The sequence below is a fragment of the Anolis carolinensis genome, chromosome 5 (assembly GCF_035594765.1).
Source record: "Anolis carolinensis isolate JA03-04 chromosome 5, rAnoCar3.1.pri, whole genome shotgun sequence".
Lineage (NCBI taxonomy): Eukaryota > Metazoa > Chordata > Lepidosauria > Squamata > Dactyloidae > Anolis > Anolis carolinensis.
In genome coordinates, this window is record NC_085845.1 from 61,146,234 (window position 1) to 61,218,322 (window position 72,089).

A 72,089-nucleotide genomic window follows, 5' to 3' on the forward strand; every position below is an offset into this window, starting at 1 on the left:
TAAAATCTCTGTTGCATTCTTGATTTGTTGTCCAGCAGAGGTCAGCAGTCCTCTTTCCTTGTAGATGGCACCGTGGGCATGCAAAGTGGTGAAGGCATATTTCGAGTCAGTATAAATATTGACTCTTTTTCCTTTAGCCAATTGGAGGGCCCTGGTCAGAGCAATCAACTCGGCCCGCTGTGCGGAAGTCCCCGGAGGCAACCCCTTTGCCTCTAGGGTCTCCCCATTGCTATTCACCACTGCATACCCCGCCTTCCTTTCGGAACCAACCACACGACTTGACCCATCTGTGAAAAGCACCCATTCTGGAACCTGAAGAGGCAAGTCTTTGAGATCTGGCCTACTTGAATACACTTCATCCATCACTTCTAAACAATCATGCTGCATCAATTCTCCTTCTTCCACTGGCAACAAGGTAGCTGGGTTTAAAGTGGCACATACTGACAATTTAACCTGTGGATTGTCCACCAACATGCTTTCATACTTGAGCATTTGGCTATTGGTGAGCCAATGGTGTCCCCTGTGTTCCATTAAAGTCACTACTGCATGGGGACACTTTAAACTCACAGGCTGCCCTAAGGTCAGCTTGTTTGCCTCTTCCACTAGAACTGCAGCAGCCGCTACAGCTCTCAAGCATGGGGGCCATCCACAGGCCACATTGTCCAGTTGTTTAGACAGATAAGCCACTGGCCGGGGCCAATCGCCTACCAACTGAGTCAATACTCCCACAGCCACTCCTTTCCGTTCTCCTACATACAGGTAGAAAGTTTTGTCCAAATCAGGCAACCCCAAAGCTGGGGCAGACATCAAGGCTTTCTTCAATTGCTCAAATGCATCCTGCTGTTCTGTTCCCCACACCAAGGGGTCTCCTGACTTCCCTTTCGTGGCCTCATGGAGGGGTTTGGCATATAGTCCGAAATTCGGAATCCATATACGACAAAACCCTGCTGCTCCCAGGAATTCTCTGACCTGTTTCCGAGTTCGGGGGGTAGGGATGGAGCAGATGGCTTCCTTGCGCTCCACCTCTAGCCTCCGAACACCTTTGGCCAGACGAAAACCCAAATACTTCACTTCCTGCTGAACCAGCTGAGCCTTTTTCTTTGAGACTTTGTAACCTTTCTCTGCCAAGAACTGCAACAAGGTCTGAGTTCCCTCTAAACATTCCTCTCTACTATCTGCACAGAGAAGAATGTCGTCTACATATTGGAGAATGGTCCATCCTTTATCATTCTTGACCATTGGCAGCAAGTCCTGTGCCAGGGCTTGTCCGAAAATGGTCGGGGAATTACAAAACCCTTGCGGCAATCTTGACCAAACGAGTTGACCTTTGGCCCCTGTCCCAGGATCCTCCTTTTGAAAGGCAAAAATCTTCTGGCTTTCTTCAGCCAGTCTGATGCAAAAGAATGCATCTTTAAGGTCCAGGACAGTAAACCATTGGTGATGGGGTGGAATAAGGCTAAGCAGTGTGTATGGGTTTGGAACTACCGGGTGAAGAGGGACTACTAATTTATTTACAGCCCTCAAATCTTGGACAGGGCGATAAGACCCATCCGGCTTCCTGATTGGCAACAAGGGTGTGTTCCATGGAGACTGGCAAGGAACCAGTATTCCGTATCTCTCCAACCTCTCCAAATAGGCGGCGATTCCAACAATCGCCTCCCGAGGGAGCCGATACTGTCGGATTGCCACCGGATTGGCGAAGGGCTTTAATTCAATTATGACTGGTGGAACATCCTTTGCCAACCCCGGAGGGTTATCTTCTGCCCATACCTCTGGGACATTGAATGCTTCCCAGTCGGTTCTTTCTTCCAATACAGAATACAATCTCCACTCTTCCTCCATAGGTAGTTCCAAAGCCATTTTCAACTGCTGTTCTACCAGTTGCCTATCCGGACCTGTCCTGAAGCCTGCCAACATTGAACCATCTTCTTCAAAAAGCAGAGCAGCTCGCATTTTGCACAAAAGGTCTCTTCCCATTAGAGGCACTGGACACTCAGGCATATAAATGAACCTATGCCTGACCAGATGCCTCCCTAGCAAACATTCTCTTTCAGCCAACAAGGGACAAGCTTTTCGTTTTCCTGTTGCTGCTACAATATTTACATCTTCTCCAGTTGGGTGAGACACAGCCGTGTTCACCACAGACTTAGAAGCCCCGGAATCAAGCATAAACTCAACGGATTGATTTCCAACTTTCATATCGACCATTGGCTCCCCTGGTTCAATCCTAACCACTCCATGGCTACCCGGGGATCCGGGAGCCGGTCTGTCCTATTGCTCATACTCATCTTCCTCCCTCACGGAGGCCAATCCATGCACATCTAACGCGGGGTCTACCAATCCAGCTGCAACCGGAGCCCATCTGGGCTGGCCGGCAGCTCCACGGTTCTGCCTTTTTCCTTTCCAATTTCCATTCTGCACTTTTCTATTCTGTCCTTTCTCAAGATCCACTTTGCAATCAGCTGCCCAATGCCCATGCTTGTGGCACCTTGCACATTCATTCTTTCCCAGTGGCTTGCCCCCTGGTCCTTTCTTTCCTTGATCTTTCCCTTTCCAGCCTGATCCTCTGGGTCTTTGCGGCTGTCCCCCTTGGAACACAGCAGCTATGACCTTGGCCCTGCGAGCCACCGCTGTTTCATCTTTCTTTGCCTGTACAACCTCACGAGACAAGTAAACCTGATTTGCAATCTCCAAAATCCTTTCCAAAGTCAAATGAGCCAAACCAGCATCCTTCTGTAACTTTCTCCGTATGTCTGGGCTACACTGGCTTGAGAAAACACTTTTCAACACTATCTTCCCTGCAGCCTGATCCCTCTGATCATCCATGTCATAGGGAGAAAACTTCTCAAACGCTTCCCTGAGCCTTTCCAGAAATGCGACCGGGCTTTCATTCTTCTCCTGCTCCATCTGGTAAATCTTTTTCAAATTTGGGACCCTTGGAACTCCTCTCCTCAAAGCACGCACAACTAAATTCTGATACAACCTCAGAGCATCCTTACCAAGGCCACGTGGTTCATTCAAATCCCAATGTGGGTCTTCCCTCACTGGGAATACCCTTTCCTGGTACACATCCACCGCATCTATACTATGAGAGGTTGCATGTTCCTTTGCAGCCTCCTGTCTACCCACTTGCGTCAACAACACTCGTTCTTCTGCCGTCAACAAAGCCTCTAACAACTGTTTCAAATCTACCCAGCTTGGATTGTGTGTCTGAATGATACCTTCAACCAGGTTCGCCATGCCTCTCGGATCTTCTGACCAGGCGGGACGGTTCGTTCGCCAGTTGAGAATGTCCGAAGAAGTAAAAGGAACGTGTTGAAACAACGTCCTAGTCTCAAATCTAGGGCGTCCCTGATCATCTAGGGACAATGGCACAAGTTGCGGCACCTCCCTTATGGGGCACAATGTTGCCTCATCATCACTTGATTCACTATAACAATGGGCTTGCTTCAATTCTACCAGCTTCTGGCGGGCATCTATTTTTGCCTGCCTCTCCGTTCGCTTTATCTCTTCTGAGGGGTAGAGCGGCTGGGGGCCAGAACTCACAGCAGGCTGCTCCTGCTTGGGGGCGCTTGCCGCTGCCGTGAGGTCAAGTCCCCCCACCGCACCTCCCCTTACGTGTGATGTCAGTGGAGTATAGAGGGTAGGTATATACGGGGGAGCCGGCATGGGTTCGTCAGCCGGATTTCCTGAATCTTGATAGGGGGGAGGTTTAGCAATTTGCCTTCCCCCTCTCTTTCCCATTGGGGTGCCAATTCCCCTCTGGGAATTACCTGAGGCAAGTCCTCTATTCCCCCCAGACATCACCTCTTCAACCACCATGCATTTGCATTCTCTCAACCAATCAGGCGGTTTCCTTACAATATCATACCAAGCTGAGATGTATTTGGCCTGATCAGGGTGTACCTCACCAACAAATCTATAGACATTTGCAGTCAAAGCAAGATCGAGTGACCCTTCAGGAGGCCACTGGGGAGTGAGGGGGAATGAGGGCCATTCCACCTCACACAGCGAGCGCAACTTATTTGGCTTCATTCCTTTCTCATATGTGTATTTGGAAAATTTATCAAAATTTTCTAACATGCATTGGAGAGGGGTCACTGACCCCTCTGCTCCTTTGGATTTCTTTGATTCTTTCCCACCCATTGGGATATGTGGAGTCGACCCTGGCCGGCACCCCCAGACGATCAATGGCCAGTAACCGGGAACGCAAGGTCTTCTCCGCCCTCCCACAAGATGCGAAAAGAAAGCACAGAAATAAATTTTCCCGTGGAGTATGTCCCTCGGACTGTGGTTGGATCTCCCGTGCACGTCCAGTTAATAGGGCTTGCCTCCTAGACCTGGTTGGATCTCCCTATCAGGTCTCTCCTAGAGCTCTTCCCTTTGGGTTTCTCACGTTTTCCCAAGGGCTTCTAACGGGACCCAGAACAATTTCTACAATTTAAAACTCTCCCTCCCCGCAATGCTAAACAACAGCGGTTTAAGAGATATACTTGCCTATCTGGCGTTCTGTCCCGCGGCGGCCGCCTTCCCACGAGCGATGGTTGTCTCCCAACAAGTTGGTTTTGGAGGAGAGCTCACCTTTCCTTGCCTCGGGTGTCACGTAGGGAACCGCTGGTCTTTACCTCGAGAGGCCGTGCACGTCTCAGCGCGGACCGTACGCGGCACCCCGGAAGGGGGAAGTGGCCACGCCTTGCTCCCAAGAGCAGCTCTTGAGTGGTCTACAACGGAACCTTGGCGAAGTACTAGAAATCCCAAAATTTCAAAAATCCCGGACGAGCCCCCAGAAATGAAAGGGGTGATTTGGGAACTACCCCAATCACTGATAATTACCCGAGTTCGCCAAGCCGCTATGAGACCATTAAAGAGCCCAAAATTCGTTGAGGACAAAACACCTTTATTGGTAGCTACCGGCAGACAGAGTCACACAGCAGTGTGTGGCTGGCAAATGCTGTCGGCCAAGAGTGTTCCCATCTCGGCCAATTTATAGGGCAGTTGTTTATCACATTTTAGTTCCTCTTTCTGGACTGGAATTTACTGGAAATCCCCCAGATCAGTTTGTGGTGAGCTAGAGTTTCCTGCGTTGTCAACAAGTCCAGGATGTTCTAACCGCAAGGTTTCAGCAGGTGCAAGCATAACATATGTAACGTATATATGTTGCATACAATTCTCGGAATTACCCTAACCGCAAGTACAACCGAAACTGATTATTGCTAAACTTAGACACATGCTGCAAAAACAGCAAGTTGCAATTCTTTATAATTTAGAGGGGAGACTGATCCTCCATTTCAAAGCAGACAGGCAATTCTAAAATGGAGTCACTTTGGGCTATGTGACCCCTTCACAAGAACAACTGGTCTCGCAAAACCCTCCTATTGTACCGAGGCAACTGAAATGTCAGGAAGGGAGAGGCTGACTACCCACGAAAGATTACTATTACCACATTAGCTCTAGATTATTAAATATGGTTTTCTGTGGGCGAGCAGATGGCGACTACTGGATGGCATATGTTCTGTATCAGAAACTAGAGCTGATGTGGTCTATCCAGAGCCGATCCAACAATGAGGCGAATTAAGCGGTCGCTTCGGGCGCCAAACATAAGGGGGCGCAGTCGAGACTGCTTTTTCTGTTGATTTGTTGTAAAACATGATGTTTTGGTGCTTAATTTGTAAAATCTTAATGTAATTTGATGTTTAATAGGCTTTTCCTTAATCCCTCCTTATTATCCAACATTTTCGCTTATCCAACGCTTTTATTTTTCAGTGATTGTTTTTTTGGGGGGCCAAAATTCTGTTTGCCTACACTTGAAAAATACCTAAGGCCGGCTCTGGGTCTATCCAATGCAATTTTCTGAATCAGCACCCTAAATAACCAAACTGAATCTAAAGTTGGCAAAAAAACTGATTCGTAACACTTTTGGTACTAATGTTGGAGAGTGGTCCCTGGTCAAAGTGGTCCCAGTTCAAGTTGTCCCTGGTTTTAAAAATGGTTGAGAACCACTGTATTATATCATGCATTAGTAAGGTCGCATCTGGAGTCTGTGTTCAGTTCTGAGCAGTTCATCTTAGAAAGTATATGTAGAGAAGTTGGAGCAGATTTAGAGAATCTCGACAACAAGGATGATACGTTTTATAAAGAATAAAACATATGAGGAAATTTGAGGAAGCGTGGAGTAGCAAAGGACACATCCATTCCATGTCTTGTACATGCTATACAGCTATAGCGTCTCTCCTTTAGTTTGGTGGGCTAAAGGCCTTGTAACTTCCAGGATTCTACAGCATTGAGCCATGACAGTTAAATTGGTGTTAAACTGCATTAATTTTACAGTGTAGATGTATCGTAAGTTATGCATTATTAATACAAATGTCATAGGTTATACAAAAACAATAATGTCAAAAAATTAGACATTAGATTTCATTTTTTAAAAAGTATCAGTTAGATTGTTTTTCTTCAACAAAATTTGCAGCCCATCTCTCAGGCTATGAGGAAACTGATTTTGGCTATCCCTTCCAAGCATAGTAAATGATGAGGGATTATATAAATTACAATTTAGCCATATCAGGCCAAGAAGCATGTTTGCCTGTTCCTTGATTTACCTTGTTGCATCATATTTATTCATCAAAATATTTATTTCACACACTTTACCTAAGGGTTCCAGGACAGCATACAATCTGATTAGTTTAGAGCCATTTAAAACAACAAGACAAAAAATATACTTAAGACAATTTAAAACTAGTTAGAACAACCTAATGTAAACAACAATATAGGCAGTCCCCAAGTTACTAATAAGCTTTCTTTTTAAGTTAAATTTGTAAGTTGAAATAGGTACATTTTTAAGTGTAACTCTAGCCTTATGGCTGGAATTACATTTAAAGTGTGTGTATGGCTGGAGTTACACTTAAAATGTGTAACATATCCTGTTTCCCCAAAAATAAAACAGTGTCTTATATTAATTTTTGCTCCCAATGATGTGCTAGGTCTTATTTTTAGGGAATGTCTTATTTTTCTATAAAGAAGAATTCACATTTATTGTTGAACCAAAAAAAAAAGAACATTTATTATATACTGTACAGTAGTTGTCATCACAAACCAGCATGACCAGACAAACTGAATCCCATCAAGAATTTCTTGTTACTACCACTATTTCCATGTATTGGATTTTGAAAAAAAAAACTGACTTGTAGAAACAAATATTGATGACAAAGCTTCAGTTGAGATAACATTTCCCCATGACAATAACTCTTCCAGGAGTGAATTTCCCTTCCTAAGGCTGGAGTTCTCTCACTTCCTGTTGTCTCACCTCTGTTCTTAACTGTGAGTTATTTGTAAATCAGATGTATGTAACTCGGGGACTACCTGTACATGGAAAACTAGATAAAATCAGTTAGGTCTCCACAAAGAAAACCATATTTTGACTTGGCATCAGAATGACACCAGAAATTGTGCCAATTGGGCATCTAATGGGAGAATTATAAAATAAATAAAAATATGATGGTTTTAGCCCTGTCTCTCATACTAAAATAAAATGAAATCCGGCCATAAAATAAAATAAAATGAAAACAGCTCAACCATGTCCTATTCTAGGACGTAAAGTAAAGCAACTATAGTGAAATGGAACTAGTCAATGGAGGTTGTGTTTTCTAGCATTCTGATATCTGGAAACAAATAAACTGAAATGAAATGAATTGTGAACATTTATTGTTTTCTGATTATTGGTTATTAACAAAAACATTTTTTCATAAATGTGGTTTCAGTGCTGCCAAATTGTAATTCGATAATATGCCTTTTTTCTTCTTTTTCTTTTTCTCTAGTCAATAGAACAGTGATAGAAATGCAGTGATAGTGAAAAAATAGGAAAAAAACTGGACTAAAATATATCCTAATTATAAGGATATCATCACTATTTAAATACTAGTTACTGCAAGTACAAAAAGCTAGCAGGTAAAGGTGTGCAAGCATGTCAGAGGCGTACCTTTCAGTGCTGCTCTTGTGAAGGCATTTAATTAAACACCTAAGAATAGAACACTTAGACATTAGTCATGCTTCTTGCAAACTGCATGCCTGTACTTAAATACAACCCAGCAGGTATATAAATAGGTTCATATTCCATTAAGGGCCTGCCACTGAAAGATGAGTTCTGGAGTTAATTGAGGATGCTTATTTTTCAAATTCTAAATTATTAATGGAATCCTAATTTGTATTCTTTCTGCATTAATGCTAAGCTTGCGTGCCTCCAGCCTCAAGTTATAAATGCCTCTCAGAACAAATTGCAGCAAATCTCCCAGCGATTTCAGTGACCCAACATCACACCTGCAGTTGTCCAATTATAAGAACTATTTGGTTCCAGCCCATTTATTGTAATGGATAGCATATCTCATTTAGAGCAAGTAATTCTTGGGTTCATATTCACAGGGTAATCATGGGATGGTCCATACTTCACAGCAATAAAATGAGGATAGTTTCACCCATTGTTCACCAATGGTAAGCATGTATGAATGAAGTTTTTTTTTCAACTGAAAGAACAGTATAGCCAATGGAGACACTAAAGTTGGATGTAGAGTTAGCAACGGTCAGCCGCTAGTTCTGTATAACTGCTCCCACAGTCTGTCAGAATCCAGTCGCAAGGAGCTCATGATCAGGGAGAGTAAAAAGATCATTTTACATGGGAGTTTAGCTGAGGAGTTCAAATGACACTTCAGGTACATCAATACTGTAGAATTAATGCAGTTTGATACCACTAACTGCTATAGCTTAGTGTTATGGAATCCTGGATGGTGTAGTTTGTTAATGTGGGATTTGTGTATTAGTAGTGTTTAAATGAAATTTGTGTCTTGTCTGTATTGCATACTGATTGCATCATCCAGAGTGTAACATAGTCTGGAAAGAGTTAATTACTAAGAAGCTGTGATGACCTTGATGTATGGCTGGAACTGGGGAGTGTCCAGACACAAGTGTTTGTGCATTATTGATTGCATCAGTTCAGTTCTGAGTTGAGTCGAGTTCTGTTCTGCTGTCTGCTGAGAGTGAGAGTCCTGTGTCTATTGTCTGGAAGCTTGTTTGTCTTGATTATTACTGCTTACAGTAAAACTTTGTATATAGTTTTACTAACGTCTGCGTTCCACTGATTCTATCCAACTACTGCTGCGCTGCGAATTACTCTGACATAGTTTGGTGAGACAGCAGCACTCTTCGGTGGAGAAGGGTAAATACTTTGTTATACTACAAATGCAAGGATTCCATAATGTTCAACCATGGCAGTTAAAGTATTGTTAAACTGTATGAATTCTACAGTGCAGATGCAGCCAGTGAATGCTTTGTCAGTGCCTACATTGGATAAAGCAATATAAATGTTAATGTAGCTGCTGCAGTGTCTTGCTACAATTGTGGTTGTTTTCTTTGTTGAAAGTGTAGGAAGCCTTACTTGCAACAAGTGCAAAGTAATTGTCCTACTTGATGTTTATAAATCCATACTTCAACTCATCAGGTGAAATGAAAAGGTTTTGGTAGTGTAACATAGACTCTTCTGGAAGATTCAAAGAAGGTGTGTTCTTCAGAGAGGAAGAAGATAAGCAGATGAAGGAGGCAAACACTCAGAAGAATGTGACACACAAGATTAATGGGAACTTTGTCATGTCTTTGGAATTACATGATCAATTCTAGGCCTTCCCTGAGAACACAGGGATGGTAATCAATAGCTCCCAGAAAGTATGGCCATGACTGGAGGATTCAGTTGATGGTGGTGTTCATGTTGCTTTCATATGAATAAGTGTGGTAGTGAACAGAGGCAGTAGTGTGCAGACATGAAAGGATGTGTTGTGATATGTGTTGTCAAGCTTGTGTGATGATCTACTCTTCATAACCCTTTCCTTCCGATCTTCATGGTGACAAATAATACTGCCATGACACAGATTAACATATTGTGAGTAACGAGCAGACTCTGAGATGGATGATGTAGAATATCTTGGCATGGGTGGCTGTCACATACTCCTATTGATTGCCATGAACATTAGAAATAAGAATACAGAAAGTGAATTGATCAGGTGGTGCCTTCGGGAAAGATTTGCCTTTTTTGGAGCATGGTCTACATTTTTATTAAAACAGACTTTTCAGAAGTAGTCTTGCAAACTTGATCACAATCTCTTTAAGTCAAATCTCATTGGGGGGGGGGGAGATATTATATTAGAGAACAGGAGGCACTAAGCTCTAGTCATAATAATATTAATAATGTATGGCAAACTGGAGCAATGGTTTAGTAACCCACCCATGGGCAGAGAGAAATACCAATAAGGAAGGAGCTAGAGGAAGTAACATGGTTTCAGATGTCTCTATTGACCTTGTCACACTGCTGTCAAGAATGTTGTGTGCTCGGCTCCAGTTGAGAGCAATCCCGTGGGGAGAAACATGGAGCAACGGCTTCCCCCCATTGATTTTATGGCAAGCATCCCATGTTACTGCAGTGGTGGCATGCACTGTCTGTGCCCTATTTCACCCATAGAGCCCTGCCAGCATCTTTGGATAGGAGCTGGTGGGCTCTGTGGGTGAAGTAGGGTGAAGCTGGCACATACTACTGAAAAGTGCCTTTTGTGATGAGGTTATATAGCAGGGGTTCTCAAAGTGTGCTCTGTGGAGGCCTTCAAGCCACTGATGCCTCTGAGACCTGCATGCTGCTGCCCCTACCTCTGCCTCTGGAGGGGCATGCATGCTGCTGCCCTCTCCCTCAGTGCCTGTGTGCTGCCATTGCCCCCAGGGCCTACATGCCACCTCTACCAGGCCCCGGGTGTCCAAAGGTTAATTGGGCCTCCACAATAAACTTTTCCTCCAAAAAGGGCTGCATGGCTTTAAAAGTTTGAGAACCCCTGCTCTATAGCAATGCACAAAGTATGAGAAACAAGATGGATTTGGACTGTTAACAGAAGAAGGTGAATGGAGTTTAATAAGCATCACTAAAACCTAGCAAAATCAGATTCAATACAGGTAAGTTGTAATGGACGGAAATAGAATATTAAAAAGAACAGAGTAAAGAAGGGAATGAGATTATGTGCAAAGGACATAATGGACAAAGGATTCTTTACTCATTTGCTATCAGATTGCTGTTGCTGTCTACTCTCTTAGGGCCGTTCCAGGCAGACCCTATATCCCAGGATCTGATCCCAGGTTTTCTGTTTATCCCAGATTATCTGGCAGTGCAGACTCATATAATCCAGTTTAAAGCAGAAAACCAGGATCAGATCCTGAAATATAGGGCCTGTCTGAAAGGGCCCTAGAGAGAAGATCCAAAAACAGAAGTTGGGTAGGGAGAGACTTTATCTGATTCCATACCTCACAACCTCTGAGGATGCCTGCCATAGATGTGGGCAAAACGTCAGGAGAGAATACTTCTGGAACATGGCCACACAGCCCGAAAGACATACAACAACCCAGCCTTTAAAATGTTATTAACATGACATCTCTTCATTGAAAGCCAGCAAATGCACCTTCCCCTGAGTGCTGAAAGGGAGGATCCAAATAATCTTATGGAAATACAGTAGAGTCTCACTTATCCAACATAAACAGGCCGGCAGAATGTTGGATAAGTGAATATGTTGGATAATAAGGAGGCATTAAGGAAAAGCCTATTAAAAATCAAATTAGGTTATGATTTTACAAATTAAGCACCAAAACATCATGGTATACAACAAATTTGATAGAAAAAGTAGTTCAATATGCAGTAATGCTATGTAGTAATTACTGAATTTACGAATTTAGCACCAAAATATCACGATGTATTGGAAACATTGACTACTAAAATGCTTTGGATAATCCAGAAAGTTGGATAAGCGAATGTTGGATAATTGAGACTCTACTGTATGTATGCAATTAACTGTGAAATTCTTGAATTTATAACTAATATTTTTATAAACATAAATAGGCTATTAACATGAATTGCACTTTATGCAAAACATAGGGAGGAACTAATAAAAAATCTTGAGGATAACCTACTGTGCCCTGCCTCATAGTTCTCTCAAATTGATGTTGTCAGTACTCACCAAGATGGATTCTGTATTTTTCATTCAGCTTTGAGTTAGACTCAAGTGCTATTTTAGTGTATGTTATCTTTTACTTAATTTCAGTGTAGATACTCATTTGTCATTCTCCTGGCCTGAACAAGGCTGCTCTAGTATATAAAACCCCTGGTAGGTTCATTAGCAAGTCATCAGGATAAATCACTCAATAACCCATCTCTGAATAGATTCCTTGTTTTCTCTGGTATTGTTCTTGCTTTCAGTTGGACCATTAGTCTTAGCTATTCAAGCAGAAGCAAAATGAACTGTAGGGAAAGAAGGAATGATTAACTGGGGCTTGTATTATCCTATAATAAGACTATGCAGTGCAATCTGGGTCATCAGGCCCAATATTCTGCTCTGTGACAAGACTCAGTACAATTAAATGGTTCTTGACAGTCATTTATCTAGTCTTCCTGTAGAATCCTCTGGAAATACTGTGTGTGCTTGTGTGTGTGATTATATTTCTGCAGGCTACTGCTTCCATATGACAAGATCTAGATTGCATCATGGCTGTTTCACTGCTCAAGGCAGGTGCCCTGGCCTTAGTTCACCAGATTCTTCCTTGCCAAGGGCACAGCTGCTAAGCTGGCAAGCTGAGCTTCTCTACAGGAAGAAATACCTAGATTATCCACTGGAAAGCCCATTAATTCTTCATTGACCAGGAAAGGACAGAGAAGCCTCAGGAATGGCTGAATTAAAAGTAAATACCCCAATATTCATGTCTGAACCATTTCTAATGGCATGTATACTAGTCAGAGTTGGAAATACTTTCAATTAACCCTGTTGCTTGATTTAAATCTTTTGATTCACTGCTATAGGAGCCCGTGGTGGCACAATGGGTTAAACTCTTGTGATGGCAGGACTGCTGATCGAATAATAATAATAACTTTATTTTTATACCCCACCCCATCTCCCCAATGGGGACTCGGAGCGGCTTACATGGGGACCAAGCCCGAAAATATACAACAATAAAATGATAAAACAATTATACCAACAATAAAACATCAATATCAATAAAACCATCATAGTAATCAACATATAGCATAAAATATTAAAAGCAGAAGAGTAAAACAAGGATTTGGGCCAAAGTGCAAAGTATATTAAATGGGAGAGGTAGTTTCTCAACAAAGTGATCGAAAGGTTGGTGGTTCGAATCCAGGGAGTGGGGTGAGCTCCCATCTGTCAGCACCAGCCACCCATGTAGGGACATGTGAGAAACCTCTCACAGACTGGTAAAACATCTGGGCATCCCCTGGGCAACATCCTTGGAGACAGCCAATTCTCTCGCACCAAAAGTTTCTCAATTTGCTCCTGACACAAAAAAAACTGCAATAGGGATGGGAAAAATTGAAATATTTAGAAATTGTCAAATATTTCTTTAATGTTAAGACATTCTGATGAAAATAATCTGTATGGTTGTTTTGCACAGAAATACTTTTGCAAAATAACCATATGCACATTTTACATAGAATAACATAGAATTTTACTTCCTGTAGAGAACACTGAATGTTTTGTACAGAGGGCAACATAACTCTGCACATGTAGCAGTATTTTCCAGTATCTATCTATATATAATTTTTTGCACAGAAAATGCTGTTCTCTGTGCAGAGAACAGCATAGTAGGGGGCTTATTTTATGCAAAATATATGTTTGTGGCGAAAACCAAATTTCTATGCAGGAAATTCCGAACTGTGGCTTCTAGTTTTCAAAATTACAGTAGCTGAACTGCAATGAATTCATATTGATTTTGTGTGTGTGTGTGTGTGTGTGCATGTGCTTTCAAGTCTCCTGTCAACTCATGAGCTTAAATTTGTGTAAACAAGTTGCCCCTTTTTTCTGCTGTGGCCTCTAACACTATAGAACAGACAAGGGCAAACTTCAGGCCTTCAGGTGTTTTGGATTTCAATTCCCACAATTCCTAACAACCAGTAAGTTGGATGGGATTTCTGAGAGGGCTGAAGTTTGCCTGTGCCTGCTATAGAAGCTTACTCAAGTCTATGTCCCATTGAGGCAACTAGGTGTACTGACAATTAAAATGGATAATGTAATTAAACTGGTATTGGATTTAGCCCAAAATATGTACTGCTGGCCATTCATACCCATGGCCAGCAATACTACCATCCACAGTCTGATTTTTAAAAAAAATCCAAAAAAAAAAAAAACAACAAACCCCGATTTTGCCATTTTATAAAAGATAGATCTTTTATTACTCCATTGAGCATCCATGGATTTTGGTATCCATATGGGTTCCTGGAACCAAATCCCAGTGGATACTAAAGGCCTGATGAATCTTCTTTGCATGTTTTAGCATCCTAAATTTTCATTTAAAACCACACTCATTTACTCTGCTTGAAATATATCTGTAAAACAACCTAGTGCCAAAGATCACAATACTTTTTATTCTTCTGTTTTGCTTTTGTCTTGTGTTCTGTTTTGCATCCACATTTTCTTTCTTTGTCCTTTTTTTGCAATGCTATACAGTTCTTTCAGTGTTTCTGCTTTGGAGTTTGTTTGTTTTTCTTGAAAGAAATCATTCACCATGTTAGAGAAGATAACATTGGTTTCTGATGCTACTGCTAAGCAATTTGCTTCTGCCCCATTTGGACTAATTTGATTGAATCACTAGATCTGAGAGTCCCAAATTATGATTTTATCAATTGCTGAAATTATTGTCTCAGTCGGGGTGTGCTGATTGTTTTGCAAACCTTTTACAACATAAAGAATATTTATTTAAGTGCTCCTTACTCTATGAATCACCCTTCTTAACTATGTTGTATCAGAAACAGTACTGTCTGAAATCACCTATTAATCTTTAGGAACAATCCCAATGCAGTTAAACCTCTTTTTTTTTATTCCTTTGGGGGAAGCAGGAATAGTAGCTTTAGATCCATAAGCTATTGTTTTGCTTTTTAAAAAATATCAGGTTGTATAAGAGGATGATACTATTTCACAATCATGTTACAGGAATAATGAGGAAAAAGGACCATAAGAATTTTTCCATAGATACTCATTCTCTTCTGGTATAGCCCATTTTTTTTTATCCTTTCACATTCTGTACTTATCTCCTACTTCTATCTGTCTCCCTTTCCCTCCTCCCTCTCACCCTCTCCCTCCAAGAACAGTTACATTTATTTTATTTTTTATTTGTTTGATCATGAAGATGTTCTGATTCAGTTCCTTGTATTTTCCTTTTCCTTTTACTCTGGCTATCATATCTTTCCATTTTGAATCTCAGTTCCCCAATGGATATCTGTTTGTATATTTATATTTCCTTTTAATAATATAATCTTGAAGCATACTATCTGTATATGATAGATAATCGTACCATTTTTAATTTCTCATTTTTTGTGCTCTTTCCATCCTAGGGTAACTGTTGTTTGTGCCACTCCTATCATATATTTTACAATATCTACCCATTCTTTATTCCCACCTTTACCTGAGTAAAAAACTATTCTTATTCAGCTCTAAAGGATATTTCCTTTACTTCACACTTCATTTTTCTATACAAATTGTAACTTATCACAGTCCCACCACATATACAAAAAGGTTCCTGTTACACCACATTTATGCCAATATAGTTTTGATGTGTTTTTTGTAAGATGAGCTAATTGATGTAGAGTTCAGTACCATTTCGTCAATATTTTCTGTTGTGTTTCCTTAATCCTTATATGCTTATTTTTTAAATTGAATTTATCCAGCGTTCAATGTATTTTTATTACTGTTTAATTCCTCTTTCCATACCTCAATCAGTATCAATTTCAAAGTGTATTGTTTTTCTACTATTTTCTATATGTAAATCCCACCATTCCTTTCTAATTTTCTATTTTCTATTTTAAAAGTTGATTTAGATCTGTTTCTGGGCATTCCTTTCTTATCCAATTTGTAATCATCTGATTCATTCCATGCCATGATATAGTTACTTTGCCCACATTTGTCTTTTTAACTCCTTCCAATCTTTTATTGTTTTATTGTAGGAATTTACACCTGTCTTTATTATTCCACTTTGTTTAATATTTTTATCACTTTTCCATATATCTGTATTTTTTGTTATCTAATATTCCTATTGGAGCATTTCTATTTTGTTTATTGGGAATTTACTTTGCCATTTTTTTCAACATTCCAGTGTTGAAATCAGTGCCCCCTTTATTCTCTGTATTACTTTATTGTCCACTCTCTCCTTTAAACACATGCAATGTTCCCACCCATTTATTGTTTTCTTCACTCTTTCTTATGTGCCACTACATATGCCCTATTCTAGAATTCATTGACATTATTGTCAAGTGTTCTTCCAAGTTCTTTAGCAAGGTCTCTTGGAAGAAGATGAATAATATGAAGTACTTAAGAAGATGTGACACTTGAATCATAAAGCAGTTTTGGCATCAAGTAGGACTGTTCCTCTCCTTTGTATTAATCTTTAACTTTTTCTTGTCTAACTGAAAGCCTGCTTTGAATGCAAAGTTTGCAAGTTATTTTCACAGTGGATTTTTAGAATATAAATACAAAGGAAGAAGGTGAAAAATAGATAAGAAAGAAGAAAAGGGGCTGGTAGTTGCAGTTTCACCTACCTAAATCTGAGAAAATTGGTTCTCTCAAAAAACACTCTAGGTCCCTCAGAAATCAGCCCAGAAAAACTAGAAAACATAGAAAATTGAAACTGAAAGTTATTCATTTCAATAAAGCCCACTATTATCCATGGTTTCAGGGGTCATACTGTATATAAGATATAAATATAGACTAGATATAGTAATATAACCCGAAAGGTCCCAGGTTCAATCCCCGGGAGCGGCAGGAGCGGCCACTGTTAGCTCCAGCTCCTGCCAACCTAGCAGTTCAAAAACATGCCGATGTGAGTAGATCAATAGGTACCACTCCAGCGGGAAGGTAACGGCACTCCATGCAGTCATGCCAGCAACATGACCTTGGAGGTGTCTACGGACAATGCCAACTCTTCAGCTTAGAAATGGAGATGAGCACCAACCCCCAGAGTCAGACATGACTGGACTTAACGTCAGGGGAAACCTTTACCTTTACCAATAATAATAATAATAATAATAATAATAATAATAATAATAATAATAATAATAATAATAATCTGTGTTCACTCACTAATGATCTGGTGTATATCAGTTGAGGGTATGTTCCAGGATTACCCCAATCACCATGGATACCTGAAACCCTATATTTTGCTTATGCCTGAGCCAAAATCATATCATAGAATAGCACTAGAGACCTGAAGAAGCCCACAAACCTTTAACTTTACCTATATTAATATAAGATGCCCATGGGTAGCATTCTGTTAATGGCATATGCATGCATTTATGCATACATATGTCCCCTTTAGGATGGGGCACAAGGAGCTATTCAGTAGTCATCTGTGACCTGTTCAAAATCCGCCCCTAGGAAGGCCTACTGATACTAGTACTTACTCTTGTGGGGGGAAAAACACATTCAGACTATAAAGTTTCAGCTTCTCTTTGCTCTCAAATTGCCATTTGTGGGTTCACCTTGCTTCTTTACTCTTCCAAGATTACTTACCTCTCCATAATCTGAATTGTCTCCTTCCCTTTACTGGTAAACAGCAGTAGCAGGAGAACTCTACTAGGGAGAAGGGAAAGACACAGAATTGTGTGGATGGAAAGTATAGTTCACCTACTTGATGTAGGATCTCACCTTATATGTTCAAAAACTCATTTTCTTGGTACTGACTTCTTTAAAATTCTCATTAATATTCAGCTAAATAGTCTAATCACTGATGGTAGAAAAGGAATGTTCATCTTTCCCATAATTGAGTGTTATGTCTTTGAACATCTAGGATCAAACCATGTAGGCCATCAATTAAATTCCAGGTTACATCTGCTTTCTTTATTTTTAAAAGTTTTAAAATATAAGATTTATATATTTTATTAAAGTTTTGTTGGTGTAAACCATAATAAAAACCAATGAAATAAAAGATAAATGACTGAAAGTACTGAGTTAGCAAACAACCTTTCAGTTGAGTGTTTAGTCTTAACAGCTTTCCAAGTTCATTTGACCTCCAAAATGCCAGGAAACTGCTGCTGTTAAGACCGTGCTGAGCAATGATCAGATTAGTAGGAGTCTGCCTTAAAACCTGTCAATTCAAAGCTCTGGTAGATGATCTTGAATTTGAACTCCTGCTGTTCTCATTCTCTGAAGTAGTGATATTTACTCTTGGCCTCAATTGTATTATAGTATAGCATTGTACTGAAAAAGACAATGATGCTCAGTAAAGTTGAAGGCAGTGTGAATGAGGAAGACTACATTACTGAGTTAAGAAAGGAATCAATGGTCCTTAGTATGTAGGATTTGAGCAGGGCTATTAATCACAAAGTGCCTTAGAAACCTCTCATTCTTAGGGTCACCATAAGGAAAGATGTCTCAACGGCACATAAAAACAAATGTAATGTAATATAATATAATATAATATAATATAATATAATATAATATAATATAATATAATATAATGCATCATATGTTCATATAGTACACAAGTTTGTAAATTAGCCCTCTTGGTGATGTCCAAAAGGAGCCTTTCATCTCTCAAATAGGTCGTAAGGTTAGAAAATTCATTCCTACCCTTGCACAATTGCCTATTCCATATTATGCTTAAGTCTTGGTAATAAATTGAACAGTTCATAAAGTTAGTACGTTATTGCCTTGCAACATTAGTGCATATCAAAACATATATTCAGAAATATTTAAAACAATCTGATAGCAGTTTGAAACAAAGGACTTTGCTGCCCTGATTGCTGATCATGGCTGGCTAGGATCCATTTGCTTGTTAGTTAAGAATGGCATCCTGAGCTATAGAAGATTGGTTTCTGGGTTTGTCATGAATGTTAATAAACTATCATTGCTCAGTTTGAAGTTTTGTGGCAGTTTTTTTGATCTGCTTCTCATGGGGTGTATGAAGGTAGATAATGGGTGCTAATGATTTTTACACCCTAGGTAAGGACAATGATCCATATTAGTAAAATAAAGAGTAGCAATGGGTGTTAGCCAGCCTGAATGAGTTCCCAGTAGGACAGATGTACGGTGTTGGGCAACTTCGGTGACCTTTTGTTTCACTCAATTAGGTGTGTAGAGGCATTGTTAGGGGATTATGCCTACTGCCAGAAGGAGGATGGGTTGTTCCTGTGTTCCCTCCTGCTGAGTGTATGAGTACTTGTGAAACATGTATGTCCAGACCTCAAGTCATCTGTGAGGTTAGCCCAAATTAGGTTTCTGGGTGAAAAGTCACTATGCATTTTGAGGTCTTCTTTGGGGTCCCGGAGTTTTGATAATAGCAAGGATGAAACCAACCTAGTTTTTCTAGGGAATAGGTCCCAAAATCTGAGAACAATCATCAAGAAGGCCCCTCCCCTGTTCCCATCAAAGGTGGTAGGAGAGAGAGGACCACTCCAGATATTCTTAGAGACCTAACTCCTGCCTTTCACAATGCCAAGACAGGTTCAACAGCAGTGTGATCAAGAAAGGGATGGAAGAGAACCATATATGCCACTTAGGTTATTGAATGAAAGTTGTGATTTAAAATGAAAAAATAATGAACAAATGAACAATTCAAGGTGCCATTAAAGGTAAAAGTTTCCCCTGATGTTAAGTCCAGTCAAGGTGCCACTAGTGATCTATAAATGCCTATATAGCTTAGGTTTGGCCTGAAATATAGTACCTTCCAGTATAGCCTGTCCAGGTCCTCATATCCCCAATAGAAGCCCTTCTCTCACTTCTTCCTCTTTTACGGCAACAGTTGTTGAGGATGGGAGGCAGCTTTTTCTCAGACTTTTTCTCAGACTCTGGAACTCCCTTCCCAATGAGGCCAAGGTGGCTCCTGTTTGCTGTCTTTCCATCAGCAGGAAACCATATACATTCTGACAGGCATTTAAGACTAAAAATATTTAAAGGAAGTGCTTTTTAATGGGCAGAGTATTGCTTTATTTGTAATGTTTTCAAATTTCCTTTTCATAATTGTTAAGTAAAAATAATTGTAAAAATTAAAATATTAAACTGTTATTATATTGTTAATAGTTCTAGTGTAATATACTGATTTTTTATATTTAGAGTTAGATTGTATTCATTATAACATAAGCTACCTTGACTTTCAGTTTTAGAGGAGGAAGAAAAAGAAGAGGAGGAGGGAAAGGAGGAATGATTAATACAGTAGTAATATGTAATATTGTTCATCTATGAATTGTGATATATATGTCACTGGGAAGAAGGAAAGAGAAATAAAGTATTACAACTTGGCCAGATTTTGTGCATCACACCCTCCCACTGCTTTATTTCCGTATTCAAAATGTTTTCTGCATCCAAAAATAAAAATAAAAAGTTAACTAAATTTGTTGTTGAAGGCTTTCATGGCTGGAATCACTGGATTGCTGTGAGTTTTCCGGACTGTATGGCTATGTTCCAGAAGCAGTCTCTCCTAAATTAACTAAATTTGTATTACCAAACCCTAGCAGCCTCAACTACATATATTATGTCTTTAGCCTTAAAAATTAATGCAATTTTAGCCAGTTGGATTTTTGTGTCATAAACTTTGTCCCCATGAAATGCAGAAATTGCTCATTTACAATGAAACTTTCCACTTTAGTGTTTTTCCTCATCAACCCTTCCATATTCGTGTTCACTTTCTGTGTTCTCTAGCCTGAAAAGTTATTCCAGAAGGTTAATGAAAAAGAAGGGAAAGGTGACACACTGGACATAATTTAAGTAGTTTTTTAGATCTTTGATAAGATTTCTGTAGGAAATGGTGAAAGCAAATAAATAACAGTGAAGTCAGCTAAGAAGCATATTTTATCGTATGTTTTAAAAAGTAGGAGGAAAGTGATAGAAGAGAGAAATTATAGAGTAGCCCCTGGAGTTAATATTATCTACAGCAGTCAACCTGGAGTCAGAGTTCAGAGATATTTCTCATTTGAATTTGTGATTAGTCTTTCACTTTGGTAAATCTTCTTACAACATATGTCCAAGACTTATTATATGATGAACATTAAATGCAGCTAGCTGTACAACAAAGCAGCTGGCGTTTGCAAAATCTTGCAGAAAAATGTGCCCCACATTTTGTGCTGACAGCCAAGATGGAGCAAACAGATTCTACTTTGCTACGTGGGCAGCTATATATTTTAAGTTCATTTGGCTTCATGTGTTCTGCAACCAACACATGTCATTTTGAGTTTACAAGCTGTGTAATTTTGGGGCAAAGAAAACACAAAAATGTTCTAATGTCAAATATATTTATTTATTTATTTATTTATTTACAGTATTTATATTCCGCCCTTCTCACCCCGAAGGGGACTCAGGGCGGATTACAATGAACACATATATGGCAAACATTCAATGCCAATAGACAAACAACATTCAGTTTTAGACAGACACAGAGGCATTTTTTTTAACATCTTTCCAGCTTCACGATTTCCGGCCACAGGGGGAGCTGTTGCTTCACCATCCATTGGTGGCTGTTCTTCCTCTTCTTTTCCTCGTGAGCAGTTTTATGGTGTTGTAGATTAGTTAAATTAGCCTCCCGCATAAATGCGTCCCTAAATTTTCCCTAATTGACAGATTCAACTGTCTTTCGGGGCTGCTAGGTCAACAGCAAGCCGGGGCTATTTTTTTTTTTTATGGTCGGAGGCTTAACCCGACCCGGGCTTTGAACTCATGACCTCTCGGTCAGTAGTGATTTATAGCAGCTGGTTACTAGCTAGCTGCGCCACAGCCCGGCCCCTGGCTGTGTTTTATATCAGTTTTATATCATAAAACTAAATTCAAAGCAATTGAAAAGTACATCTTTTAAACACAGCTGCCCATTAAAAGCCATTCTCTTATCAACTGCCAAAGTCCACTTGACTAAAAAGTCTTTAATTTCTGGTGAGAAGATAACAGAGAGGGCACCAGCCCACTCTTCATTGGCCCCATCTACCCTGCTATATAATATAGCTTGGAACTGGTTTATATGATCAGTGTGGACTCAAATAATGCCATTTAACTGCATTGAACAGCATTATTTGAGTGTACACCACATATGGGGCCTTTGTAAAGGAGTAATATAGCCTAGAAGCAACCATCAAGAAGTGTGTTACAAATTTAAGAGCCAAGGCAATAGATAAAATTTATTTGTTCTACTCATAAGGTATAAAAATATCTCTCAGCAGGTTTCTTCCATTACACATTCCACTGAAGCACACATTCATATTGAATGCAACTAGTACAGACACAATTAAAATTCAAAAAATTCCAATAAGGCTGAGCTAAGAAATACCTTGCCAGAGAAAGAAAGCAGTAAGCTATCAAAATGTACCAACTTGAACTCATTATTGAAAGCTTTGGCAGATGGCAATTACGAAAGCCAATGTATTTTGAAAAAAACAAAGCAAATCAATAAGCGCAGCTGTATAGCAAATGTAGCAGTCAACATTGAAATAAGTTAACGAATGTTGGTGGCAATTTTTATCCTGAAGAACAACAACAAAAATTACAATTTCAGAGCATTTTAAACTTCCTGGACACAAGCATTTCTTTAAAAAAATCAAATGAATGTTAGAAAGAGACATCACTGCATTCACAAAGCCTAGTCCATTATCACAGATATCATATATAATGGTTTCTTGGTACAATGGCATATAATATCATACAGGTTCTCATGACTTACATTTTATTTTTTTGAAAAAATATCTGCATTGATTTTTTTGCCTCTATGGAAACTTTCTCTGGGTAGCAGATTTATTGCTTTTGCGCCTCTCTACTACAGACCAGCTATTTGAATTACCTGCATCATCCTTCTCTTTGAAGCCAGAAAGACAATTTACATCTTTCTAGATCTTATTATGTTTTGATCCCACTTGCAGAACTCTGTAGCTGTACTTAAATACCTGGGCTATAAGAATGCAATTCCTCAGTGCATCTGAAGAATTGGATTAATATCCATGAATCCTGAATCTGGAATAAACCAATTACTCTCAAAGGTGCTCCAAGTTTCCTCCTTCTCACCACTGCTTTTGGGGTTTTTGCTCCTTCTTTCTGGCTGCTTCTCAGTAGAAAAGCAAAAGAAGAGACAGGATTTTTGAAAAGCCTCCCCTGTGGCAGACTTCACTGATGTCTTCATCAAAGGACATAGAACTAAAAGCTGCAGACCAGTCTCCACGCATCAAAGTAGCTCCAAGGCTGACGGGATTAGTCTCTAATGATAGCCAGTCTCCTTACTAGCTTTTACCTCGTGGTCCTAAAAGTCAGAAACCCCCCTCTGTGGGTATATTTATACTGTAGCATGAATACAGTTTGACATCACTTTAATCCTGGAATTTATAGTTTGCATAAGTTTAAATCCCAGGATTAAAGTGATGTCAAACTCTATTCATTCTACAGTATAGCTAATACCACAGAGGGGGATTTTCTGGGTGTTAGGTCCTTAGCCTGCTTTCCCAAAGAGTGCCAGTGCCTCATCAAGCTACAAATCCCAGGATTCCATTGCATTGAACCATAGCAGTTAATGGTATACCCTAATCATCTCGAGCTGTCACAATTCTACTGCAACAGCATTTGTAGCTATATGCCATCAAAACCTACATGTAGATGCTGTGACCAAAGCAATATTGTTTTTACTATCTTCCCTACATTGCTTTACTATCTATTTATTACCTGAAGAAGAAAAAAGGAAGATAGCTAGATGCATTTTGATCTTTTGATTGTTCCATAAAGGTATCACGAGAGGATATATTTTGCAGGTTTGTGCGTTGATTTTGTTTCTTCCGTTTCCTTCAATACCTTCGGTACTTTGGGAACTCGTAACAGTAAGGACCCTCCCAATATGAAAATCCACCTGACATGAAAGCAAGTGGGTCCCTGATCATGGCTTCTCCTTGCCTATTCATTATCACAGTTGAATGGGACTGGCTGGGATTTGGAGACCCGAGGAATGTTATGTGGGGTACACGCGTGCACCTTTGGGGGCTTTCACCCTTTTAGTGTCTTTCTTAACCCTGTTGCTGACACCCAGGCTCCTTTGAAGGAAAGAAAGGAATGGCTCCCAGTAGAAAGGGGGGCCTTGTAAGTTCCCCATTGCTGACAATGGGCCAAAAAGAGACTTTTTTGCATATGCTGAATCCATTTGGCAGCACTCCTGTTTTCAAGATGCACTGGAAAATGGACATGGGGGGCTTCCAGTATCCGGCAAGCAATTCACAATGCACAAGCCTAATATTCTGCATTTTGTTATATATTGATTTAGAAAATGCATATCCCACTCTCTGCATCCCAAAGAGAAGTGCTCAAGGCAGCTTATATGCTGAAATAATTACTGTGGTAATTAAACAAATGAAACAAGATCAAACAGTGTGATAAGGCATTTAATGTTCTTTAAAAATATGTCAATGAAGGAAGCAGTAAAGATTAAGCAGGTCAAAACACTTTGTCAATGAGATCTAGGGCTACTCAAATGCATTTCATTCTATACAATGAGACTTTCCTGTCTATTATTACTTTTGCAGCCATTTCCCACCCAAACCAAGGTTTTAGCTATAGCAGGTGGGATAAAATGAGGTAAGAAATCTGTCCCCCAATGAAATTTTCTTTCAGTTCACAACATTCTAGACTAGCCTTGAGTGAGACATTAAAAAGTTATTCACACCACAACTCTTATGCTATATTTGTTGTGTTTATATTCTCTTAATAAGTTTGCCTTTTCTTTTTCTTTGAATGTGTAAACTGTATTTCCAAATATTTGACAGAAATTTTAATTTTGAAGGTCAATATCTCCATGCCCTCATGTAGATGATCCAAATATTTGGAGAAAATTTGTGAGTAGGAGAGGTAATCCCTCCATGAATGCATCTATTCTGTTGCTATATGGACAGAGATGAAATTTCAGCCAGAGAGTCAGAGTAATATTGATGGCATCAGATCAATGGGACTGTAATTCTTGGAATGTCGTAATCAGCATGGCAATTTGGATTGAAATTCTGGCAAGAAGATGGTAACATCATACACATCAATGACCAATTAATGTGTCAGCAATAGCATTTCTTTTCTTTTCTTTTCTTTTCCTGCTTCCATAAGCAGCACCACAAAAATAAATCTCCACCAAAACCATATTTGCTTCCTCACAACCTTCCCTTATCATTATCTTCTTACCCTCACATCACTTCCCTTATCACCATTCCATCACTATTTTTGACCACAACAGTAACTTTATCTTTGTTCAACCCTAGTTTAAAGTCTGTTTTTAAAGGGCCTAACCTTTGTACTTTAGAAAGAATTCAAATCATTGATATAACAGATTGTTGGTAAATAAATATACTAGGCTTCTAAAATGTTTTTTTTTAATATACACAGCTAGTGGTTTTGTCTAATCTTTCAAAATATGCTATAATTTTGTCTGCTTTTCTAGAATAAGATGAGAGTAAAGTAGATATTGGGCTAAGCAAGAGCTGGAGAAAATTACAATGCAAACTGGATTTGTAAATGTGTAGCAATCACTTGAAAGAAGTAGCCGTGAAAACAAGAATCCTCCCCCTTCTGAATTTACTTAGGATTTTCAAAACCTGCAAATGTGTTCTAATAGACTTGCACATTAACCCTGATTATGATTATGCTGTAATCAAATTCTGCATATTTATAGCAATGTTATCAGAACACCACTAAAATAATTCAAAAGTTGAAATGCATCCAAATAGCAACATCTCTTTCAGGATTTTTTAGCTTATTTCAGCATGATTATAACATTTAAACACCATTGTAGAAATGAGAATTTAGTGAGTAAATGATTTTTTTTTTACAACACACTGATATCTGATGGTTATTTTGTTAGGTTGGGTGTCAGTTAAGCAACGATTGACTGATGGGATTGAATAGAATAAATTTCACATTTGAGGGTTTAACTTTTGCAGATTTGATTATTCACAAATATATTTTCTCTAGGAATCTCTAGGTCTTCCAGCATGGCTCTGTAGTCAACTTCATAGAGTTTCTATGAATCTCTGATTTCTTAGAATGCTCTTTCTCAGGTATAAAAAACATGTATTTTGATACATGGTTTTACCACTGTTGTAGGGAACCTGTATCTCTAATCACCACTGTGAAGCCAAAGCAAAATGGGTAATGCCACATACAATTCTTACCAGTCTGGATTCTTTCTTACCAACCATACAGAACACATCCTACAACCTCATAATACACGACTGTTGCACCTCAGGCTAAGTTCACCTTGCTAGGATACCCAGTCAACACACAATTAGTCTTTTAAAGTCTTTATTAAAGCAAAACAGTATATAGATGAAGCAAGCAATCAAAAGATAATTCAAAGTTATAAAGAAAGTGTCCAAAGGTAGCAGGGAATCAATAATGCATAAATGTCCATCAGTTCAAAAGGCAAGGTCCATTGGTTCAAAAGGCAAAGTAATAGCAATAATCCATAAGGCATAGAGTTAGTCCATGAAATCCAAAGCACAAGGTCTTAATCCATAGAATCCAAAGCATGAAGTTCAGAGCACAAAGTCTTAGTCCACAGGATCCAAAACACAAGGTCCAAAATATAAGTAATCCACCAAACCAGGTATTAATCCGTAGGAAGCAAGAAACAGGGTCCAAGAATGCAAGAAAGGCAGAGGCAGAGGCAAAGTGTAGTCCTTAGAAAGCACAAAACAAGGCCCTAGACTCCAAGATGCTGGCAAGGGAAACATACACAAAGATGAAGCGATAAATTGCTCTGACAAAGGGCATGGTCTGTACAAGCTTCTTTTAATAGCAACCCAAGAAGGCGTTTCTTTTGCCACAGCTTGATTCTTTCGAAAGCTGTCTTTTGCACGCCAAACGATCACTTCTGCGGAGCTCAGAGCCCCGCCAAGACAAACGGTCTTGCCTGGACAGCTCAGGGTCACTGTTATCTCGCACCTGGTCTTCAGTTGCCCCGGCTCCATCATTATTTGTTAGTTCTCCAGTTACTTCCTCATTATTTCTCACAACTGTCGAATCCTCCTCAAAAACTCCCAAAGGAAGAATGTCAGCTTGACCGTTATCTGACTCTTCTGGGGCCAGCAGGTCATCTTGCTCAAAGTGAAACTGCATGTCTCTAACAGGAGGCTCAGACTGCTGCAAAATCCCCAAACCAGAATCCTCTTCTGTTTCATCTTGGAAACCAAAATCCCCTTCAGTGTCATCATCTTGCACGTGGCCGTGGCCAGCCTGTGGCTGGGATACAACAACGACAAGTTTTGGTGGCAACTCCAGTTGTGCTGTAGCTTTGCCATGGAAGAAGTACTTCCGGGGTGGCTCTGGGGCAAACCTGTGGTGAAACCATAGTTGCCACTAAAAAAAAGCTGCTAGCAGCAACACGGGAGGCTTCCTGTGCTGCATGGCCCTCAATGAGGCAAGCTGTCTGGCAGACTCTTCCTCCTATGTGATGAGAGAGTGAGGAAGTCAGAATGGTGTGAAGCGCAGGGCGATAGGTCCCTATGCCTCTTGGGTGGGTGCTGCCAGGATTGCAGCAATGAGTGCAGTTTGTGGTGATTCTGGAGGTGTGTGTGACAAGGTAGTCAGTATTATGCATAATGACTCACAAGTAATTTTCAATGTCATAATTCCAGAGCTATAAGTCAGAGCTCATTTTTATGTATCATCTTTTCTGACTTAAAACGATTTGTTGTTGTATGCCTTCAAGTCATTTCTGACTTATAAAAACCCTGACATGAACTTTTGTGTTTTTGTGCTTTTCTGGTGTGTGTGTCATCCAAGGTCACCCAGCTGGTTTCCATGGTCAAGCAAGGAATCAAACCCTGGTCCCTAGAGTCATAATCTGCTCAAACCACTACACCATGCTGACTCCCAAAAAAACAATAGCCCGGGTGTATTCAACACTCTTTGTGAGAGTAAACTAGAATTCATTGCCAAGCCAAAGATGAGCTTAAAATGTACACCAAAACTCAGTCATTTGCAACAAATGGGAATGCTGAGAGGCATACTAAAAGCAGCATCTTGGTTCCAACATAACTTTTGATTGCAACTCTACTATTCTATGATTCTATGATATGAGCCTTCCATACAAATAATTTGTCAAAGGGCATAAAGCACTGAAGAGTGTTCAAACAGCAAGAGAGAAGGACCTAAATGAGATCATAACTAGACCACGGTGAAAAAAGCTTGAACTTTGTGCAGCAACAATTGAGTCCAACTCAGCATAGACTAGAGAATCAAACTTGTATCCCAATCCTTTCGAAACTATTCAGGTCTCCATTACTAGGAAAAAATATTTTTGGGCTGTCTGGCATTCTCAGAAACCAAGCCAAAGGATTAACATACTGTGATCATTATTTATGCTTTATCGTAACCGTCGTGTTTGGCATTGTCCTAATCAAGTGGATTAATTAGTCCTATTTATAGAAAACTAAGATTTCCCTTATCATGATATATACTTACTGTAAAGTATATGCCATGAGCCAAGAATATGTCACAATGAGATCAGCACAGAGAAAGTCAATTTAAGATCTGGTATAGAGAAAACCTAGCTCTTGCTGCTTTATGGTGACTTTGTCAGCTATGCAGAGGGATCAAGAATTTGCAGAGGTGAAATACTCATGATTTTCAGGAGCTGAAGGGGTATTAGGAATCTCACAGAATCCACCAAAGACAAATCTAGGGGATGCTTATGCAAAGAATCTTCCTATAACCCACATTTTGCACATTAGAGTTAAAATGGATGCTTGGTAAATTTTCTCAAGAAATAAAAAGTAAATGGAAGATCTGGTATTGGGCAGACCTTGCTACTGATGCTTTGTACAGCTTTGTCTGCTATGTAGAAGGATCAAGGATTTATAGGGCTGAAATACCCATGACTTGGAGGAGCTGAATGGGCATTAAGAATCTTATTATGAATGTTCAACATGGTCTCTCTTACATCTTCTCTTCCTTGAATTTCATGAATTTTATATCCTGTTCTTTCTATTTGTTCGTTTATTTTTTTTTTGTAGAAAAAGACACATTTCTGATTAGAAGGAAGCTTCTTCTGGAATGTGCCTTATGCAGTTAAATGGGCATTATTACTGACAGATGTGAAATATACTTGTGGTTTTTAAAAACTGGAGACACATTATACATTTCATAGGCATAATGACAGAGGCCAATCTTGCTATTTATGGGTGGATGCTGGCTCTTAAAATAGAAATTTCATGATGAGATTACAAGTAAAAACAATACTGAAAGAAACATTGGATGCAAATGTGTGCATGCATGTCTTTTTTCCCATAGCGAAAGAGAGGGAGGGAGGGAGAGTCCAAGAGTGCAATAAAATCTATACCTGGCATGCATAATATAGGAGATCTGATGCTGTACAGTGCATCTAAGAGAGTATAAGTATTATTTATTTATTTATTTACTTATTTCGTGTCAAAATCATTGCAGTTGACACCACTTTAACTGCCATGGCTCTGTGCTATAAAATCCAGGGTGTATGTGTAGTTTTATATGCACTTTACCCCTTTACAAAAATTTACTAGAGCCTCACCAAATTACAAGATCAAGGATTTCATACCATGGAGCCACTGCAGTTAAAGTGATGTCAAATTGCATCCATTCTACAGTGTAGACACATTCTAAGTCAGGCATGGGCAAACTTTGGCCCTCTGGGTGTTTTAGATGTCAACTCCCAGAAATCCCAGCCAGCTTACTGGCTGTTAGGAATTGTGGAAGTTGAAGTCCAAAACACCAGGAAGGGCCAACATTTGCCCATGTCTGCCTAAGCGTTATTTTGTCTGGAAAAAAAATGCCTAATGTGGTGGACCAAATCATAGAAGCCTTAATTGTTAATCTTCCCAGTTGTCAGAGTGAGTCTCTGTAAATGCCCAGTGAGTCTCTGTAGATTAGCTGAGTGCACAAACATAGTCCAAGGTCAACACATTAATCAATCTGCCAAATAAGGAGGAAGCAAGAGGGTAAGCCATAAATCCATTCCAATATTCCAAAGCTAGGAGATCTCTACAAGACAGTTTCCAAGAACCATCCAGCACCCAGGGTACAGTCTATATTTCAATGACTCAAGGTGCAATACACAATGCTTCGAGCCGCAGCTAAATACCAATATTGCTACCAGCAACTAGGTATTCCAAACTTCAACTATTTATGCAGGTCTCTCAAGTGATCACACTTGCTGGCCCTCTTCTCAGCTAAATGACTAGATCTCAACCCTTGAATCCCATCTGTCCTTAATTAGAGCCAGTCCGGAATAGTTAACCCCTGGTCCCCCAACTCAGAGTCCTGATCCTGCCCTTGCTCTAAGCCTAGAGGAGTGGTAGATCTTTCATTGTCCACCTAGGATTGCTGTTGCTCCTCTTCTGAAGTGGTGGACTCTTCGCTGTCTGGCTGCATGCACTGTTGCTCTGTATTTGAGCTCAACTCAAATGCTGGAAATAATCTTTCCTCCACATCCTCATTGTCAGCACTACCCATGACAACAGTCCTCACTCTCATGAAGGGCTGGGTTTCTCAGGGTAATCCTGGTGAAACTGGCCTACTTACTCCAAAGCATGAGCATCCTCCATATCCTGCCAAGAATGTTCTTCTGGCCCATACCCTACCTAATCGACAAGGTATTGAAAGTGCCTTTGACAATGCCTGAAGTCCAAAATCTCTACAACTGTGATGAGTCATGGGCCATGTAGTCCCGTTTCTGGCACTGTAGTGCCAGATGAAGAGGAGAACTTGGGTTTTTCACCGTCTCAGTCAGAATTGGAAACTTCCCAGCCAGATTTGGGAACCTTGCACCTGCAAGAGATTTGTCTTCCAGAAGTCTGTCAAACAAGCCCTGAGCCTAAATCTCCTGTGTTTTCTCGCCACGAGTTTTGTAAACAACAGAGGGGAGTTCAAGCAGCGTCTCGCAGGAGTGCTAGGATAGCTGCTAAGAATTCAGCTGATTAAGCCTGCTTTCCATGGGAAACTTTAAGGAGTCATGCATCTGGACTCAGAGATTAGCTTTCGTTTCTGGTTCCCCAGAGAACTGCTCTTTGGTGGGAAAACTAGACCCTATTTAGGTGTTTTGCCCACAAAGGGATCTTGCGGAGTCAATTCGTCAGCTACTGGAGTAAGTTGTGTGTGGACAGCGCGCTCCGTTTCCAAGCCTCGTTCCTGTTTCAAGCCTTGTTCCTGATTCCAAGCCTTCGCTCCTGTTTCCAAGCCTTCGTTCCCGTTTCCAGCCTTGTTTACCTCCACGGACCTTGCCTTGTTTTCCAGGACTCAGCCTTGCCTTGTTTTCCGGATTTTGCCAAGTAATTCCACGGATCTTGTTCTTGCTCCTCGTTCCTTGTTGCCCTGTATCAAGCCTTGTTTCAAGTTACTCCCTAGCCTCGCTCAAGTTTCATGGACTAAAGGACATTGTCATCTCCCCTCACTTTGCCTGGCAAAGTGAGTGTTTCGGTTATTGGATTACAACTTTGGACCTTAATATTTCATATTGGACATTGTTTCTTTGGACTAATTTTGACCTTTCCTGAAAGGTCTACTTCTGGACTATTTCATACACTTGCTTTTATTAACTTTATATATTTCCTTAATAAAGATATTAGATAGATTCTGGCCTCTGTGTATGGTTATTGGTGCTCTGCAGCCTGGGTCGTGACAGTTTGACTCCGCCACCCTAAGCACCAATTAACCTAGGACGGAATGTCTACTGGAGCCGGGCCGGGTGGCCAGCCAATCAGCTACACCATCGACAAGGATGAGGTGGACCGGATCCGTGATAAGCTCAATGCGCAGGATGGGGAAATAAAGGGTTTGAAGGAACGCGGAATCCGTCTCCCGGCCATGGCGTTGCCAACCAAGTTTTCTGGAGAAGCTTCTAAGGTTCATGTTTTCCGTCGCCAGTGCCAGGCTTATCTAGAGGCCCGTGCTGCCGAGTTTCCCCAAGAAGACATCAAGGTGGCGTGGGTTTACAGTCTCCTAGACGGGCCAGCGGCCAACTGGGCGACGGCACTGTTCGACCAAGCCTCCCCACATCTAAGGTCAGCGCAACACTTCTTGGACCACCTTAAGGAGACCTGGGGAATCGAGGACAATTTGGAGGCAGCCGGCCACAAACTCCGGCGCCTCTCCCAAGGGGACAGACCCTTGTCCCGGTACATAGCCGAGTTCCGAGTGCTGGCCCACAACACCGGCTGGAACAATGTAGCCCTCAGAGGACAATTTCGGGAGGGTCTCAACATTGAGATGCTGGAAGAAATCTCCAAGGTGGATCCTCCCCACTCTCTTGAAGCACTCATTGATCAATGTTTACGAGCTGAAGTCATGCTTGCCAACAGAAAACAATGGGTCCGAGGCCAGAGCGGTATAGCTGGGGTGAAACCTCCCGCTCCCACCGGCGTCCAGCCGCGTCCAGTATGGAGACCCCCGCCACCAGCCCCATACCCCAGAGGGAGCGAGGAGGTGCCGATGCAGTTGGGCAATGTGCGTCCCAGATTAGATGCCGCCGAGAAGGCCCGCCGCCAACGCCTAAATCTCTGTTGGTACTGCGGAAACGGGGGCCACTTCGCCAGAGAGTGCCCAGCCAAAGGGAAGCCCGCCGCCCGTCTGGCGGCGGCGTCCTCCACGGAGACGAAGACGTCTGAGGCGGCTGGCGCACAGCCGGCGGGGGAAGCCAGCGACCGGGCGTAGAGAGGCTCGCCAACCCGGTCAAAAAACCCACTCAAGAGCCGCCAACCGGGGTCCTATTTCTTCTAGTGGTCACCTTGTGGTCAGCAAAAAAAGGGCCCGTCATGGTCCATGCCATGATAGACTCAGGAGCCACGAACAATTTCATTGATAGAGAGTATGCCGACTCTCTGGGATTACAATACCATGACTTCAAGAATGCCCGCGTGGTGCAAGCCATCGATGGCCGCCCCCTCAAGACGGGTCCCGTAAGCCAGTGGTCGGAACCCACCAGAATGTGGATAAGGGAACATATGGAAGAGATTTCCTTCTTTGTTACCGAGGTTCCCCATTTCCCTGTGATTTTGGGAATTCCATGGCTGACACTTCACGACCCAAGCATCTCCTGGTCCAACAGAGAACTGCAGTTTGCTTCAAAATATTGCCAAAACCATTGCCTTGTAGCCAAGGTCTGCCATGCCACAGACACTGAACCCATTATCACCTTGCCCAAGAAGTACTCAGAATATTGGGATGTATTCAATGAAAAAGAAGCCAAGAGATTACCCCCACATAGACCTTATGACTGTGCCATTGACTTGGTGGAGGGGGCCCCGATCCCGCGAGGACATCTCTACTCCCTGACTGAACCGGAGCAAGAAGCTCTCAGGGAGTTCATAGAGTCAAACCTTCGCAAGGGATTCATCAGACCCTCTCAATCCCCAGCCGCTTCCCCAGTGATGTTTGTGAAAAAGAAGTCAGGGGACTTACGCTTGGTGGTGGACTATAGAGCATTGAACAATATCACTAAGCGGAACAGCTATCCCCTGCCTTTGATCTCGGACCTATTAGACCGACTTCGAGGAGCCAAGGTCTACACCAAGCTGGATCTTCGGGGGGCTTATAATCTAGTTCGCATCAGAGAAGGGGACGAGTGGAAGACCGCCTTCCAGACTAAATTCGGATTATTCGAGTCCCGAGTTATGAATTATGGTTTATGTGGAGCTCCCGCAACGTTCCAGCATTTTGTCAATGACATCTTTCAGGATTATCTAGATCGGTTCTTGATCATCTACCTGGACGATTTTTTGGTGTTTTCTAGATCACAATCAGAACATGAGAACCACGTCAGAATGGTGTTACAACGATTGCGGGATCATGGACTTTATGCCAAGCTGGAAAAATGCGCTTTTGATCTACAAGAGGTAGATTTCCTGGGGTACCGCGTCTCACCACTAGGGCTCTCCATGGACCCGGCAAAGGTTTCAGCAGTATTGGAATGGCGGGCGCCAACCAACAAGAAAGAGGTGCAACGATTCTTGGGGTTCGCGAACTACTACCGCAAGTTCATTCCAGACTTTGCCCGCTGGTCTGACCCAATCACCAGCTGCATCCGTGGGAAACAGCCTTTCCGCTGGACAGATCAAGCAGAGAAAGGGTTCCAACAACTAAAGAAATTATTCACGTCCCAGCCAATCCTTCAGCATCCAGATCCTGAAACCCCTTTTGTCGTGCAGGCAGACGCCTCCGATGTGGCAATTGGGGCTGTACTCCTACAACCAGTAGGAGATCATCTTCATCCTTGTGCCTTTTATTCCCGTCAATTGACCGCACCAGAGAGAAATTACACCATTTGGGAAAAGGAACTATTGGCCATAAAGGCAGCCTTTGAAACTTGGAGACATTGGTTAGAAGGGGCCAAATTTCCCATTGAAGTCCATACTGATCATCGGAATCTAGAGCATCTAAGAACTGCCCGCAAGCTAAATCAGAGGCAACAACGCTGGGCTTTATTCTTTGAACGTTTTAACTTCCAAATTCATTATGTAACCCCAGCCCAGACCAAGCAAGCAGATGCTCTGTCACGGAAACCGGAATACGCTGCAGGGCGCAAGGAGGCCTTTGAGTCCCAGCTGCTGCAACCCGAGAACTTTGCCACGCTCACAGTGGGAAACACCAAATCCACTCCCATTGAATCAACTCCCCCTACTCCAGGACCCCTTTGTGCCCAGGAAATCAGGGCTAGTCAGCAAGCAGATGCCTGGGCACAGGACCAACTTCGCCAAGGACTACATTTTCCCTTTTCGCTTAAGGATGGGCTACTTTGCTATAGAAATCATGTTTACATCCCCCCAGGACCGGGCAGGGAAAAAGCACTTCGTCTGTGTCATGACTGCAAGCCAGCAGGGCATTTCGGGCTATTTAAAACCATGCATTTGATCCTAAGAGATTTCTGGTGGCCCAAGATCCGCAAGGATGTGGAAAAATATGTCAACACCTGCCCGGTATGCCAGCGCTCCAAGACAAGAAGAGAAAAGCCCTCAGGGCTTCTGCATCCCCTCCCTACCCCATCCCACCCATGGGAAATAATCTCTGCGGATTTTATCACTGATCTACCACCTTCCTGTGGATTCACCACGATCCTAGTGGTGGTGGACCTTTTCACCAAGTTAGCCCATTTCATTCCCTGTGATGGCCTTCCCACGGCCAAAGAGACTGCAGATCTATTCCTCCAACATGTTTTCAGATTGCATGGATTGCCCAAGAGTTTGGTCACAGACCGTGGGTCCCAATTCACCTCTCGTTTCTGGAAAGCACTACAAAAACTATTGGGCATAGACTCTCGTTTATCTTCGGCTCATCATCCCAAACAGATGGGCAAACCGAGCGCACCAATGCCACTTTGGAACAATACCTTCGCTGTTATGTGAACTACCAGCAGGACAATTGGGCTTCCCTGTTATCGCTGTCAGAGTTTGCCTACAACAATGGGGTCCAGGCTTCTACTAAAGAAACCCCGTTCTTTGCAAACTACGGCTTCCATCCACATTTCTTTCCCCCTGTCATTGAAACCTCAGAAGTTCCCGCAGCAGAGGACTGGCTGCAGGAACTCACAGCGGTGCAACAACTCTTGCTCCAGCAACTAGACCAAGCCAAGGAGAACTATAAACGCCACGCTGACAAACATCGCCAGCCGGGCCCCGAAATCAAGGTAGGAGACCGGGTTCTTCTGTCCACTCGTTTTTTGCCCTCCCATCGCCCTTGCCGGAAGTTAGATGCCCGTTTCATTGGCCCCTATCCAGTGGTGGCGCAACTTAACCCCGTGACTTTCAAACTCCAACTTCCGCGCTCAATGCGCATTCATCCAGTGTTCCACCGCTCCCTGCTCCTTCCGGCGGATGGTGTGCGCCCTGATACAGACCGGCCGGCCCCCCCTCCTGTTTTGATGAATGGGGAGGAGGAGTTTGAGGTTCAGGACATTTTGGATTCTCGCTTTCACCGCCGCCGCCTACAATATCTCATTGACTGGGTGGGTTTTGGCCCCGAGGAACGCTCTTGGGAAGACGCTTCCACAGTCCATGCTCCTGATCTAACCCGCCGCTTCCATCAGACCTATCCCGCCAAGCCGCGGCCTCGCGCCTCGGGGAGAGAGTCCCAGTTTGAGAGGGGGCTTGAGGAGGGGGATAGTGTGATGAGTCATGGGCCATGTAGTCCCGTTTCTGGCACTGTAGTGCCAGATGAAGAGGAGAACTTGGGTTTTCACCGTCTCAGTCAGAATTGGAAACTTCCCAGCCAGATTTGGGAACCTTGCACCTGCAAGAGATTTGTCTTCCAGAAGTCTGTCAAACAAGCCCTGAGCCTAAATCTCCTGTGTTTTCTCGCCACGAGTTTTGTAAACAACAGAGGGGAGTTCAAGCAGCGTCTCGCAGGAGTGCTAGGATAGCTGCTAAGAATTCAGCTGATTAAGCCTGCTTTCCATGGGAAACTTTAAGGAGTCATGCATCTGGACTCAGAGATTAGCTTTCGTTTCTGGTTCCCCAGAGAACTGCTCTTTGGTGGGAAAACTAGACCCTATTTAGGTGTTTTGCCCACAAAGGGATCTTGCGGAGTCAATTCGTCAGCTACTGGAGTAAGTTGTGTGTGGACAGCGCGCTCCGTTTCCAAGCCTCGTTCCTGTTTCAAGCCTTGTTCCTGATTCCAAGCCTTCGCTCCTGTTTCCAAGCCTTCATTCCCGTTTCCAGCCTTGTTTACCTCCACGGACCTTGCCTTGTTTTCCAGGACTCAGCCTTGCCTTGTTTTCCGGATTTTGCCAAGTAATTCCACGGATCTTGTTCTTGCTCCTCGTTCCTTGTTGCCCTGTATCAAGCCTTGTTTCAAGTTACTCCCTAGCCTCGCTCAAGTTTCATGGACTAAAGGACATTGTCATCTCCCCTCACTTTGCCTGGCAAAGTGAGTGTTTCGGTTATTGGATTACAACTTTGGACCTTAATATTTCATATTGGACATTGTTTCTTTGGACTAATTTTGACCTTTCCTGAAAGGTCTACTTCTGGACTATTTCATACACTTGCTTTTATTAACTTTATATATTTCCTTAATAAAGATATTAGATAGATTCTGGCCTCTGTGTATGGTTATTGGTGCTCTGCAGCCTGGGTCGTGACAACAACCTCAAACTCCTCCTCTACCTCTACAAACACTGCCCACAACACCAGTATTGGAACAACACAACTCTGTGTAACAGCTTGATTGTTCTTTATTCCAAGTGTATATGTGGGTAGATGTAGGTAAAGGTAAAGGTTTTCCCCTGACGTTAAGTCCAGTCATGTCTGACTCTGGTGGTTGGTGCTCATCTCCATTTCTAAGCCGAAGAGCCGGTGTTGTCCGTAGACACCTCCAAGGTCATGTGGCCAACATGACTGCATGGAGCGCTGTTACCTTCCCGCTGGAACGGTACCTATTGATCTACTCACATTGGCATGTTTTCGAACTGCTAGGTTGGCAGAAGCTGAAGCTAACAGCGGCAGCTCATGCAGCTCCCGGGGTAGATGTACTATCTACCAGTATTTGTGTATATGTACATGTGATTTTTTTGTTGTTGTGCACCTACATTTCTGACTTATAATAGCTTAAGGTAACCGATCATGGGGTTTTGTTAGCATGATTTGCTCAAAGAGGGTTTGTCTTGGTTTTCCTCTGAGGCTGAGTGACTCACCTAAGGTCAACCAGTGAGTTTCTGTCACGACCCAGGCTGCAGAGCACCAATAACCATACACAGAGGCCAGAATCTAACTAATATCTTTATTGAAGGAATATATAAAGTTAATAAGAACAAGTGTAGAAAATAGTCCAGCAATAGACCTTTCAGGAAAGGTCAGAAATAGTCCAAAAAAGCAATGTCCAATAGGAAATATTAAGGTCCAAAGTTGTAATCCAATAACCGAAACACTCACTTTGCCAAGCAAAGTGAGGGGAGATGACAAGGTCCTTTAGTCCATAAAACTTGAGCGTGGCTAGGAAATAACTTGATACTTGAAACAAAGCTTGAACGTGGAACAAGGTAACTAGGAACAAGAACAAGGTCCGTGGGATAACTTGGTAAAATCCGTGAACAAGGCAAGGATTGATCCTGGGAAACAAGGCAAGGTCCGCAGATAAACAAAGGCTGGGAAGCAAGGCGAAGGCTGGATAGCAAGGCAAGGCTTGGGCAGGAGCGAGGCTTGAATCGGAGCGCGCTGTCCAGACACAACTCGCTCCGTAGGCTGACGAATTGACTCCGCGAAGTTACTACGCGGGCAAAACACCTATATAGAGTCTAACTTTCTCACCGAAGCCGTTCTCTGGGAAACAGAAACGAAAGCTAAACTCCGAGACCAGATGTTAAACTCCTTAAAGATTCTCACGAGAAACAGTCTTAATTGGCAACATTCTTAGCTGCTATCCTCGCACTCCTGCGCGAAGCTGATTCCAAACTTCTCTGTTGTTTACAAAACTCCCGGCGCAAGAACACGGGAGAAGTAGGCTCTGGGGTTGTTTGACATACTTCTGGGACACAACTTTCTTGCAGGTGCAAGGTTCCCAGATCTGCCTGGGGAAGATCTGGCTGAGAGGAATCCAGTTCAGACTGGGAAGGTAAAAAACCCAAGTTTTCATCTTCAACAGGGATTACAATGTCCTGAGCAGGACTACAAGGCCCATGGGTCATCACACTATCCCCCTCCTCAAGGCCCCTCCCAAACTGGGGCCCTCTCCCCGAGGCGCGAGGTCGCGGCTTGGCGGGATAGGTCTGATGAAAGCGGCGGGTTAGATCAGGAGCATGGACTGTGGAGGCGTCTTCCCAAGAGCGTTCCTCAGGGCCAAAACCCACCCAGTCAATGAGATATTGTAGGCGGCGGCGATGAAAGCGAGAATCCAAAATGTCCTCAACCTCAAACTCCTCCTCCCCATTCATCAACACAGGAGGGGGGGCCGGTTGGTCTGAATCAGGACGCACACCATCCGCCGGAAGGAGCAGGGAACGGTGAAACACTGGGTGAATGCGCATTGAACGCGGAAGTTGGAGTTTGAAAGTCACGGGGTTTAATTGCGCCACCACTGGATAGGGGCCAATGAAACGGGCATCTAACTTCCGGCAAGGGCGGTGGGAGGGCAGAAAGCGAGTGGACAGGAAAACCCGATCTCCTACCTTGATTTCGGGGCCCGGCTGGCGATGTTTGTCAGCGTGGCGTTTATAGTCCTCCTTGGCTTGGTCCAGTTGCTGGAGCAAAAGTTGTTGCACCGCTGTGAGTTCCTGCAGCCAATCCTCTGCTGCGGGAACTTCTGAAGTTTCAATGACAGGGGGGAAGAAACGTGGATGGAAGCCGTAGTTTGCAAAGAACGGCGTTTCTTTTGTAGAAGCTTGAACTCCATTGTTGTAGGCAAACTCAGACAGTGGTAACAGAGAAGCCCAATTGTCCTGTTGATAGTTTACATAACAGCGAAGATACTGCTCCAAAGTGGCATTGGTGCGCTCCGTTTGCCCATCTGTTTGGGGATGATGAGCTGAAGATAAGCGAGAGTCTATGCCCAATAGTTTTTGTAGTGCCTTCCAAAAACGAGAGGTGAATTGAGATCCACGGTCTGTGACTAAACTCTTGGGCAATCCATGTAGTCTGAAAACATGTTGAAGGAATAGATCTGCAGTCTCTTTGGCCGTGGGAAGACCTTCACAGGGAATGAAATGGGCTAACTTGGTGAAAAGGTCCACCACCACTAGGATCGTGGTGAAACCACAGGAAGGTGGTAAGTCAGTGATAAAATCCGCAGAAATTATTTCCCATGGTCGAGATGGGGTAGGAAGGGGATGCAGAAGCCCTGAGGGCTTCTCCCTTCTTATCTTGGAGCGCTGGCATACTGGGCAGGTGTTGACATATTTTTCCACATCCTTGCGGATCTTGGGCCACCAAAAATCCCTTAGGATCAGATGCATGGTTTTAAATAGTCCGAAATGCCCAGCTGGTTTGCAGTCATGACACAGACGAAGCGCTTTCTCCCTGCCCGGTCCGGGTGGGATATAAACATGATTTCTATAGCATAGCAGTCCATCTTTAAGCGAAAAGGGAAAATGCAGACCTTGGCGAAGTTGGTCCTGCGCCCAGGCATCTGCTTGCTGACTAGCCCGGATTTCTTGAGCACAGATGGGTCCTGGAGTAGGGGAAGTTGAACCAATGGGAATGGATTTGGTGTTCCCCACCGTGAGCGTGGCAAAGTTCTCGGGTTGTAGCAGTTGGGATTCAAAGGTCTCCTTGCGTCCTGCAGCGTACTCCGGTTTACGTGACAGGGCGTCTGCTTGCTTGGTTTGGGCTGGAGTCACATAATGGATCTGGAAGTTGAAACGTTCGAAGAATAAAGCCCAACGTTGCTGCCTCTGATTTAGTTTGCGGGCAGTTCTTAGATGTTCTAGATTACGATGATCAGTGTGGACTTCAATGGGAAATTTGGCCCCTTCTAGCCAATGTCTCCAAGTTTCAAAGGCTGCCTTTATAGCCAGTAGTTCCTTTTCCCAAATGGTGTAATTCCTCTCTGGTGTGGTTAGTTGACGAGAATAAAAGGCACAGGGGTGGAGGTGATCTCCCTCCGGTTGTAAGAGTACAGCCCCAATTGCCACATCAGAGGCGTCCGCTTGCACCACAAAGGGGGTTCCAGGATTTGGGTGTTGTAGAATTGGCTGGGAGGTGAATAGTTTCTTTAGTTGCTGGAACCCTTTCTCTGCTTGATCAGTCCAGCGGAAAGGCTGCTTTCCACGGATGCAGCCAGTGATGGGGTCGGACCAGCGGGCAAAATCTGGGATGAACTTGCGGTAATAGTTCGCGAACCCCAAGAAACGCTGCACCTCTTTCTTGTTAGTTGGCGCCCGCCATTCCAACACTGCTGAGACCTTGGCTGGATCCATGGAAAGCCCTAGAGGCGAGATGCGGTAACCAAGGAAATCTACCTCTTGTAGATCAAAGGCGCATTTTTCCAGCTTGGCATAAAGTCCATGATCCCGCAATCGTTGTAACACCATTTTGACGTGGTTCTCATGTTCTGATTGTGATCTGGAAAACACCAAAAAATCGTCCAGGTAGATTATCAAGAACCTGTCTAGATAGTCCTGAAAAATGTCATTGACAAAATGCTGGTACGTTGCGGGGGCTCCGCATAAACCGAAATTCATAACTCGGGACTCAAATAATCCGAATTTGGTCTGGAAGGCGGTCTTCCACTCGTCCCCTTCCCTGATGCGAACTAAGTTGTAAGCCCCCCGAAGATCCAGCTTGGTGTAAACCTTAGCTCCTCGAAGCCGATCCAGTAGATCCGAGATTAAGGGCAGGGGATAGCTGTTCCGCTTGGTGATATTGTTCAATGCTCTGTAGTCCACCACCAAGCGTAGTTCCCCTGACTTTTTCTTCACAAACATCACTGGGGAGGCGGCTGGGGATTGAGAGGGTCTGATGAATCCCTTGCGAAGGTTTGTCTCTAGGAATTCCCTGAGAGCTTCTTGCTCTGGTTCAGTCAGGGAGTAGAGATGCCCTCGCGGGATCGGGGCCCCCTCCACCAAGTCAATGGCACAGTCATAAGGTCTATGTGGGGGTAATTTTTCGGCTTCTTTCTCATTGAATACATCCCAATACTCGGAGTACTTCTTTGGCAAGGTGATGATGGGTTCGGTGTCTGTGGCATGGCATACCTTGGCTACGAGGCAATGGTTTTGGCAGTACGGTGAAGCAAACTGCAGTTCTCTGTTGGACCAGGAGATGTTAGGGTCGTGGAGAGTCAGCCATGGAATTCCCAAAATCACAGGGAAATGGGGGACCTCGGTAACAAAGAAGGAGATCTCTTCCATGTGTTCCCTTATCCACATCCTGGTGGGTTCCGACCACTGACTTACGGGGCCCGTCTTGAGGGGGCGGCCGTCTATGGCTTGCACCACACGGGCATTCTTGAAATCATGATATTGTAATCCCAGAGAGTCGGCATACTCTCTATCGATGAAATTGTTGGTAGCTCCAGAGTCTATCATGGCGTGGATCATGACGGGTCCCCTTTTTGCTGACCATAATGTGACCACGAGAAGGAACAGGACCCCGGTTGGCGGCTCTTGGATGGATTTTTTGACCGGGTTGGCGAGCCTCTCTACACCCGGTCGTTGGCTTCCCCCGCCGGCTGTGTACCAGTCGGCTCAGACGCCTTCGTCTCCGTGGAGGACGCCGCCGCAAGACGGGCGGCCGGCTTCCCTTTGGCTGGGCACTCTCTGGCGAAGTGGCCCCCGTTCCCGCAGTACCAGCAGAGGTTTAAGCGTTGACGACGGGCCTTCTCGGCGGCATCTAGTCTGGGACGCACATTGCCCAACTGCATCGGCACCTCCTCGCCTCCTCTGGGGTATGGGGTTGGTGGTGGGGTTCTCCATACTGGTCGTGGCTGAACGCTGGCGGGAGCGGGGGGATTTGCCCCGGCTCTACTGCCCTGGCCTCGAACCCACTGTTTCCTGTTGGCAATCATGACTTCAGCCCGTAAACATTGATCAATGAGTGCCTCGAGGGTCTGGGGAGGGTCCACCTTGGAGATTTCTTCCAGCATTTCAATGTTGAGACCCTCCCGGAATTGTCCTCTGAGGGCTACATCGTTCCAGCCGGTATTGTGGGCCAGCACTCGGAACTCGGCTATATACTGAGACATAGGTCTGTCTCCTTGGAAAAGGCGACGGAGTTTGTGACCGGCTGCCTCCAAATTGTCCTCGATTCCCCAAGTCTCCTTGAGGTGGTCCAAGAAGTGTTGCGCTGATCTTAGGTGTGGAGAGGCTTGGTCGAACAGTGCCGTCGCCCAATTGGCCGCTGGCCCGTCTAGAAGACTGTAAACCCACGCCACTTTGATGTCTTCTTGGGGAAACTCGGCATCTCGGGCCTCTAGATAAGCTTGACATTGGCGACGGAAAACATGAACCTTAGAAGCTTCTCCAGTAAACTTGGTGGGCAACGCCATGGCCGGGAGGCGGACTCCGCGCTCCCGCAAGCCCTTTATTTCTCCATCCTGGGCGTTGAGTCTGTCGCGGATGCGATCCACCTCTTCCTTGTCGATGGTGTAGGTAATCGGCTGGCCGCTCGGCCCAGGTACGTCTCCGGTGGACATTCTGGCCGAGGTTAATTGTTGCTTAGGGCGGCGGAGTCAAACTGTCACGACCCAGGCTGCAGAGCACCAATAACCATACACAGAGGCCAGAATCTAACTAATATCTTTATTGAAGGAATATATAAAGTTAATAAGAACAAGTGTAGAAAATAGTCCAGCAATAGACCTTTCAGGAAAGGTCAGAAATAGTCCAAAAAAGCAATGTCCAATAGGAAATATTAAGGTCCAAAGTTGTAATCCAATAACCGAAACACTCACTTTGCCAAGCAAAGTGAGGGGAGATGACAAGGTCCTTTAGTCCATAAAACTTGAGCGTGGCTAGGAAATAACTTGATACTTGAAACAAAGCTTGAACGTGGAACAAGGTAACTAGGAACAAGAACAAGGTCCGTGGGATAACTTGGTAAAATCCGTGAACAAGGCAAGGATTGATCCTGGGAAACAAGGCAAGGTCCGCAGATAAACAAAGGCTGGGAAGCAAGGCGAAGGCTGGATAGCAAGGCAAGGCTTGGGCAGGAGCGAGGCTTGAATCGGAGCGCGCTGTCCAGACACAACTCGCTCCGTAGGCTGACGAATTGACTCCGCGAAGTTACTACGCGGGCAAAACACCTATATAGAGTCTAACTTTCTCACCGAAGCCGTTCTCTGGGAAACAGAAACGAAAGCTAAACTCCGAGACCAGATGTTAAACTCCTTAAAGATTCTCACGAGAAACAGTCTTAATTGGCAACATTCTTAGCTGCTATCCTCGCACTCCTGCGCGAAGCTGATTCCAAACTTCTCTGTTGTTTACAAAACTCCCGGCGCAAGAACACGGGAGAAGTAGGCTCTGGGGTTGTTTGACATACTTCTGGGACACAACTTTCTTGCAGGTGCAAGGTTCCCAGATCTGCCTGGGGAAGATCTGGCTGAGAGGAATCCAGTTCAGACTGGGAAGGTAAAAAACCCAAGTTTTCATCTTCAACAGGGATTACAATGTCCTGAGCAGGACTACAAGGCCCATGGGTCATCACAGTTTCCATGGTTGAATGGGGATTCAAACTCTAGTCTCCAGTATCATAGTACAACACTCAAGTTATGTTGGTTCTTTTACGGGAGTCTTCACACATAAACTAACACACAGCAAAGGGATCAAAATTCCTGTTGCCTGGTATGCTGTCCTATCTTCTCTTTACTATCTGGATAGCAGCTTTTTAAGAAACTGTCGGGGAGGTAGATCCATGTATGTGAATTGGTGTATGTGTGAGTGGAGAACAAGAGGACGAGGGTCAATTTTTTAGCATGCAGTAACAGAAAACTTCAACTGAGCATTTTGAAATACAGTTTAAGTATCCAAAGGGAAAAAAAGCAGGAAAGTTACCAAGGGAATGTGCATACAGTAAGTACAGACATTTGTACAATCTCATAACTACCGAGCAGGATGACAGTCTGTTGAAAGTGTTTGTTGAAAATCTGGCCCAAGTTCTCTTTTGTGATATATGGATGTCTGTATAATTAGTAACATACGAAGTAATGACACTTTTTAGTCAAGTTATCATAACAGTAGAAATCACTTGCACAAATAAGAATTATGTGGGCGGTAGAATGCTTGAGGAATTCTGTCTTTGTAGTTTTGTTTTTAAAGAAAATATGAAAACATGTGCTTAGTGTGTTATTGTATTGAATTAACACTTTCATTGATTGTTTAATGATTTTAAAGATTTTATACTACCTATTCTTCTGATTATTTTGTTTTAACTTATTTTGTAAGCTGCTTTGAGTCCCATATTACGGGTGGGGGGGGGAGTGGAAAACAAAGGCATTCTCAGTAAATTGAATTGATTCAACCACACAGGTAATGCACAGAGCAGAACATAATAATCCTTCAAACCTTTAAGTTCAGTATATGCCCTTCTCTAATCAAATAAGGCATCAAAGCCTATTCAGAAATACTTTCTTATAAAATATTTAGAAAGTGAACTTTGAGGTCAAATAGTTTTAAAAATGTATATGTATCAGATGAAAAATATTAAAATATAGTCAGTCTTCTGTATCTTTGGATTCTGTATCCATGGATTCTGTATCTACAGATTCAAACAGCCATTGATTATTTTTATAAAGTCAGTCATTGATTTTGCCATGTCATCTAAGGGATACCATATTACTATTTCATTGTATATCATAGAATCATAGAATCATAGAACAGTAGAGTTGGAAGAGACCTCATGGGCCATCCAGTCCAACCCCCCCCCCCCAAGAAGCAGGAAAATCTCATTCAAAGCACCCCCGACAGATAGCCATCCAGCCTCTGCTTAAAAGCCTCCAAAGAAGGAGCCTCCACCACAGTCTGAGGCAGAGAGTTCCACTGCTGAACAGCCCTCACAGTAAGGAAGTTCTTCCTAATGTTCAGGTGGAATCTCCTTTCCTGTAGTTTGAAGCCGTTGTTCCGCATCCTAGTCTGGAGGGCAGCAGAAAACAAGCTTGCTCCCTCCTCCTTATGATTTCCCCTCATGTATTTGTACATGGCTATCATGTCTCCTCTCAGCCTTCTCTTCTGCAGGCTAAACATGTCCAGCTCTTTAAGCTGCTCCTCATAGGGCTTGTTCTCCAGATCCTTAATCATTTTAGTCGCCCTCCTCTGGATGCTTTCCAGCTTGTCAACATCTCCCTTCAACTGTGGTGCCCAGAATTGGACACAGCATTCCAGGTGTGGCCTGACCAAGGCAGAATAGAGGTGTAGCATGACCTGGATCTAGACGCTATACTCCTATTTATGCAGGCCAAAATCTCATTGGTGTTTTTCGCCGCCACATTACATTGTAGGCTCATGTTTAACTTGTTGTCCATGAGGACTCCAAGATCTTTTCTACACGTATTGCTGTCGAGCCAGGCGTCCCCCATTCTGTATCTTTGCATTTCATTTTTTTCTAAGTGAAGTATCTTTCATTTGTCCTTGTTGAACTTCATTTTGTTAGTTTCAGCCCATCTCTCTAGTCTGTCAAGATCGTTTTGAATTCTGCTCCTGTCTTCTGGAGTGTTAGCTATCCCTCCCAGTTTGCTGTCATCTGGAAACTTGATGATCGTGCCTTCTAACCCTTCATTTAAGTTGTTAATAAAGATGTTGAACAGACCCGGGCCCAGGACAGAACCCTGCGGCACTCCACTCGTGACTTCTTTCCAAGATGAAGACAACGCATTGGTGAGCACCCTTTCGGTTCGTTTGCTTAGCCAATTACAGATTCACCTAACTGTAGTTTTGCCTAGCCCACATTTGACTAGCTTGTTTGCCAGAAGGTCATGGGGGACTTTGTCGAAGGCCTTACTGAAATCCAGTAAGGGACTTGAGCATCCACAGATTTTAGTATCTACAAAGGCTAATGGAATCAAACCCCAGTGAGTACCAGGGGCCCGCTGTACAAAGGAATAAGCATTGAAGTGCATATTTTCTGTGTTTTTGATACAAACCATAGATAGATTTAACTGTCCCTAAGTAGTAGTGACCATATTTGATCAGTTTCTTTCTCCAAGCTTTACTGATCTGAGTATCTGGCAGCTTCTTTGCCCAATCATGCAGGTAGCAATGTGGGCACCACAACCTTTCTTAAAGTCCCCTCGGGGAGATAGGGGGGGCTAAAAATAAAGTATTATTATTATAGTATTATTATTATATTTATGTCTGTTTCATTTTTATTTTTACTTGGAGTAGGGACGAAAATCCTCAGCTACTTTTTTATTTAGAGAAGCAATAAGCATTTTTTTCAATTTTTCCCTTGCTATGAGGAAATTTTCACATTTTTGAGGCCCCATTGGTAATTTTGAACTTATTGTGCTCAACATTTGCACATGATTGATTTGCACAGAAACAAGCATTTCCAACACAGGAAATATTATTTTCTCATAAAATAAGGTTTCCTGCCCAGTATTTCCTATCCAGAAAGTGCAGTTTTCTGTTGAAAGCAATTATGCGCTAATTTTGCTTACTATAAGTCCTGAACTGCTAAGGTTTGGGGGTAGTCTAGGGTTCTTGACACTCAAAGTATTTTTTTACCATTTTGAAAATATTTGTGAATATTTGAATACTTCTGGAACATGGCCACACAGCCCGAAAGACATACAACAACCCAATTTGTGAATATTATTTATATTCTTAACTAGGACATGATTACATGTCACTTTAATTCTGTTATATACTTGGGCTAATATGCATAGAGAACTTTCAATTTCTATGATCACCATAGAGAAACAAGCAGCAGAACTGCAGGTTGGAATGGCAGATTGCAAATTTCATCATCACTGCACTCAATCAAGTCAGTTTTCACATGAGCACAAAGTGACATGTGTTTTGAGGTGATTTATTTCATTTTTCTCCTTAAATGTAGGTCATATTTAATTTCTGCATAGACAAAACCAAATTTCTTTTCTTTTTTCTTATCCCATGAGTGATCACACAGAACAAAATAATCCAAATGGAAGTTTTCAGATTACTCTCAAACCCTGGAGGAAAATGTTTGTTAGGTTCTAAGAGAAAATGCCTATATCTTGTTTATGTGGATTTGTATTGGCTTTTGCAACAGTATTGTCTCTAATACCTAATGGTGAAATTTAACTGGTGTATTCTACTGATACACCAATGCTCACAATCAGAATGGAAAGAAGGTGATTCCTCTTCTTTCTACCATTCTCTGATCCCTTAGGGCTCCTCATTCCTTATTTTGGGGTTCAACTGAAGCTTATCAGGTTTTCCACAGTGGAGTGGGAAAAGGAAAATTACACTGGGCTGCCTCCTCCTCATGTTTTGTCATTGGGAATGACTTGAGCTTGTTGAAGGAGCAAGGTCTCGGTCCTGCATGATTTTGGTGTAAAAGAAGTATTCTAGTATGGTTGGTTCTTTTGCCACACTAAGTTTAGTGGGATTAGAGGGATGCCTTGCCCATAGAAAGGTAAACACTAAATGGTAGGGCTGTGCAAAAAGTCGTTTGTGCCTCGTATGTCAAATCTATTTCATTACATTCATACATACGACATAATTTTTGAACCGTGGTGGTTTTGAACCACACAAAAAACACTAACTGATGACTTTTTGGAAGAGCTATGTAAGTCTCATAATTGGCTTCAGGTCTCTGTCGCAGGCATTGCTTCTCCCTCAAAAGGGCTGGGTTTCATTAGTCCATGGTTGGTCAACAAATAGTCATGATCCTGAGTTTGAGCAGGACTGTTGATGAGCAGGACTCATAGAGGGCTCTCATTTATAAGGCACAACAAATCAAAACTGGCAATGACAGCATCAGCAACAAAAAAGTTGAGAGGGATGGAGGTGAGTAGAAAAGGGAATTTAGCTGCAAAATGCAGTGCAAGGTTGGATTTAGCCCCATTCTTGCTATGGCATGGCATTCTTGTAATTCATGTGTCTCTCTGCTAACAAGTTTGAATAGTGGTGTGAAATAATGTCCTCCAGCATGAAAAATGTTTGCACTGTAACAGCAGCCATTTAATGCTAGATCCCAGCAGAGGTGAATGGCAAACAATTTAGTCAGTTCATCACATGCTGAATGACAACCTGCAGCCAGAAAGCACACAACTGAACTCTTTGTTTTCTTATAAGTACATTTTATTGAGTACAGACCAGTCTTGTTTATCTACCCAGGATATAAAAGAAGCTTGGCAGAATGTTTGCATTTAAAACTTCATTCAGGTAACAGATATAGTCAGCCCTTGATGTCCAATAGGGTTCCAGGACCCCCTGGAAATACCAAAATACATGGATTCTCAATTCCTATTATATGGGAACTACACCTATTAATGGTGTAGTAAAGTAGAGTCATTTGTAAAAAAAATGACAAAATGAATCTTTGCTTTTTGGATATACTGTATATACAGTAGAGTCTCACTTATCCAACATAAACGGGCCGGCAGAATGTTGGATAAGCAAAAATGTTGGATAATAAGGAGCGATTAAGGAAAAGCCTATTAAACATCAAATTATGTTATGATTTACAAATTAAGTACCAAAACATCATGTTTTACAACAAATCGACAGACAAAGAAGTTCAGTACACGTTAACGTTATATAGTAATTACTGTATTTATGAACTTAGCACCAAAATATTGCAATGTATTGAAAATATTGACTACAAAAACACTGGCTACTAACAAATTGACTACAAATAAAGATAGAATTGCAAAAAATTAACTTACAGTAACAACATTGTCAGATATTAAATCCATTAAAAAGTTCAGCCCTTGCTGCCTAGAGAAACAGCTGTGGATCCAAGTGGGAGGCAAACTGTGTTGGATAATCCAGAACGTTGGATAAGTGAATGTTGGATAAGTGAGACTCTACTGTATCTCTCTCTCTCTCTCTCTCTCTCTCTCTCTCTCTATGTATGTATGTATATATATATATATATATATATATATATATATATATATATCAAGTGGTGGATGGTGTATTGTGGTTGCAGAATCATGGATATGGAGGGCCAGCTGTACCTATTGAAAAAAAAATGAGGGTCACCATCACTAACACCCTCTCTGACATTTTGCTTCAGTCACCAGATTTCTAGCATTAAAATTCACCATTTTGAAATTAAATTTAGGCATCCAAGAAAAAGATAATAAAATCCTTCAAACCCCCCACTCAAAGACTTCATCTCCTCACCAAACAAGTGAACAGGTATGTTGCATGACTTCCTTTGGTGCATGTACAGATGTATGTGAAAATTCATTCCCAACATTGACACATGAGCTAACAACATTGACAACATAAGTGTTTAATGCTTAATAAGTGAAAAGTAATGAGTAATCTAGGCTTTTGAAAGTAACATTAATTTCAAGTGAACTTTCATAGAATTTCAAGTCAAAGGAATGAAAGAATTGCAAGTGACAGGATGATTCAGTCTGAGCCTGAAAACCAGAGGCAGTCAGGAGACATGTGAGCAACGTAACAGCACTGTGACAAAGGGAATCTCAGGACTTTATCATACAAGGCTGGCAAAACAACTTCAGCAGAATAATAATGTCTTTTGCCAGTAGTGATCACAGAATGCTGTGTTACTCCTGTTGATGCTCAGCAGCCTATCCATTAGTGGATTACTCCTTTTCATTGACAGATAAATTCTGTCAATGGCTCTCAATATCACTTACTTTTCATTATAAATAATAATAAAAATGGAAAGGAATGCTGGGTAGGGCAAGAAGACAGTGTGGAAGATGGATCACAGGATCATAAATAATGTTCTGAAACTAGTATGTTTCCATTTCTTGGACTAACACAATTGTAGTGAGATAAGCAGAGTGGTGTGATGAAGTACTACAATGAAATGCAAGCATTCTGCTTACTCATAAAGACAAAGCACTACCTGAGACCACTTTAAGATGGGAACAGATTCAAGGACTGCTCTCTTCTTCACTATAAGCAGCAAATGAACAGGGATAAGTTGAGATGGTATCATAGCACAATTAGCCTATTCTAGAATGTGTGTGTGTGTGTCAAACTTAGCTGACTGTTGCTCTGCTCCATCTCTTAGCCTGCTTGCTCATCAGTGTCCATTACTGCTGCCAATCACAGCTACATGCTTAGGACCTACCAAACTGCCTTTCAGTGAAACCTTCTACTCTCAAAATTAGACCTGAACTTAGTAGCAGTACCTCAATTTGGAAATTTGGCAATTTAGGGATGTAGCATGCTACCAACAAGCAGAGCTGTCCCAAGGTAATTATCCAGAATAAGCGAACAGAATTTTGGCACCCCCCCCCCCAAACCAATCACTGAGAAAGGGGGGTTCGCACCTCGCCCTCCAGGCTCACCATGTTGTTCCAATGGGCAGCAGTGCCTCGCCCTCTCGCCCCGCGCCCTGATCATAAATCCCTTACACTCGGAAGCCCAGGAGCCCTCTCCCTTCAACCAGAACCAGCTTCTCCTGCCCGGCGCATGCCTCCTGAGCCTACAGAGGTCACAACAGGACCCAGCTGGAAAAGGACCCCAAGGAGAGCTGTCCCAAACAGTGCCTGAGTAGAAAAATGAAAACCACACTCACTTCCCCAGCTCCTACACCTTCCTCGCTATGCTGCTAGAGAATTGGGAGAACAACCAATGGGAGAAAGGCTGAATGTTACCCCATAATAAGCCGTATCGGGGAGAGTGTTTAGACAGACACAAGTTAGAAGCCCGGCGCTTGGAAAGTTCAAAGCACGAGCGAGCTCAAGGCTGGAAGCCGCGTCATGTGACAAAAGGGTCACCCTTTCAAGAGTCTGAGAAATTGGGAGAAGAGGGGATGCTGCGTTTGCATGGGCAACTATGTACTTCCGAGTAATAGGAGGGTTAGTGAATGTTAGGCCCTGGAAAAGGGCACCTTAAGAAGCAAGATAAACACCCAGTAATATCCGAAGAAAGGGAGGAGAATGAACAGGAGCCCTATCCAGCTGGTGCAATGCTCATGAGTTCTGGGAGTTGAAGGCCCAGACAGCTGGAGAGCACCTGCTTTGGAGAAACCTTGAGTCATAATATTAATGCTGCTTCTGGGCAGGATGCGCTTCTTCTGCGCAGTGCTTCCCTCTCTCGTTCAGAGCGAATGCCATAGCTCCTTCCTTGCGGAGGCAGGCGCAGCGGCAGAGACAAGAGTTGTCTCGATGGCGCTTACAACAAGATGGCACCACAGGCAACTGCCTAGTTTGTCTGGCAGTTGAGCCGCCCCTGCCAACCAGTAAGGAGAATATATTTGCCTCAAAAGGGCATATTTGATTTAGCTGTCTGCTGCCCTATTTTGTTCTTAGCCAGTTGCTTGAAAGTTTTATCAAATACTTCCACCTGCCCAGTGCCCAAAGTGCTTTCAGAACAATTCCTCAATACATTGTCAGTCATTAATCAAACAAACTAATCACTTTATTTAAATCCTATCTTTTCCTGAAAATTGGGAGTCAGAATGGAATGGTAAGAGTGAAATAGTAAGCTCGAGCACACAACTAAATGGACACACTTTGAAAAACTGTATTTTTGTTCTAAGGAGAATTGGAAGTTTTTGGAAGAAATATTAAAAGAGCCAGAGTCACTAAGTTGAATGGATGTAAAGGCAGAAAACAATAACAGCAGCATGAACAACAAAATGAAAATCCTCTGAATTGACTTGTGTGCCATTCACCACACTTAATCCTCTCTTTTAAGTTTTCCATGTCTCCAAATTTCACATGGAATGAAATCCAAAACAAGCTGTCTAACCCATGTGATACTGGTAAAGTACAGACTGACTGAGCACTGGGCTAGAGGACAAAAAAATATACAGCAAGATAAAAATAGGTGGAGAAATAGCACTGGTTGGGATTACAGGGTCTGAACCAAAACTAGGTACTTTTGTTAGTTAAATAACACTGGCCAACACACATTTTGGTGCCTAAAATATTAGACCTGTTTCTGGGTATATTTAACCTGTCAATTCCAAAAACAGTACCAGTTTCCTCCAATCAGATCTAGTTTTTAAGATAAAGAACATACGTCATATACCAGTCACCATCTGCTTGCCCATAAAGAATCATGATAATCGTACTGAAGAAAAAAAAGAGCTGATATGGTCTATCCAATGTAATTTTCTGAATCAGTGCCCCAAATAACCACAAGAACAAGCTTAAAAACCAAGACACCAAGACTTGTTTTATTGGGCTGTGTAATCAAACAGCTGGCATGTCATTGCAGTAGAAAGCAGGCTGAAACAAGTGGGTTTCATTTTCAAAGGAAAATGAAGCCATCTATATGAAGTACACATATTATCACAGGGAAAATAAATTCAAAGTATAAATGACAAGTGGTCCCCAAATTAAATGACTTGAAATATAACATTCATCATCTTACCACCTCATCACATTGAGAGGGAAAAGCAAACACCATAGGATACAATAGACAGTGCTCCAGGTTAAAACCATTGCTTTCCATGGGATCCTATGGTTCTGCCTCAAAACCCACTGATGGTTGGGCAATGAAACAGGATGGGAAATTTTCAATAGTTCCCATCCAACCTGTTTTTCAGTTGTAAAGATGGGTGTAAAGTGTAATACGAGGTAGGAGCTCTGAACTTGATTGCTGTCCTGTGTTCAGAATTCCTTCCTTTCTTTCAGGACATTTCAGCCTCTTTTCAACCCTGGAACATGTGATGAGCTCTGTGCCACTCCATGCTAGAAAAGAGGCTGAAATGTTCTACCAGGGGAAAATTTCTCAATGAGATCAGATTGCTGGAGTTCCCTCTTTTCAGGACACTTCTGCCTCTTTTCAACCAAGGAGGGCTGTGCATGACGGCCAGAAGTAGTTTAATTCATGTGATGAGCTCAGTACCTCTCCATGCTTGAAAAGAGGCTAACGTGTGCTACTGGGAAATTTCTCAGTGTGATAAGGTGGTTAGAGAAGCAGAAAGAAGAGTCATTGATTTACTTTGTCTGAAATGGACCCTTGAAGAACATATTAATAGACAGATGATTCAACTTATCATGACTTCTGGCTCACCATCCACACACCTGTTGCAGCATACTGGGTCTTTCATCCACCACATCACAATGAGTATTAAATCTGGATCCTCGTCCTTTCTCAGATACTTAGTATTCATCATGCTTTGGGCAGAAATCATAAACACATTGTCCAGGGAGCAGATCAGTGGTAAGCAATTCTCAAAATATATTAGGTATTCAGAAGATTCAGTTCAGCAAGTTTTAAAATGCACTACCAAACACCTTGTTCAGCATTACATGAATGGAAACTGATCTCCTTGATGGATGCTAATGGACATTGAACCAGGTAATTTCATTTTTTTTTAAAAAAGTATGTATTCCCATATGAAGCCACTTAAAAGTTATTGGACTAAGTTTGGAGTGCAATTTGCTGCATATTATGGCCATTACCTAGCATTAATAATCTGGGAATGTTTGCAACAATATTTCATCATTCTCAGGGTGTTTATAATTTCTTTTAAGGCAATTTTGTGTAACTAGATGGATCTGTTTATTGATTAGTCCACTGACCATATCAACAATAAAAGACAAAGACAAAAATATATAAACAAATAGACACTAATCGCTAAGCTGAAACTTCTGTAATAGTTACTGTAAGTAAAATAAATTAAAACACCATAAAACTTGATTAAATAATAAGTTTGGTAAAATGGGATTAAATTACAAGATGAAAGCAGGGGGAGTAGAATAATGTAAAAGAGTCAGTCAGAGAATTTAGATAAGTTAATCTCCATGACAAGGGACACCATTTTGTGAGATAAAGAAATCTCTCAGGTAGGAGGCTTTTCTAATGAATTTGACTAAGTGTAGATTCTCCCCAGAAAGAAAATAGCACGGTTGTGGATCATGTAAATTATTATGTGGTATCATGGTAAATCCTTTTAATAGTTTTAATTGTATTTTATAATTCTATATTAAATGTTTTTTGTACATTGTTTTTAAAGGCATTGAATTGTTGCCTATGTTGTAAAGCCACCTTGAGTCCCCTTCGGGGCTGAGAAAGGCGGAGTAGAAGTGCCGTAAATAAATAAAATGAATACGTTTGACAATGGGGTCTCAGTTGGTTGTTCTGACCAATTTTGTGTATTATTTCTTGGATTTTAGCATTAATACAAATACCCTGTGATGTGCAAGCTCTTCAAACTGAATAAAGAATCTGTCAAAAGAGAATGTATTCCAAACAGTCCATGACAATGAGCGCTTTTTGTCCAGAGATCTGCATGCAGCACCTGGACAGTCATCTGTTGGATCTTCTAGCAGAGAGCAGAGGGTTTCACCAGATGGTCTACAAAGCCCTCCCAGCCCTTTGATGATCTGATTTTATGTGTATTGTACAGTTGCTGAAAAACAACCCTTCAAGATGGTTGCCTGTACACATTTAAAGGGTGCAAGAGACCTAGCTGTGTTATATAATCGTATTTGCATGTTGAACGCAAGTAAAACAGTTGCATCATCACAGATAACATACCATGCATCAATCCACAGAGAGAGAAAAAACATTTCTATCCATTCATAAAATGCAAGGCTCTCACGTGGTGAGAATGTACCTTCAAGTGAGAAAGGGATGATCCTAAATGAATATCTTGCAATTCATCTGAGCTCATATTATTGATTTACTCACATCTGAACCACAGCAGAATCAAACCAAATTCAAATGAATCTTGCAGCATCTTATCACTTCATCACACATGATAAGGGAAGCATCCATGCATGTTGCCAGGATGGTTCCTCCACAGAGCCCACTGGGCAGCATCGGATGATGTAATAATAATAATAATAATAACTTTATTCTTATACCCCGCCCCATCTCCAGGAGGGACTCGGGGCGGCTTACATGGGGCCATGCCCAGACGCAACAGCACAAAATCAAAACAAGAACAATAAACAAATCAGCCAACAATAAAACATCAACATGGATAAAACAATCATAAAAGGCCAAGCAACTGTAAAACAACTTCCAGTGGGCCTCCGTAGAGGAAGCATCCTGGCAGCATGCTAGGATGCTCCTCTGGGAATGCAGGAGGTAAGGGGTGCAGAGGGGCATGGGGCAACTGTTTCCCCCACTGTCCAATGGATTCAGACCTCAATGTGATGAGGTTCTTAGAGAGTACTTAAGTAAATGAAGTCGGTAACATAAGTTTTGTTAAACTAAAGGCTCATTTACACTGGGCATTTTAACCCAGTGTAAATATGCTCCAGAGTACACTTAGATCTGGCACACCAATCCAGACCCTTTGTCTAAATGGCCAGGGAGTGCATGTGCTCTGCTGGGGCTTCCTGCATCTCGTATTCTCCCTATCATCACTGTGGCACTTCTAGCCAACCACAGAGCTCCTTCTGAATTCTTAGACAACATAGGTTGTTGTGGGATGCTGGTCATGAAGTGATTTATAGTTTTGAAATCACAGCCTCCTTGAACTGCTGCAAGCTGGATAGCAAACAAAAAACAAAACAAAACAAAACAGCAGTGTTATTTCACAGCAAAATCATGTGCTTCTCCCAGTCTGTTAGCAGAGTCCAACTGCCAGCATTTGACTTTATCTAAACACTGTTTTAGTAAACACATGGATTCAGGTGTTCATTCAAAATATCCAGAGGCTTTTATCTTCGCCATTGCAATCTATACAATTGTACCAACAGGCAGAGCCGGCCCTAGGTATTTTTCAAGTGTAGGCAAAAAGAATTTTGGTGTCCCCCCCCCCCAACCAATCACTGAAAAATAAAAGCGTTGGATAAGCAAAAATGTTTTATAATAAAGAGGGATTAAGAAAAACCCTATTAAACATCAAATTACATTAAGATTTTACAAATTAAGCACTAAAACATCATGTTTTACAACAAATCAACAGAAAAAGCAGTTCAATCCCTTGCAGAGGCAGGCCGCAGGAGACAGGAGTTGCCTCGATGGCGCCCCCAACAAGATGGTGCCACAGGCAACAGCCTAGTTGGCCTGGTGGTTGAACCGCCTCTGCCAACAGGATATGCAGATCCACTTTCCTTGTACTTTGAAATAATCAGAGAAATCAAATAGTCATCTACGATATAGGCAGATACTCACACCGGAGAGAGAAAGATGGATTCTTTTATAGAATCATAGAATAGTAGAGTTGGAAGAGACCTCATGGGCCATCCAGTCCAACCCCCTGCTAAGAAGCAGGAAATCGCATTAAAGCACCCCCAACAGGTGGCCATCCAGCCTCTGCTTAAAAGCCTCCAAAGAAGGAGCCTCCACCACAGTCCGGGGGAGAGAGTTCCACTGCTGAACAGCTCTCACAGTGAGGAAGTTCTTCCTGATGTTCAGGTGGAATCTCCTTTCCTGTAGTTTGAAGCCATTGTTCCGTGTCCTAGTCTGCAGGGCAGCAGAAAACAAGCTCCCTCCCTCCTCCCTATGACTTCCCCTCACATATTTGTACATGGCTATCATGTCTCCTCTCAGTCTTCTCTTCTGCAGGCTAAACTTGCCCAGCTCTTTAAGCCGCTCCTCATAGGGCTTGTTCTCCAGACCCTTAATCATTTTAGTCTCCCTCCTCTGGACGCTTTCCAGCTTGTCAACATCTCCCTTCAACTGTGGTGCCCAGAATTGGACACAGTATTCCAGGTGTGGTCTGACCAAGGCAGAATAGAGGGGGAGCATGACTTCCCTGGATCTAGACGCTATACCCCTATTTATGCAGGCCAGAATCCCGTTGGCTTTTTGAGCTGCCGCATCACATTGTTGGCTCATGTTTAACTTGTTGTCCACAACAACTCCAAGGTCTTTTTCGCACACACTGCTGTCAAGCCAGGCGTCCCCCATTCTGTATCTTTGCATTCCATTTTTTCTGCCGAAGTGAAGTATCTTGCATTTGTCCCTGTTGAACTTCATTTTGTTAGTTTTGGCCCATCTCTCTAGTCTATCCTCCTTATATATCCACCTGCTGATAGATCATTAGTAAGGGACACTGACTGATGCAACCCCTTTTGCAATAACTCTCACATGGTTCTGACTTAGCCATTGCAACATTACCTTAAGAATTACATCATGACATTGACAGTCATTACCCAGGTGCTATCAAAATACATGTTAATCAAACTGTATTTTTTACATGATTGGAAATGCTGTCTCATTTCTATCTATCATAGGTGCCCTGTTGACTAGCAAGTAGTAGGGGGCAATCTCCTCATAAGTGTAATGGAGCCAGTGTCCAGTGTGGATTCAATTTAAATTGAACCCAGTTCTGATATTCAGAGTATCCCAAAAAACTGGGATACTCCAGAATTTCCAGTAAACTCTGCTGTAGCTCTCAACTGTGCTCAAAGTGAGACAAAGGCAGTTTAAAGCAAAAATAAAATAAAATATAAAAAGTCCCAGGATACTCATTGGAAACCATTGTGCATTAGGGGGACAGCTTGCAGGTGAGTTCAGAAGATTTTTTTTAACTTTGTAGGCAAGCCCTAGGTTTACTGTTTCAGATGCAGGGAAGTATTTCTGCTATAGGATCGTTTTGTATACATGTTGTAGAGTAACATGGTGTTTGAATTCAAATAAATATTCCTTATTCGTTAATTCGGGGGAGGGGGGAGACAAAGTAAGTGTGAGTTATAACAAGTATAAAGTGCTATTTCTTTGGGATATAATTAATTCTTAATTAGGTGGGTAAGTAGTAAGACAGGAAGATAACAGTGGATATTGTGGAGTTTATAATATACATGGGAGGGATAGAGGGGGAAACCGGCAGAGACAGAGAATGCATAAACCTGGTTTCCATCTTTGCTATTAGTCTTATGATATTCTGTGCAGTGTGTTCAGTAGAAATGTTCTGGCTTATTGTGGCAGTTGTTAACAATTTACTTAAATATCTTCTTTGCCCTCTCAGATTATGGGAAGCGCTGTAGGCATGATTATTTTAGCATTCCACTGATGAAGCCCTGTGTCCCTCAGTAGTTCAACTGTCATCTGTCATTGTATTTTCTCATCACATAAAGCATTAGTGCTGAAATAATAACACTGATTCAGTTCAAAATATGAACTTTCCTCTCCATTGCGTAGCCTCCTATATTTATACAATTCAAATTCATACTGAACTTGATAAAATGGAGTAGCATTTTCACTAGCGTTGTTCTTATCTCTTTCTTCAAAGCCTGGATTTTCTTATTAATACCTTTCCACCTCAGCTTTTTCCACACTGATTTCTTTCTATATCTTCCTTGTTATTAAAAAGCAAAAGACAAATATCATAAAGCCAAATAGGAGCTGTGACAGAAAGCACTGCTCTTATTTTTAATAGGTCTTACGGCAAAACTGCATAGTCAATCAGATTTGGCATTTGATGGCACCATAAAACCAGCAAGAATGTCAGCAGTGCTTCCTATATTAAATAATCTGCATGTACACCTTTGCCTCTAAAGAGGGGGGAGGTAACACATATTGTTGTTTTCTATTTATCTTTTTCCTGTCATTTTTCTCTAGAGTTGTGACTTAAGGTAGCTTATAGACATTTAGTTACAGACCTCTGATGGTGGAGAATCTTGCGCCTTCTGCCTTGCAGTGCTGAACTGTATATTGATGTGATAGTAAGATTGAAGGGTCAATGAATAATAATAACAACAAGTATAATATATTTTATTTGTTACCCACCCCTCCTTTTGACTTGAGGTGAGGTACAACACAGTCAAAACACATCCACATAAAATACTTACAACAAAATTCATATTTCAAAACACACCATTACAAAATACATTCAGCAGCAATAGAACACAAATCCAAAACTCATGGTTCAAAGTTGACTGGGTAAGCCTACTGGAAGAGATGTATCTTTAGTTGTGTTTTAAATTGTGACAACTCATCCAGCTATTGGAGTTCTTCTGGCAAGTCATTCCACAGTTTTGGGGCAGCCAATTGAAAATTTCTCAACATGACTGTTGCCAGTTAGGTTCTGACTGGTTGGAGTAACAGTCTTCCAGAGGGTCCAGGTGATTATATGGGAGAAGCTGATCCTGTAGGTAACCTAGCCCCAAATCATGTAGGATTTTAATGGTTATAACCAACACTTTGTACTTTTCCCGGAAACTCAATAACAGTTAGTGGAGTGACTTTAATATGGTGTGATATGCTCACTTCTAGGTGTTCCTTTAACCAATCTGGCTGCCACATTTTGAACTAATTGGAAACTTGGTACAGATAGAAATAACCCAATGTAAAGCACATTGCAGAAGTCCAACCTTGAGGTTACCAGCATGTGCACTATCATCTTCAGGTCCTCCAATTCTAGGAAGGAGCACAACTGACATGTCAGCCGAAGTTGGTAGTAAGTACTTCTGACCATCACATCTACCTGGGCTGACATTTGAGATATGGATCCAGGGGGAGTGTAACCCCATCCAGAACTAGGTGACACACTTCCATCCCCAGTATAGGACCCTTGATGGCAAGTACCTCTGTCTTATCTAGAACATATTTTAGCCATCCCATTGCCTCCTCCCGAAGTTTATTCAGAAGAGACATACTACCCTTAGCTGATATGTTGATTCTAATGTTATGTTGATTCTAAAATGTTGTATGTAGCTACAACAGGAAAGATGTGAATTAAATTATAATAAGGAATGCAGATATGCAAAATGTTTTCCACTTATTAATTCATCGCCTTGTATCACAGCATGCTGTTCCACAGTTTCAGAACTTCCATTACATCAGATACTTACAAAGCAGGCTGCAGTCTACACTTGCAATGTTTTACTCCTGTTGGTTTAGTTGTCACTGATGTGCTGTCATGCCTCTTGTACACTCCAATATCTATGGGCATCATTTGCAGCTTTAGGTTTACATTCTCCATTACTACATTCAAGTGACACTTGTAACAAAATACAATAATGAAGAGTGATTTTGTTCAATGTGCTAGCCTACTAGTAATACCTTCTTCTAAGACATACCATTTGACTGAATCCCTGGCCATTTCATCCAATCCCGCTAGACATTCTGTAGTCATTGAGCATTGCAATGAGTCCTTTGCATGTGTATGTGGGATGGGAAAGGTTACTTGTTTTTCCCCCTACAAACCTTTGAATGCTGATCCCTCTTATATTTATCACTATTTCCATTTTACTATAATCCTTTAAATACTCACTCTCTGATTAAGGATCTTATCACATTGAGGTCCTTGATATGGGGGACAGTGGGGCAAATCTTGGGGCAGTGGGGCAAATCTTGGGGCAGCAGGGCAAATCCATCACCTATCACCTGCTTGCCCATGCATGGTACCTTTCCAGCATGCACTGGCACTGTCCCCATGATTTCCTACCTGAACATGGGAATTTCTCCCATGTGATGAGGCCCTTACTCAGCACCCTCATTGATTTCACACACTCTTTTTCTCTTTTTCATTTCAGCTTTTGATTTATTTGCACAATGAGAACTAAATATATATCAGGCCGAATCAAAAAGAATTGGGAGCTGAAATGGGGAAGATTGGTAGATAAAGTCAAAGGACAAAGAAAATATAAAGAATTGAATCATTCTCTACTTACGATTGATCAATTAAAATAATATCTGAATGGAAGAAAGTACTGTTCCCAGAGGGAGGGGGGAGGGGCGAAAAACTACTGGACATAAATGGGAGATAAAAGTGGAACTAACAAGTGTAATGTTACCGAGAATATGTGATTGGATGTGTATGTTGATGGATTTTGTTGTTGTTTTGCTGGTATCTACAATAAAAAACATATATATATAAAAAGATTTATTTGCACAAGATTGTCAAGCAAAATGTTCCCTCTCTCAAAAAGGGAATAGGATCCAACTCCATTTCAGCTACAGAGAAATTTTTCTGTCCTTTCTAACTGACCTGTTTGGCACTACTACAACTCTGGCTAGGTTCTGCTCACTTTAACTCCATTGTTTCTCCCACTCAATTTGAAATTCTGCCAGAACATCTGATGTATAGTATACATGGACATCAACAGAAACAAAGAAGCAGAAAATGAAGCACAATCTTAGAGTACACAAACTGCTTGTTCCTCATATGAAGCTTGGACTTCCTCATCTTTTCAGCTACAACTCTTATATGAAGCATTTTATGGTCAAGGAAGATAGCTAACACATGGAGAGCACCAAATGTTGAGAATTTGTAGTTCCATTGGAAGATGAAAAGATGTGAGCAAAGTACATGTGTATAAAGTATCTTTGCATAGCAAAATATTTTTTCCATTTCTTACATGTATGCACTGGCATTTTTCCTTAGGTTTCTTTTGCTCTTTATATTTTCTATACAGTGCCTATATAGAGTAAATGTCAATGGTTATCAGAATTGTACATTCATTTCCATGCCTTGAGGCAAAAAACCTTCATACAGCATAGCTGCATTAGCCACCGAACTGTAATCTACTTGTATATGAAAATGAGTCAGTTCTTTCCAAGGCGTTTCTGCATAGTGAATATCTATGGCGAAGTGTGTTAAAGCACTGAGCTGCTGAACTTGCTGACCAAAAGGTCCCAGGTTCAAATCCTGGGAGCGGACTGAGCGCCCGCTGTTAGCCCCAGCTCCTGCCAACCTAGCAGTTCGAAAACATGCAAATGTGAGTAGATCAATAGGTACCACTCCGGTGGGAAGGTAACGGTGCTCCATGCAGTCATGCTGGCCACATGACCTTGGAGGTGTCTATGGACAATGACGGCTCTTTGGCTTAAGAAATGGATATGAGCACCAACCCCCAGAGTCAGACATGACTGGACTTAACGTCAGGGGAAACCTTTACCTTTAACCTATCTATATCTATATTTCAACATAGATATGAATTGCTGGAATAATTTGTCTTTCAAATTTTATTTCTTAAGGGTTACATTTAGCATTAAGACAGTGTGTATAAAGCAAGATTGTAAGCTATTAAAGAGAAAATGCATAGCTTAAAAATGTATAACAAAGGAAGCTCTATGTCATTGCCTTGAGAGCTGAGTTTACAGATATTTTCTGGGATAAGAAGTGAAAATAGATTCACGAGTCTCCATATGGAAAGATAAAGTGGGATATAAATATATATTTTAATTAAATAAATATTCCCTAGATATTCAGTATATTTGGTGAATATAATGAAATCATAACTTTATGAAATTATATTGTTACATTATTAAAAGACAATGAATTTTTCATTTAGAGGTAAAAAATAGTTGTTGATGCCAAAACACATTTTTCCTATTACAATACAACTCCTTATCCACAAAGTCTATATTCATGATTTCACCCATGCTCCAGGAAATATGCCCCCTTGAAGTGTTTGTGGACCTCTCTAGGGCCTCCAGTGCTATTCTGTAATATAATTCCATCCTAAACATTGTCAAAATATAGGATTTGCCATTATCTGTGGTTTCAGGTATCCATAGGGGATCTTGGAATGTATCCTGAGTGAATATGGGGATCATACTGTATCATGGAAAATAATGTCATTTGTTCGTGAAAATATAGTCCTGCAAAACATTTCTTGTAACCCACACTAGGCTGCTTTAAACATATCAGCGGACACCTGAAAAAGTTCATCCATGGTTGAAAAGTGTTATTTATATTTCAATTACATATTACATTGATTGTTTTCAAGTCATTTAACAAGCACTTTCCTTATTATTGTCTCTTTCATTGTTAGCCAAAGAAAAAAGGATCAAGATAATAAGCTTGTATATGTACACCCATGACTTAACATTTTCCAACACAGTATCGCCATCATCCTATCCAATCCTATCCGATTTGTCATCGATCCACTCCTTTGGGCTTTTCCAAAATCTACCATTTGCCAAAATATACAATCCTGTGCTTTTCCTTTACATTTCTGGCTGAGTAGCTTAACCATTGGTTTGTCCCATCAAGTATGAGGTCTGCCCAAGGGCCGCTTGTGGTCTCTTGGTATTCAGTTCATTAGTCAACATGTCCATCGGTTGTCTTTTCTTCATGGTATATGTCCTGCCCATCTTGTTTGGCCTCATAGATTTCATTGACCATGTCATGTACCCCAGTTCTTCAACGCAGCTCTTTATTGCTGATTTTATCTTTAAATGTCACGCCACACCTCCTTCTTTCCATTGCTCTCTGAGTCACTGCCAGATTTTCCTCCTCTAACTTTGTTGTTGCCCATGTTTCAGATTTGTATAACATTGCCAATAAAACTGTAGTGTTGAAGATATCGGCTCTGACCTTCATTGGCAGTTTAGCATCTGTTAGCACTGTCTGGTTTCGATTAAAAGCTGCCCAAGCCACCTTGCATCTTCTTGCCCATTTGTCATTTGCCAAATTATTCAACTGTACTTGTCCAAGATATACATATTCAGTCTCTTCAGTCTCCATCGTGCACGATTGAAGCTGTTGATACCAAAATAAACTTTCCCACCCTGGGATTAATACCAGATTAAGTCAGAAATTTCATCAAGACTGTATTCAGGGAAACAATTTCTGTAAGTGACACAGTCTCAGTTCTACTCCAATCATGCCTGATAGAAAAATAGGTAAATATGTATTCAACATACGTAGTTTCCTGATTGTTCATCAGGAATGGGGAATGGATGACTGATCAGACGTTGTTAGACTTCACTTCCCATCTTCCATAACTCCTTGGCCATGTTTTGGAGGTTGATGGGAACTGATGTTCCACAACACTCTGCAATGTGCACATCTTCTAATAGCCTTGATAGAACATTTCCAATTTTTTTCAATACTTTTTTTGGGAAATACAATGAGATGCTGATCAGAAGGAAAGTATGAAATGGTTTGGCGCACATACCTAACTTTATGGGAGGCATATGTGAAAGCTAGAATTTATCCCTGTCCTGTCATTAACATTGCAGAAGTATTTTGTGTGGATTGAGCAATGAATTCAAATGAAACAACTAGATTTACAGTACAGACTTCTATATAAAACATGACATTGAAAGGTTGCCTGTGTTTGTGTGTGTAAGAGAGAAAGTGGGTGAACATAAATGGATATGACAACACATCAAAACTTGATTTTTAAAAAGGTAGTCATCAAGTGTCTGTGCATAGGCTTCACTATATGTATCATTCTTCATTTTATCAGTGTTAAGGAAAGCTCTGCACACATCTGGAGAAAGCTCTGTGGGGAAATCCTTGCTTGATTGGAGCTCCGTCTATGCATCATTGCTCCCCAAACCTTGGAGGGCATCATTTGTGACTGATAAACAACAAGAAGGTCACAATTCTGCTGTGTGGTGCACAGTAATTCAACTGTGAACTCCAAAGGACTCTGCATGGTTGAAATTCTTTGTCTGCATTGGTACATTTTCTAGATATTTTATTTTCCAAGCTTCACTTTGAAGCCATGAAATATTCCTATACAAAGTCACAGGACATTGACTGATATTAGATCTCAGCCCAATATAATGTACTCTAACAAGAAGAACCTCTATAGTGTCTCTTTGGTTTTTGTTTTTTTTCCCTTTGTCACTTGCTAGAAAAATGCTTTAGCTGGAAATGTCAAAGATTTCCAATGCATTAACACTGCACTATGTTTTCTTCTGAGCAGTGGCTAACTTTCTCCTAGGGCAAGAGTAAGTAAGTGGACAGGAGTAGGGACCAGTTATTTCATTTCTGCTCATGTCTGGGACGATGAACCACCTCATTTCAGAATGCTCAAAGTGATGCAACTTCACTTTGGCCTGGCATTTTGACAGATTTGCAGCCAATGTTTATCTTTTGGGGAAGGCTGGGAGAAAGTTTTGTGGGAGCTTTGAATGGTTAAGGGAAGTGAACTGCTACAGTTTTGATGGGTTTGGGCTAGAACAAAAACTAGCTAAAATACCCTGGAAAAGTTAATTGGGGGAGGAGCGGAGGGCTTCGGAGAGCTCATTTGGAGTTTGGGGGCAATATATAGGGGCCCCAATGGCTGTTCTATGCCCCCTCCAGTTGTAGGGTAATAGGTTTACCTTGGTAAGTATGAATCATACCACAGTTCTACAAACATTGTTAGATTGCATAGGCAATTGTAAATGATGAATGAAGTTCTGGGCCAACAACATCTGTATGATCACAGGTTGCCCATCCTGCCAAGGTCAACAAGCCTGAGCTTATAGTACATAAAGTTCTGCTAATTTTCACTGTAGATTTGCATATCGTTTAAAAAATACTACAGAACATAATAATGGATTATACAAAAAGCTGGTATAAATTGATATTTACAAGACTGCAACAGGCACACTGCAGCTCTTACCAGCTGAAGAAGTGGGGAGTGCATCAACTCTCATTTTATTTTACTGTAAGTATCTGTATCCATGGCCAGCATGAGGCATTTCACTGGCTGTGGGGAAAAAAACAAGTCAGATGATAGAAGACCAAGTTAGATTGTCAATGATTAACTTTTCTGCTAATCTCATCCTTGAAGGAACCAATCTGTAATTCTACTAAATTTCTCCTTGCTATGAAAAATTCTTTTAAAAGTGTTCAAGATTATTTTAACTTGGGGACCTAGTTTGTGCAAAATTCACATGGAATATATGTGTGCATCATCATCATACTATTGTCTGCCAAAAATGTTTTTATTGGAGACTTGTTTGGCACAAAAAAAATCATATAATTATTTTGGGAAGACGTTTTCTGCACAGAAAATGCTACTGAAAAGCTCATCAGATCAGGATTCTCTTTGTCAGGATTTCCTGACACCTATTTTTTAGTCATTTTTCATATACTTTTGAATATTCTTTCTACCCCCAACTAACAGCTGAACATGCTGATAGTTTGGTAGATTAGCATCATCTACAGCACTTGATGGCTGCAGGCTAGTTTAGAGAATTTAGGATTGGTTGCTCAACATACAACTCTCCCTTTCAAAATATTACTGTCACTTTCCATCGTAATACCAAATGGTAGGATCATTCCTGCTTCAAACAAATATTCTGTTAACATGACCATTTTATTTTACTTTTCCTGATGTCTGGAATGCTTTTTATGAGCATGCATGTGGTAATTTCTCCAGGTTTCCTTGACATATCTCCAGAAAACAATTTTATCTTGGTGGTTTTATTTCAATCCAGTATCCTTACCTCCAATCTAGCAAGGCCTAATAATGTGAAACTACACTTGTTATGGCATCTTCCAATTTTCTGTCTTCCTCTCTTCTTCTGACTTTCTGACTGTCAACATTTTGATTATAAGCTTCTTAAGAATAGGGACCTGTCTTTCTTTCTTATGGAACTTCACAAAGTGCCACTTATATTTCTGATAGTGTATAAATAATGTATTGTAGAAGAAGTATATCTCTGAATACTAAAATTAGGATGATTCATGCCATCATTTTCTCTATTTCTATGTATGGTTGTGAAAGATGGGCAGCAAAGAAAATTGATAGGAAGAAAATCAACTGTATAGCAGATGGATATACTCAATACAGGAAGACAATGGACCTGAATTTGCAAGACCTCAGTAGGACCAATGATGATAGGGTGACTAAGGCCCCTTCCACACAGCTGTATAAAATCCACATTGAACTAGATTATATGGCAGTGTGGATTCAGATAATCCAGTTCAAAGCAGATATTGTGGATTATCTGTCTTGATATTCTGGGTTATATAGCTGTGTGGAAGAGTCCCTAGAGATTTCTCATTAATAGGATCATCATGCACCAAAGTCAACCTGAAGGCAGTGAATAACAACAAAAAGACCTATGTTATTTTTAAAATCTCAAAAAAATAATTTATAGATTGTTCTGGATACTCAAAGAATCACTGCAAATTTTGCTTTGTCTGGCTGGTATGGAAGACACTAGTTGTATTTGCTTTGAAAATAACTTTCAGGTAAGCAGGTGGCTAACACTGTAGAAAGTGTCACTTCATTTAATCTTTGCACTGCTCCAAATCCTCACAGAACTGTACTGTCAAGCACAAAGGAATTGTTTGTATAGCTGATTAGTGCTTAACTTTTTGATGCTTCCATGTGAGCACAGCATGCTACCCCAGGTGGGAAAGTGGCAGCCAGCCATGCCAGAGATCAATATCTCTGAAATCTCTCATCTATGGGAGAAAATCAGGACAGATAAAACTGAAGCAAAATTTATTGATGTGATATAATGATTTTCTCACAAAGGAATTATATCAGCAAATACCATTGCTTGAAAATAGCATACCTCACAAATCGTCTGTAATGGGAGCTGGATGCAAATGAATCACTTTCCATCCTTTGTTTTTTTCTTCTTCTTTTCCCTTTAGGGTTCAGTCTCTGATTAGTCATGGAGACCATGAAATAGAATTAGATACAGAAAACCATGCCTTGAATAAACAAATGAAAACCTGAGTCCCATGAATGCTCTAAAACATATATGCAGTACAGACATTTCATTTCATGCAATGGAACAGACTCCTCCATCAAAACAAACAATATAATGGAGCCCAGCTTAAGTACTAATATAATGTGCAGGCATTAAGACACAACATGTAAGGGAATAAAATATGTATTCATATTGTCCTTTGCAATACATTTATTGATCTGTTTAATTTATATACTAGCATGAATTTTCACTACACATGAGGATAAGCTATTGCAGAGAAGCAGATTTTCAGCTAAATTTAAGCAAAAGGTTCCAATACAGTTAACCCTCATCCAGAACGACAGACTATTTTAATCCTTTGAAGTCATGTTTCCTTGTTGAATTCAGAAATAACATGAATGTTATCTAAAGATTTATAAATAATTGTTGGTATTCTCCATTATTTTCTTAGCTATACAACAACAGTAGTTATATAGTTAGTACTGAACCTTCTAAACTACAGTTACTGAGTAGCAGCTACAGTGTTCCCTCCCTACTTTGCGGTTCACTTTTCGCTCCCTCACTGCTTTGCGGTTTTTTTCTGAGTGGCGGTGCCTGCCAATTTCCCTTTTGCTCATGCACCCTCCCTCTCGTTGGCATCCAGCTGGGCCACTCTGGATGCTGACGGGAGGGAGGCGCATGCGCAAAAGGGACACTGGCAGGTGCCAGAGAGGAGGCCGCCAAGAAGAAGCACAGGAAGAAGGCTTGCGAAGGGGAGAAAGGCCGACTAATTACTAATATAATGTGTAAATGCTAAAATAAATATAGTGCCCCTACTTTGCAGATTTTCACTTATTATGGGTAGTCCTGGAACATAACCCCCGCAATAAGTGAGGGAACATGGGTTCCCTTTTTTATCAGAAGTAACTGCTTGATGTCCCCATTCCTTCCTATGAGTGATCTCCATTATGGTAGCCAGAAGCAGGAACTCTATTACCATCCTCCTTGCATCTGAGCTCACTTGCATGAGGGGATGGGTGGAAACAACAATCTGTGCTTGACAGATTCCTGCCAAGCACAAGAGTTGCTGCCTGATAAATAGGGACGGGGAAACTATCATGCTTTCTACATATTCCCTAAAGCAATTAATATGTAGTATATGTAAATATGAACCATCTGTAACTGGTTTGATACATTCCAGCCTATGCTCCTACACTTCAGCCACCTACCTTTTATAGCTTCCTTTTCTTCTCCTTTGGAAACAAAAACCACTTGGAAAAAGCACCTATGACATTTATTTTGCTTCTTTTCCTCCACCTCCCTTTTTTGTTCTGGAAAATTTTGTGAACATTTCTGATCTTCTGATGTTTGGTTATTAAGAAAACAGTTGATTCTGCACAATGCTCCCATGAACATGAGAGATCTTTATATCTTGCTATATGGTAGAATGGAGCCCCCGGTGGCACAGCAGGTTAAACTGCTGAGTTGCTGAACTTGCTGACAGAAAGGTACTGCTCGGTTTAATGTTTTATCTGATTTGTGCTGTCGTGTCTGGGCATGGCCCCATGTAAGCCGCCCCGAGTCCCTCCGGGGAGATGGGGCGGGATATAAGAATAAAATTATTATTATTATTATTATTATTATTATTATTATTATTATTATTATTATTATTATAAAGGTTGGTGATTTGAATTCAGGGAACAGAGTGAGCTCCCGCTATTAGCCCCAGTTTCTGCCAACCTAGCAGTTTGAAAACATGCAAATGTGAATAGATCAATAGATACCACTTCTGGGGGAAGGTAACGATGCACCATGCAGTCATGCTAGCCACATGACTTAGGAGGTGTCTACGGACAATGCCGGCTCTTCAGCTTAGAAATGGAGATAAGCACCAATCCCCAGAGTTGGACATGATTAGACTTAATGTCAGGATAAAACCTTTACCTTACTTTTATATGGTAGAATTGGTATAAGTCAGAAAGTACCCCAGACTGTAACACTAAATGGGAAGTTGTTCTTTTTTAAACTTCTGGATGAGAGTTGAAACAAGCTTACTGGATATATTTGGTGAGAATTTTGGGTGGCTTCTTTCAAGTGTACTACTGTTGATTTTTTTCACTGTGCAGAAATGTGCCTAGGTGATTTCCAAGGTACTTTCCATTCAATTAGTCTAACATAATTATGTCAACCCTCCTCTGTTTTTGAGACTTGCTTGCAGCATGCAAGATGTTTCTCTGTCCAAATATATATCATTCAACATGGTTTCCATCTGGGGTATCATGATGTTATAGTGTTATCACCTTCTTTTGACCAAACAGATCAACACTGGAATGTATTGTATGCATTTGAATGCAGTTTTTTAAAAAAGTATAACTGTTTCAGTTTCTTCTTCAAGTTAACCTTATCAAGGACAAGACCTTCATTTAAGCTTCAAAAGAACAGTAAATAATGAGGAACTACTGTGAAGGCATTGTTTTTATTGTTTTTAAAGGCACTGTATTAATTCATTGTGTCACAAATGCTCAAGGGTCACAATGTACAACTGTATCTATATGTCCCTTTCTGAGATGAGAACTGAAGCTGTAAATTGCATCAACAAATTAAAGCACACAGTAAAGGGCACATCATGAACGTATTTGTTTAAACTTAGCTTTTATTTAACTTCATCTACATAATTGGAAGTGATCACTAACAGCATAATGTATTAACTGAGCTTGCCTCTGCTCTGGGTTGTGACACTCAGTTTTGTTTTCTTTTTTATTATTATTACAGAACGTTAGCATTTCAGATGAGGCTAAGTCATTTCTCTATTCTTGCCTAGTTACTAATCTACTAATTTGGTTTTACCGGAGGCATCATTTTTTGAACCTGTCTGGATGGGCCATTTGACAAGGAATCCTCAGGGGTAGTTTTGCCAGTGCTTTCTTCTGAAATGTAGCATATGTTACCTGGTATTCATTAGTGTTCTCTCATCCAAGAACTAACCAGTGCTGATTCTGTCTAGCTCCAAGATTATACATTTTAAAACTATGCAACTAACAACTACAACAAACTAAAAAGTCGTATAGTTTCAAGGGAAAACTAAAAAGTCGTATAGTTTCAAGGGAAAATCTTGCTCCTCTCTGATTTTTTTAAAAGAGTGCAAACATGCCATTTCACTGATGCATGAAACACTATAACTCGTTTAAAAATTAAAACAAAAAAGAGAAGAAGAAAAGGGAATGCATTGTTCAGATATATCCTGGTATTTAAAAGAAAACAAGTTGCAAGTGGGAATAAAATGTTGCTACTGCTTGTTGACAGAAATTTTCATGGCAGGAAACACTTTCATTTTAAAAAGAGAATCAGCTTGTGTATGCTCCATTTGCATTGGCTGGGAAAGTGCCTAATGAGATGAAAGGATAGACACCTAAACTGCATTGGAGCAAGGGTACATGGCGTTGGGGATTGACTCCAGGCATTATCTTTCACACCTTTGGCGCTGAAGCTAACACATAATCTAGCAAAGTAATATATTAGAAAAATACTTTAAATCCTAAAACAGTGAATGTTATTTTTCTGCCATGGTACTTTGGGTGAGCAAACCAAATCACCTCTAGAGCACTCCAGTGTGGACATTGTGTTCAGAGCACTGGTCAATTACTAAGTGCAGATGTTCATTCTGACAGTTCTATTATTTCATTCTGCAAGGAAAGGACAACATTGTCTATCAGCGTTTATTTAATCAAAAGCAGATTTTTTGGGTAAAATTATTGGGTCTTAATAGCTTATTCAAGAACAATCCCTCTCCCAGATGTTTTGCAAAAGGCAATATCGTCACTGAGAATATCCTTTCTCTTCCATCCTGCTGCTATGATAACTGTAATCAAGAATACAGCAAAGTGAGACATTCTTTTATGCACACAACATGTGAACACAATTTCTTTGCAATAGGACTTAATTGCACAGTGTCTAGATGCACCAAACTCATCTTTAAACTAGAGCTTTTTGTATCATACCCAAAAATCTAGGTTGCATGGGTTTTGGTTGCTCTAATGTTTTCCAAGGGACTTCCATTTGAAGTCCCTACTTGGAGATTATCAACGTGTTTACTTACACAAGTGCAGCAGATGTGTCTATCCTTGGAGATGGCAAATTAGGCCACTGTAACATATGTCTTAATTACATCCCATTTGGGTTATGTTAACACACTCTACATGGGGTCACATTTGGAAAATGTTTGGCTATTTCAGCACATCCAAGCTACTGTGGCTAGAATATTGACTGGGTCTTTTTATAAGAACAGTATCACTTCAATATTTAAAAAGCTTCTCTAGTTACTTGTC